This window comes from Malaclemys terrapin, chromosome 9 (genome assembly GCF_027887155.1).
Source record: "Malaclemys terrapin pileata isolate rMalTer1 chromosome 9, rMalTer1.hap1, whole genome shotgun sequence".
NCBI classification, from domain to species: Eukaryota; Metazoa; Chordata; order Testudines; family Emydidae; genus Malaclemys; species Malaclemys terrapin.
The window spans coordinates 76,998,070-77,070,158 of NC_071513.1; the positions used below are offsets into that span (position 1 = coordinate 76,998,070).

Here is a 72,089-nt window from a genome sequence, read left to right on the forward strand (position 1 = left end):
CAACTTTAATACACAAGAGATTGGAGCAAAACAGAGCGACAGACAGGCAGGAATCAGTCTCTCTTGAGACTAAGCCACTGATTTAAAAGTTACACTGGAAATATTTTTGACAATGTAAACAATATTACAGGACATTCGTTGTCTTTTAGAACTAAGCTTCATACTCTATTGATGTTTATGTTAGTGTCTTCCATTATGTTTTCCTGTAAACTCTGAAATAACAAAAGTTGGAACCCAAGAAAGTTTCTCATTAAACTACAGCAGTGTGTTTATAAATGATATTCTTTATCTATCTCGGTTGTTTGTTTTGTTTTTCCCCTCTGTCCCTCTTCCTCCCTCCTCCCGCTCCCACCATAAACACACTTCATAAAGGGGCTGAATGGAAAAATATAGGTGCAGAACTGAACAGCAGTGAACGGTAGCAGTGATGATGTATTACATTAATATTCACCTGCATTTTAAATATAAGAAAGGGTTTGGATTTAATTAGCTACCGCTATATAATGTAAAACATGAGTTAGTGATTGAACACAATTCTATAGATAGGCAGACAGGTTAGATAATAGGGAGAGGTTTACATAGCTCATTCTCTTAAGGTATGTAATTTTCCACCAATTTAACCCAATTTATATGCAAAGGATTCTTTATAGTTTTATTCCAAACATTTTTGGACAGGAGTTTCCTTTCTTTTTGTGTTTGTACATTGGATACAATAGCTTGAACAGCAAGGCATTTTTATTTATGTGCAGCTTTTTGTTTATTTCACTGAAGATCCGAACCTGCAACCCTTACGAAGGGGAAACACACACAATGGGAGCTTTGACTGAGTAAGAAGTGCAGGATTCCTCCCGAAATTTGCATAACTTCCTTAAGAATGAGGTGGGAAGCAGTCTCTGGTTCCCTGAAGACAAACTTATAGTCTAATCCATATACAAACCGAGTGACTCTTATCTCTAGGTCTAAACCAAGCTGCTCTAATTCTAAGACTGACACCTAGCAAAGCGATCTTAGTCCTAGGAATCCTGTCTAAAAAGATGTGCTTTATTTTACTTAAGACAGAGTTGCCGGTCTCGTTTCCTTTGCTTTAAGAGGGAAAAAAAGTCTGAATTTTCCATCAAACCGCAACGAACAAAAAATAACATATCCCAAGTTTACCGTTGAGATACAAAGAAAGTCTGGTTAGCTCTTGGTACTTTTTTTGCCTGGATGTTTTGCCTTACTTAAGACCTGAGAATTGTCCCCGCATTTAAAACCATTTACTAGGGGCTCTCGCTACCCTTTTCTTTATTTCTTTAAATGTGTGTAAGCTGCAGAATTTTCTGACCCATAAATAAGCCATCAAGGTTCTCGGAAGCTCATGAATCTTTGACTGAAGTATGTGTGGGGACTTACACACTTGTTCCGCGTCATGATACTTTAAAAACTTTCACAAAGACAACTCGGGACAAAAAGCACCTCTGTTTAACAAGATAATTCTTGCTTTCAGTTTTATTTCTATTTTCAACTTCCTATTCTTTTGTCCCGTGACATGGCGCTTTTTTTCCCCCCTTGGGGACTCTTTTCTCTTCTTTCTCCCCCCTATTCTGAACTGTTTTACAGCCCTGCTTTGTTACTGTCAGGAAAAAATGTCTGGAGAGCCCGGTCTCTTAAAGAAGAAATAGAAAAGGGAAGACTGGGACTGCAATGTTGCCTATGCATGCAGAACATCCCAATCTGTTTTTGTGCATTGAGTTGGTGAGGGGGCAGCAGGGAGCTTGCACCCAGTCTTAGCTTGGACAATAGGAGGCTGGACAGCTGCACACCCTCAACAAAAGATTCACTCTTCTGTCAACTCTGTTTACTTAGTGTTGTTTCTGACCTCTGTGCTACACTTGTTGCTAATACATATGCTTATCAAACCATTTTAATTGGCTTTCTTCATAAACATTAGTCCCAGCACTTTTTCTGCATGTGTTTCCAAACAACTTAATTGACTTCAGTAATATTCATCTTCTTCGGTTCCAGTGCCAAACAACGGGTTTATTTCAGCAGTCTGTCCACATGCTTCCTAGTCTCGTCAAGAACGGATTTTGCACGGAAAAGGAAGATCTTCACCTTCGAAAATTGTTTGTTTTAATGTGATCATTACCACTGGGGGGGGGGGACCCTGAAGGAATTAACAAGAGATTTGGATACATTGTGGAGATGGATTATCTATAGATAACAGGCATAGATATAGAGAATATACTATATGTTGTGCCCGGGCAAATGCGTATGTATGTGTGTGTGGGGGGGGTGACTGTTTATAGGTAAGGGATGAGCATTTTAGTCATGTTTTACGTGTGCTTTTCTTTGTTTGTTTATTAAACTACCTAGGTTGGTGCCAACCCAAGGAAGCCAGCCATCACCCTGTTGAGTCGATAAACAGTGCATCTCATTTAGAAAGCCAGACTGAGCAGCCACACACATGGACTATCACAAACGGGGATCCATAGCTGCCAATCTCCAATGAAATGGAGAGTCGATGGACCAAAAAGTCCAAAGAAGGGGATCCGAGTTCCTTCCCCCGCCCCTCTCCTCCCCTCCCCTCGGAAATGGTCAGATAGATCCAAGAAGGCTCATGCCAGACCTAAGGTTCCTCCAAAGGGCCGTCTGAAAGCAGCGGAGTGCAACTGCCCACTCCACCCCGGCGCTAGCAACCAGCGTCTGCCTAGGGACTGGCCGAGTCTCTTAGGAAAGCCGCAGCCTACCCACTCCTTCTCCCTGCCTCCCCCTCCCTTGCAGGCACAATAAGAAATGCTAACTGGCCCATACTAGAATTGCCTAGTCCAAGCACGGTCCAGTCTTGGAAGGGCAGGATGTCCCCTAGCCTTCCCTGGTGTTAGCTATGGTTCCAAACATTCCTTACCACTGAGGGGCAGCCAGGTACTGCCAGCCCCGCGGTCTGGATCAGTGGGGCAGCGAGGCAATGCCAGCCCGCGGTTTGGATCAGTGGGGCAGCGAGGCAATGCCAGCCCGCGGTTTGGATCAGTGGGGCAGCCAGGCACTGCCACCTCGTAGTTTGGATTCTAGGGGCTGCAAGGCAGTGCCAGCTTGTGGTTGGGAATAGAAGGCAACCCATGGAAAATTTACTGCGCTTAGAATGCATTTTATCAATTAATATTAATTATTAATATTAATAGGATTACTACTATTATTCTTCATTAATTATTGAAGTCAGGTTTGTGGGGGGGAAGCAGCCCTGGATTGTTGTTATGATTGTTTTCTCCGGCTTTTATCACCCTTTGCAGGCATTGTTCATGTTGATTGCCTAGCTTAGATATGATGTTGGGACAGCGCCTCCCTTGAAATGGAAACAGAGGCCCTGAATAAAGAAGGGTGGAAAAAAAGTACTTTGTAGTCTGCATCGTCCATCTTTAATTCAGAGACGCATCTATACTCCTGGGAGCGCTGCCTTTGATCTCTTTGATTTTTACACCAGATCTGTTATGGACTAAAATTCCTAGGTTTTCCATAGAAACATCTCCATTCCTTCGGGATATTGATGTTTTCTTCTTCCTAGGGGTTATGATATGGTAAATCAGATTCAGAAAAGCATGGACAATGCCAGCATTCATGGGGCTGGGGCTGGGGGGCAGAGGGGGGGGCTGTAGCCTCCCTCTCTTCTCCCAATGAATCAAAATATTGTTTATTCTGTTGCTCTTTAAACCCAGTCACTTCAGCTGCCTTTCAGCGCCTTCAACTTTGGAAGAGGGGCAGCAGCAGCAGCAGGTTGCGTTGCCATGGGGACCCTACTGTATGGCAGTAGCGCCAGGCCCAAAGACAATGCCTTGCAAGGGGCTTGAAAAGTGAGGTTTCTCCCTTTGCCACGCCGCCACTTCCGATGGTGCAAGCATTCTCCTGTCGGGACCCTCATCTTGTCACTAGAACAATGGCTATTTTCGCCTGCCAATTTTTTTTCTCTGTCCTGCCTTTGATCTACTAGACAATCAAAAGAACAAAGTCAGGGGAGAAAGGGGGCTTTTGTGTTGATGCACAAGAGAGACTGTTATAATGTTGGTCTATTTGTGCGCGTGTGTGTGTGTTGATGCACAAGAGAGACTGTTATAATGGTGTGTGTGTGTGTGTGTGTGTGTGTGTGTGTGTGTGTGTGAGGGGTAAACAGGTAGGGTAGTTATCCTAGCGTGGGCTCTCCCTAGCCCCATCGACCCCGAGCGTGGCGTGTGCCAAAGGCCCCCCTCCCTTTCTCTTCCTCCTCCTCCTCCTCCCCAAGGCAGCCACGAATGAAGGGCAGCGTTGCCCCGCGTTTATCCTCCTTATTGTCCCATCACTCCCTTCATTGCCAAACTCACGTGGCCGGTGAGGCCAGCAGACGTGCAAGGCCGAGTCGGCCGCTAGATGTCGTTGAAGTGGACACCGTCCAGCTCCAAGAGATAGGAAGCGGGGAGACGGGCTTATTAGTTATTATTAATCATAATAATATAGTTGAACTGAACTAAATAAATCAGTAGAAATAATGGCATTCACGTGAGAGGCATATTTTCTGGGTATTTTTAATGTGTGACGCAGATTTATGAGCTTTTCTAATGATAAATCTGTGTAATCTTCACATGAATAACCATAAACAGAAGTTTCAGGAATCTAGTTTTGCTTTGAAAGCATGATGTTCTGAACTATATGAGCTCTTAAAATATAGATTTATTGGCTTTGGGGATCTTTGAAGTGTGGTCAATAAAACAAAAAAAGTTGGAGTGTCGATAAAAAATGTGCACATAAATATTTTACATCTCTGTTCTTCTGAAGGGACAAGAGGCCATGCCAAATGAGGGACAGAGGTGAAGCAACCCCAGCTGGGGAACTAGGAGCTCTGGATCACTCTTGCTTTTCTCCAGAAACATGGAACCATTTAGGCCCTTTCCCTTCGCTTTATGCACTGAAGAATAAGATGAACGATCCGGCTTGAAAATTAACAAGATCCTTGTCTTATTTTCTTATATTGTAATTACTAATTTCAGCCAATTTAAACCCTATTTAACCTTATGTATTGCTAGCATTGCAATGCATTATTTCCTTTTCATTAAAATGTCATAAACACCAAAGACGACTGGCAAACTCTTTATCCACTGATTAACATGACTTTGGACCCTTAGCCATGTGGAAACGGGTCCTAATTTGATCTCTTATTACTTTTGTCCTATGAAAACTGGTTTCTAGCTTTCTGTGTTTATGAATACATTCCTGTGGGGAAATAAATAATATAGAGGGGAAACCTTTGCAGAACTGATGTACAAGAAATGCATATATATTACTAAATGCGTTTATTTCTATGCTGTCTTTATGTTGCTGTGCAATAAAATAAAGTATTTTAAAATGTCTTGTTAAAAACCAAGCAGGATGTTACTAGGTGTGTTGGATCAATTCGCCAGGTTTGCTCAGCTTATTCTGGGTAAATTCCATTCGTTTGTGAATGGAGTTAAAGAAATTCTTCCTCTGTGTAGCTGCTGCAGGGGATTCCTGCGCATGGTGCTGTTTGGGGGAGTCGCTACAGCCGGCTCAGGACGCTAACAACCCCAGTTCCTGACCCACATGAAGACCATCTGAAAACTTCCCTTTCTGTGAGTGACACGCCAAACGAGTGATTCACAATACGTGCGATATCAAGGCGACAGTCAGACCTTTTTCACAGCATAGTCTCAAGCTATAGGCCCAGGCTGTTTGATCAACATTAGAGAAAGCCAGCTTCGGCCTTGACCGGACAAAGCGAGGGTTTGCACTCTGCAGCTATGAGCAGGTGAGAAATTGCAACCTGAAATGATGATGGCTTTATACTTAAGAACATAATAACGTGCTTAAACAATCAAAACACTAGAGAGGGCCCAAGTCTTTGTGGTTCTGGGCACAAAAGTAAGCGGGGGGCCTGACTCTCTCTGAACGGATCTGTTTAGAGCAGGGGTTGGCAACCTTTCAGAAGTGGTGTGCCAAGTCTTCATTTATTCACTCTAATTTAAGGTTTCGCGTGCCAGTAATACATTTTAATGTTTTAGAAGGTCTCTTTCTATAAGTCTATAATATATAACTAAACTATTGTTGTATGTAAAGTAAATAAGGTTTTTAAAACCTTTAAGAAGCTTCATTTAAAATTAAATTAAAATGCAGAGCTCCCAGACCAGTGGCCAGGACCCGGGCAGTGTGAGTGTCACTGAAAATCAGTTCACGTGCCACCTTCGGCACGCATGCCATAGGTTGCCTACCCCTGGTTTAGAGTATCCTTGTGCATCAGTCTCTGTTCTACACGTGACTCAGCAAAATCCTCCTGTGATGCCTCCCCTTCCCGGATCCCCCTCTCTGCTGTGTGGCGCTTTAGGTGCTGGGCTGCTTTGGACCCGATTCTGCCTGTCCCCACCACCACCATTGACCCCGCCCCTCACCCTCTCTTCCCCCCCCCCCCCAAGCCAATGGGAGTTTTACCACTGGCACCAGGGGGAGCCGGATCAGTCCTTTCTGAATGGCCTTGTGTTTGGGAGCGAAACCTCGGAGCTGTGTGTGCCTCGCTGGCCCGGAGAACAGTGTGTCTCAGATCACCATCTTCCCGGTGGCCTGGGCTTGGCGGACCGCAGGGGGAGCCCTGCGGTAACCATGGCAACATGCCCCGAGGGCGGGGGAGTCAGCAGATTTCCAGGGCACTGGCTACTGCACAGACTTCGCTCCTGCCCCCCAGCCCAGCCCCAGGAACCTCCGCCCCCCCCTCCAAGCGCTCCCTAGTGGGATGAGGAGGCAGGGAAGCAGGGGCAGTGCACAGGGTAAAGCCCCATCCTCCTCCCTTTTCTCTCGGGCGGCTGGGCGTCCCCACCCTGGATGGCTGCATTTCCAAGAAGCAACAGAGAGTCCTGTGGCACCTTATTGACTAACCGATATATTGGCCCATAAGCTTTCTTGGGTGAATACCCACTTCATCAAACCCATGTTGCTTTTTACAGATCCAGACTAACACGGCTACCCCTCTGATACTAGCATTTCCCAGAATAATTGTTGGGCCCGGGGGGGATTTGTCATTGTGCGAGGTTTCAAGTGTCGCGCTTTTTAGCGCGTCTTAGTCAAAGGTCCTCACAGATCTGAGCGCGGGGCTGCGGGCTCTGGGGCTCGGGGGCTTTCAACGCTCCCCTTACAGACACTCTCCCTGCACGTGGTTTTAATGCCAGCGTTTGCAAAGCTGCAGCGGTTCTGTGCCTAGAGAAGCAGCAGCTCCTTGAGCTGGGGCAGCGCTGAGGGGGGGAGCGCTCACTCCTCACCCCCAGTTAGCCCAAGCTGAAGGTAGAATACGCCTCTCTCCTCCTCCCCCACTCCCTCCCCCGCAGTAATCAGAAACAATGGTGCTAATCTCCTGGCATTTGCGATGGTACAGCGATTCCCACTAAAACATTCCTCACAACAGAGAAAGAACCAATACAAGGCACGTGAGAGGCCAGGGACATAATTAGAACTTCAGCTCTGCACCTTGTGAACAAACACGGCCTGGCGAGTAGCCCTGCCTGACCCTCGCTGGCGCTGCCGTTCCCCGGAGCCCAGGGAGGGTGGGGGGAATGAATGCTGCACCAGGACACAATCAGAAGCCTGCCACGGTACCAGCATGAACTGAAAACAGTGAGCTGAAATGTTCTTGGTGCATATTTTATCTGTATAATGAGGCCGACCATAGTAAATCCATTTGGCTATAAATATAGCTGTATATGACTTCTCATCAAAAGTCATTTCATCCTCTCGCCAATGATCAGGATACAGGTTGTATAGGAAGACGATATGACTACTGATGATGAGTGGCCATAATGAAGACACCATGTTTTTCATTCATCTTGGTGACATCATTACTTAATACTGTGTCCCATCATACCATTAAAATATAAGCAAATTGCATCAACTAGGGAATATTTCAAGACCACCAAAACATTTCCTGATGACCCTGAAACGTTTTCATCACATGGTATTGCTAAAGAAAATATTGCGGGGTGGTGAGTCAGAACTATTGTGTCCCATTGTGTGTTTTTTTTCTCTCTCTCTCTCATACACACACACAGACACACAAACTGGAAGAAAGAAGAGCCATTGTAATTGATGGATTCACTGACAGGCTATCCTAAAATATCATAAAACAAATTTCTCTTTGCATTTCTCTTGCTTTGCTCTCATCCACGCTTTATTTATCCATCCATTTTGGCATTCAGTTTATTTCACCAGCTATAGCGTAAAGGGTGTTGAGAAGAAGACCTAAACACCTCCACATCTCAGTTTTTCTTGTCTAGACAGAAGGTGGGGGGAATCCCTATGTATCTAGACCGTAAACTTATTTATTACTTACAGACTGGACAAAGTATATTCAAGCTTCCATGACAACTTCTGAGACATAGCGACTGGACAATATTTCCCAAACATTACAAACTCTCTTTAACTACCAAAAGGAAATCAGCAGGTAATTATAGGCTTGACTGTATAAGTATAGGCGTCCAAAATCCTAGTTCAACTGTGTGGTCAAAGAACCAAAAAGGAACCGTTCTAATGAAAACTTCCTGTACAATAGCTAATAATTATAATTAGTGTCTTATTCTAATTAGTTACCTGTAAATCATAACCAATATTGAAGAGACATTTATTTGGTCTTTTCTGATACTAATGTGACCTGTGGACAGCAAATGCATCCTTTAAGAGATGAATAGCTAAAGACAACAACATTTTGATCCACTTTAAGCATTTATTTCATCCGCTACAACTAGGTAACACTATGCACACTTCTCAAAAACACTTGTTTGTTAGGTAGAATGCACTATTTGGAAGAACTGACAAATTGTTTAGTGATGCTCGCCAGGAAATAAACCTTACCTTTATCAAAATGGCTAGAAAATTATCTTTGATATTTAGATAATTTTCTGGCCAAAAATGGTGGAGTGTCTATCTTTATTACATAATAAAGCAGTGTTTGTGAGAAGTATGCATGATGTAACTCAGTTTTAGCAGGTGAAATGAATGGTTCAAGATAAGAAAATTAATTCTTAAGATAAGACTACTATGAAATAAATACTTGTCCTGTCCCATAAATATATGGCAGAATATAAACGAATTCCCAGCTATCGCTAGACAAAACCATCTATCATTTATGGGACAGGCCAGGTATTTATTTCATACTAGTCTTATCTTCAGAATTCGTTCTCTTATCGTGTAAAAAAGCTATAGTTATTTTTCTAGGGCCAAAAGAATATAAACATTTATTGCTGAAATACACCTTTAGTTGATTCTTGGGTATCAAATGCAGTTATTTTAAAATAATAATTTGCCACTAAGTTTACAGAACTATCCGTCTGTTCTTTAACCAGCAAATCCCTGTTCAAACTGATTCTAATATAAAATACAAATCTTAGATAACACTTTGCATAACTGTGTTGCTCTTAACTGATGCACCTTCCAATAAAAGGTTCACTCTAATTAATAGTTTTTCTTTCAGATACAATTCTACAAAAGAGCTAATCCGAAACAATTTTGGGTAGTGGCCCATCATGTAATTGTATATGTTTTAACTCATTTCCTGACTGATTTGTTTTTCAACCAAGACACTTTTCCTAATAACTGTTCTATTTTTTTATTTTATTTTTGTTTACTTGAATTCAGAATATGAACGGTTTCCACTACAACATTGCTTTAAATATCAACTGGCTTTAAAATTCACTCTTTCCTCCTTTAGGAGTACATGTTATGTTATTCTAGGTTACTGCTGACCTATAAGCCTATGTGAACATGTGTCCACATCAAAAACAGCCACAAAGAAGCCAATAACCTAAGTACCATTTCAGTCTATAGGGAAGGTTGCTTCCTCCAGATGAAGTTGGAGTATCAGCAAGCAGAGCGGACTGCAGTTGAAAAGCCCCTAGCTCAGTGTTCATAACATTCGACAGAAACTTAATATTAGTCCTAATCTTCAAGATAAAGAGAGTCCTTAATGGTTATAGCCTTCAGCCTTGAATGCATGTACGTCACAAGGGCAAACATATTTTTTCAGGACTGGCGCATGCACTCTACGGACATCTATGTGAATAGAGCTGAAGTGATGCAGTCTATATAAATAGATTTGGATTTATGTATTTATTTCTTTTTGCTTACAAATAACTGCTCCTGCACCCCGATGAATTATTTTTTCAAGTAGCATTACTACATTTCAGTAAAGGAGATCATCTATATTTGTTGATAAAAAATAATTACATACGAATTATATTACTGGCAATCAGTAGCAGCTGAAAACTTCATTCCTGTGTTTTGTAGCCATACTTTTGCAAGTATGGCTTGTTTCAAAGTTATAATGCCGGTCTCTGCATCTCATTTTGCTTTTAACTGCTAAATTAATGATAGATCAAAAATGGGCTTAATGTATTTTTAATAAGCTGAACTTTTCAAAATGTTCCTAACTAAAATGTAGCAGCAAAACAAAACATAGTCACTATGAAGCATGTTCCAAAAAGTTGAACATTCTTGAAAATCTATCAAAAATATTTGTAAATGCAGCTGGTAAATGGTAAATCAATGTACAGCAACTATTTGCAATATGTTTTGTGCTGTTCATATATTATAGAATGGAAGTGCAAGCAAGAATTCAGACATTAACGCACTTCGTAAAATGCAGCTGGGACAATATTCTATTCTAGAGGACAGCTTTATCACATGCCTCCAAATAATAAAGCAGTCTTTCAAACAAAAGCGTACACATCAGGTGGCACTTTATTAATGAATGATGCTCTGTCTGATAAATATTAACAATGAGTATTTTCTGCAGATAGTCTCCCCCCCCCCCCCAATCTAATCGTATTTACATCTGGTGGAGAGTTCTTAGGTTCTGGACATCACATCGACAGTATTCTAATAAACAAAATCGTAACATGCACCCCTACAACTCTAGCCCAGATCAACAAGAAGTCTTTTCTTTTTCATACTTAAGGCGGATGCCTTGAACTTTGGCCTCCAATGATAAAATTCAAATAGAAAATGCCGGTTCTAATGGCAACATTTTTAGGTTTTGTGTGGTTTCTTCCCTTTTAGGTAAAAAAGGTCAAAGCATGCAGAATTAATAGAAGTACATAGGTCGAAATCATTTTCAAATACATAGCACACCGCATATGATCTGTATTGCCGATGTATTTCTCATGTGCACGATTGCATTCTCATATAATATATTTACAATTGATTTATGCTTACAGTCATCAATATTTGGAGCGTATTTTATCTCAGTCCTTTGAATATTTCTGTACTAAAAGTAAACTAATGTTGCAGTTAAAACAGTAAAACAGACATTCTCTACACGATAGAGTAAGAATCTGTTGATTGCCTTGACCACAAGATTTGTTTTCTGACCTTTTCGTAGATTTAAAAAAAAAAAGTCTGTATTCTACATGTTAAACGGTCGTCTCTTTAACCAGCAACTAGCAATCATCAGACATTAATTTATACGGCTTTTACAAATACCTAAGCTATTTAAAATGCTGAACTGGGTTGTGTGTGGCAGGGAACATCTATCTATTGAATAGGCAGTGTCACACGGTAGCATGCTCTCTTGTCAAGGCTGATTGTGTTTTAGGCAAACATTTGAGCAAACATAAAGGCAAAGGTCAAGTACTGTTCAGTTGCAGTGTGTGCTAATTCACCTAGCTAACCAATGGGGCAAAAGTTGCATTTTATGCTAGTACCGCAGACCAAACCATTGAGAAGGGCATTATTATCAGTGAGGTCGCCTGTGATAAATTCCACAGAAGTTCGTACGAACTACAGTTTGCAAGAGAAAGTTCCTCCAGGAGTGGAGTCCTGTGCCGTGGAGTTTAGATTGTCACGTGTACGCTACACTTTACTCTTTACTAGAAAGGACCTTGCAACATAATGGTATATTTCTTTTCTTTTCCTTTTCTTCAAAGAAATTAGACCAAACCTACCACTACCGGGTGTTAAATGCGTGAGGCGCTAATATTACCATGTCCGAATGAAATTATGCAGCCGCCGAGTAGTAACAGGAATATGCAATTTGACTCTGTATTGCACGTATGTGTGTGTGTGTGTGAGTGTGTGTGTGTGTGTGTGTGAGAGAGAGAGAGAGAGAGAGAGACAGACAGAGAGAGAGAGAGAGAGAGACTGAGTTTCTTCCCTTTTGTACCCATTACTCTCTACGTTCTTTCAAGACTATAAATCGATATTTTTCATGTGAAATACTGACATGGTTATTTGAGGCTAATCTGCCTACATCGTTTTCCAGCGACCCTCGTGATTTTCATATGGAAAATCATACCCCCATGCAAGAAAATGCAGATGTATCCAAGTATTGGTGATGGTTGTCAAACTAACAACATACAAGTCTCCCTCCCTCTCCCTCTCCCTCTCCCTCTCTCTTAAACCATTCCTGTCTCCTCAGTTCAGCCTCGAGGGCTCGCACTTTGAATCAATAGTCATTTTGTTTGAACCAATGGCTGTGCTTCCATAAAGGCAACACGTACAGTAGTTTTTATAATAAACCCGAGTTTCACAGTTGTGATCTTAAGCAGCGTCAGGTATGGTGTTTGCACGTGCAATAATAATCATCATCTTGGCAGTGAGTCTGCAAAAATGACATCAGCTAAAATGATTATTAACCTACCCGAAGGCTAGTGAAGTCATTATTTGTTGCCTTGTGATATACAGTATGTATCACAACATTACAATCCCACCTTCTAGGGAGTCACTGATGCATGAATTTCGAGTGTAAATAATCTTGATTTTTTAATACAATTCCAAATACAAGAGAAACAACAATTCAGTTAGAAACATAATTTTAAGGATGGAATTAGTTTGTTCTGTCTGAAACTAAATTAAAATTCCTTAAGTACATTTTATTTGCAGTGTGGACTTTCAACTAGCACCCAGGAACACAACCATAAAACACATTTAAAAAGTAAACTTACCTCAGCCTGCCAAAGCATTACATTTGGTGCGATTCTTCCTGAGTGCTGTAGAAATTTGCTCCTTCAAGACGCTACATTCAACATGGTGGATACAGTAACAAGAAAAAAGAAAAGAAAAGAAAAGAAAAAACAAAGGGCGGGAGATTTCATATCTTTAAAAAGTATAATCTGCCTCAAATGTCTCCTATTTCTTTACAACTCACTGACTACGGCCCTTTAAACACCACCTGGGCAGTTTCACAAGCTTTAAAGTTTGTGTGTGTGTGTGTGTGTGTGTGTGTGTGTGTGTGTGTGTGTGTGTGTGTGTGTGTGTGTGTGTGTGTAAAACAAGCATTCTGAGGTATAAAAGTGTTGCCCTGATCCTTGGTGTGGTGTTTTTTATATGCACTTCTCATTTCAGTTAACTTTTTAAAGATGAGAAAAGCTGGAAGCTTTCGTTTTCGAGAGACTTTTCTCGTTATTCATCTGTTTAGTCGCCTTAGCCGCACAAAAGCGTATCAGCTGCGTTATGAAAAATGGCCTAAGCCCAGAGAATGTCACAGTGGTCGACTTATTATTTTAGCCCTTCTTAAAAAAAACTCAGGGAAAGTTTGCTTTTGATGAATTCAATAAAAGCGGAGCTGCAACGGAAGAGATTTTAAGCTAAAATCATACAGCATGGGGGCAAAGCTTAAAACAGCCAGATGGCCAAAGGTAGATTGACGCTCCCCGTTTTCAAAACCAAGATGTAGAATTACGCCAGTTGAGCTTCTTAGCTGCATTAATCCCGAGCTATCTTTATTTTTCCCCAGTTGAGGTGTTTTGCTTCTTTTAAGCTAGCATTATCAACTTATTTCCTACCAGACCTGGAGGATCTATGACTTTGTAAAAAGTCTCTTGGGTTTTGTGTGTTTGTTTGTTTGTTGCAAGGTGTTATTTTTAATTTACCATCCATTCACCTTCACTTCGTTAGAAAGAGCTTTCTTGATCGTTAATAAAAATGAAAAGTTGAGAAAGCTGCGCTAAGCGGAATCTCAGAACTTCTTTGTAACAACTTCTTTTCCTTCTATAATTCTCTAGATACACAAGAAAAATAGCTCTGAGAATCTGTTATCACGCCTTGATTTATTTTTTTTTTAAGTAAACACTCCTTCAGAATCAAATGTAAAAATCAAATCCTGCCCTCACTTACAGTGGAACCCCATTGATTTCAGTGGAACCGCAAGTTCATGATTGACTTAAAGAAAGTTGTACTGACTATAAGTGAGGGCGGAGTTTTGTCTCCTTGTACTTTATCTAAAATAGTGTCACCTGCTTTGATAACAGAATGAAGCTTTTGATGCCCTTGGTCTCCTGGAAATGTCTGCATCCAGGAGTTGTTTTTTACAGAGATAGGAGAGTAATTTCCTAGATAACTAACAATGCAAGAATAAAACAAAGTTGTTCACAATTCTTTCTTTCTTTGTGATTTCTTTACCTCGTGTCTATAATAAACTTATTCATGTTACTGAAAACAATTATGGTTCATAATAAAGGGAAGCTAAGTAAATCTACAGCAGGATAACGTGGTAGGGAAGGCTAATGACCTTCACCTCTGCCCTCTTCTTCAAGTGATTCTACACTGAGTGAGTCTGCGAATCTCCACTCAATTGTTGCTGGTAATTTGGCACAATCTGACACATTTAGCCACCGGGAAGGACAGATCAGAGCTAGGTGAAGATATGAAACACTTCTCACCCAAGGTCAAGGACTAGGCATTGATAGGTCAATTTAGCTAAGTATGTGGCGAGGCACCTAACGCACCTGAGGTTTCTGTTGAGAATACTCTGCCAATCACACTAAGTGCCATGCTGTAGTGTTTAGCCGAATAAATAGTTCATACATGACACAAGTAAAAATGTGTCTAACGTGCAACTATAATAACCCCAGCCTGTCTAGTAGTACATGTTACTACACATGTTCCATTTCTTAACTAAATTCAAGTTATAGTCACCTGTTTCTAAACGAATACATTGTTTTCATCACCTCTAAACTAATTCCTGCAGGTCCTGTTTTACAGTATGAAGAACATTGCAGTCATTTTAAATGATAAGGCAGAGGACTTGTATTCCATAAAGAAAATCATGTGATTTGATTTCTTGTCAACATGTCCATCTACCCGTTAATGCCACCTAAAGAATGCTTGCCCCACGACAAAATTTGCAACACGTCTTTGCATTTTCGTTTAATCCATATGTTGTTGGTTTGCTTATCTTTTATCTGAGGTGCCTGTATGTGTGTGTGTGTGATGCACACTGTGTTTTCCTTTTAAACAATAAAGACTCTCCGTTTTCTTAGTTATTCATTAAATTGATCCATATCAGTCAGGTAAATATTATTGAAAAAGAAAAGTGAAGCTGGATAGTTTGAATGTTTCCATGAAATTGGATCTTCTCCAATTCTATTAATAGTTTTCATCTTACATTCAGTTAACGTTGCAAACCATGAAACGAAAAAGAATAAGAAAAATCGGGGGACGCGTTTGAAAGATTGGGATAAGTTAATGGAAAGGGGTGGGTGTCACTTGATCACTGTCACACAATCAATACGTGAGGAAGAACGAACTCACTTTACGCGTTCCTAATGACCAATACCCGGACTATGGGGGACTTGCTCCTTAACAGTTGTTGTAAATGATGATGAAAGCGATAATGATGGTCTGAACGAGGAATCATTGTGCAATGATTATTCGTGAGGGTTTTTTATTAGAAAAAGTTTGGAACTAAGAGTGAATAAAAGTGTCTGGCGAGAAGGAACAAAACGTGAAAACTCAACTCCGGTGTAATCAGAACGTCCTGTCCCTTTGGCGAACACCTAGCCCAGCCGCCAGGTGAAATCCTCTAAACAAGTTGCCATTCGGAATAATACACATGCACGTTCGCTGTGATTAATGTTAAGTATATTTGGATGGTGCTACAAACACGTTTTCTTCCTTTACAAACCGATGCTGAGTCCTAATCATTTTTTTTTCTCTTCATTCGGCAACTGTACCTTAGTTAATGATCTGTAGGCAAGAAATTCAGTGCGAACGTCGTTACCGATTGTACAGCCTAGTCCAGAAATGTTTGGGGAACCCGTATAATCAGAGATGCTACGATGCTGGGAATTCACTTTCCTTTGCTAATGGACTATGTTTTCCAAAAGCCGGTTATATTTAATAAAAATTAATTGGAATGAACAGAGAGCTCCATTTTCAGGTTCGCAGGAAACATCAGTTAGTTCAGATCGCGAGAAATTTAGAAAACTTCGAACAGGTAGTTAAATAAATCCAAATGAATAGCTGTCTTCCCGAAAATAATATCTGTTTAATTCTGAATGGCATTCCAGAAAATGTGTGTATATATGGAGAGCGCTCCAGGTGAATAAAATCCTAGCACACACACACACACCCCTATTACAGACACCCAGACATAGACACATACGTACATGTATTAAGTAAAACTGTAACTTTCTTATGCAAACGATAAGTACAATAGTCTAGCAATGGAGTGGAAGTAAACTGAGTAGGTTCCACCCCTCACTCAGCCTCATATTACCTTGGTCAAGTCACCTAACTTCGCGGTGTCCCCGTATACTTATCTAGAACAATGGGCTAATAATGCTACCCACTTGTGCATAGCTCTTTGAGAGCCTGTCATGAGAGGTGTTGTATAAAAGCAAAGCGTCAATACTGGATTGAAATCTGAATTTCTCGCCAGTCCTTACTCAGTCGAAGCTTTCTTTATAGTCAGGAGGAGTCTTATCCAAGTAGCAACCAAAGGACTGCAGAATAATGAATTATTTCCAATGTGGTTCGAAGGAATTATTGCTACCTTAAAGGTACAAGTTACTGATCCTTCTCAAAATCACGTTCTTGTATATAATTCCTTCATTTTTCCTGTTACTTTAAAGAAGAGTATCTTCTAACTTACAATATCAACAAGTAAAAAGCAACAGAGGGTCCTGTGGCACCTTTAAAACTAACAGAAGTATTGGAGCATAAGCTTTCGTGGGTGAATGTCCACTTTATCAGACGCAAGACTTTCACCCACGAAAGCTTATGCTCCAATACTTCTGTCAGTCTTAAAGGTGCCACAGGACCCTCTGTTGCTTTTTACAGATTCAGACTAACACGGCTACCCCTCTCATAAATATCAACAAGTCTTAATCAACTTCTACAGTAAGTCAGACGTATGTGTTATTTTAGGGTTGCACATAATGTGTTATTTATATTTAAAGTCGTTTTCTTATATGTCCTTAGGTACCTTACGGTTCAGGACTTACAGTATAGTTACAACATCAGTATGGTTACACTATCAAATGTGTTAATCTATACCTTTTGGGGGGCGTCTGCTTACATGGGAACAAAGGTAAACAGAATTTGATCAAATTCATGATTATGTACAAAAATAGAGGGTTCATTGATCAATACTTGATTTCTTTGTTTAAAAGTATGTTAAAAATATCCTCGCTCATTTAGCATATTTAACCAACCTTAAAAGTGCTCAGATATCTTTTTTTGTGATCTTTCGTGCTAAGGACTCACCATAATATCGGGCCCGATCCTTAAGGAGTCAAAACTCCCTAGAGGAGTCTTTCTTTAGTCGGGACTATAATAGGTAGTGTCCGTTGTAATGATCTTTCCACCAAAGATTACACAGTGCCTGCTAGAGACTTATGGAGTGTATGTGTGTGTGTGTGGGGGGGGGGAGTTAAGCTCCTCTCCAGTTATGTGGAAGCTCTGACTTGTAGTTTTTATTCCCTATACTGCAAATGTCAGTAACATGCAACTTTAGTGCTCTGCAGTTAATATTTTTTGCCCGAGGTCTATTACTAGCATTAATTGTCCCAATAAATTGAGATATAGTGTGCATAATGCAATGTAACAATATGGTTATAGTCCACGTGTATGACTTAATTAAGCTATTTGCAGCCTGATGCTGCAAGTCAACGGGTGTGCAAGTGGATTAACAATGTACTGTTCTCGTATCCTCAGGATGGTGCATAATTACTTTACTGGCGGTACATATCAATTTTTGATGATTGCAGAACACATGCTCACTTTACCAACAAGCGCTTTAATAACTCTCCATTGTGTTTTTAAAAAACGTTGTTTGGAAATATTTGGAAGTCTCTGCAAACAGTTTTATAGGTTCTTAGCGTGTACTTCAATGGGCCGAGGCTTATACCGGTTGTATGTTTCATAAAGCGCAGGGGCTAACACACAGTCCATGCCCCAGACTGAGGTTGGGAGTTCCCTGATGCCATCAAACTCCCATCCCACCCTCGATCTGCAGAGCTGTCAACTCTGCTCGAGGGAGTGGATTTGATCCCGCTCACTATTTTTGACACAACGTATGTTCGCGCAGGAAGATGTGGTTCACTTGCAGACCAATAATTGAATGGGGGAGGTATTCACTGGATTTCAATCCAGTCAATGCACTGAGATCTGGGCATCACACGAAAGAGAAGAGTCTGGGTTCAAGAAGGCCCCCTTGATCTCCCCGGGTGGGTGGAATCCTGGAGTGGATATGGTGTCCCGACACATGCTCCTGAAATTTGCAAACTGAGTAATGAAATTACAAAACTCGATTACGATAACTCTGACCGGACTCGTCGGCGAGTTCAGTGTCTTCGTTAAAAATAAGATGGCGCCAGAACCGACTCTCCCACCATGCTGGCTCACAATGTTTGCCTCTGTTAGGTATGATTTACGGTTGGCATCAGAAGCCAAGCGTAGACCGTGATGATCAAGTGACCTTTCTGCAGTGAACATAATTTGTCATCCATAATTTTATTGGAAAGATAGGTAGCCATCCATCAGAATGTATTCGAGTGCATTCAACGTTTACATGGGGAAACTTGTTAAGGTCTGATGTTCAGAAGCTTCTGCAGTAATGCTAGTGCTTTAGAGAATCGAAAGCCACCTAGTTTAAAGAACACCATTTTCTCATGCTAAGCCCATTAGATAAAATTATTCTAAATCTTCTCAAGAGGGCCTTAGTTAATATAGGAGCAACAAGAGACTGAATAAGGTCAAATAAGTTTGGGATGACTTCTACTTATTTGCTTGTCTTGGAGTCTATTAGAAGTGGAGTCATTGTGGTTTCCTTACTTCAGAAGGTTATTTAAAAACTCAGCTGAATAATGTTTTCTGGGAGTGATTTTCCAAAACCCTCAACAAGTCAGATAGTTCTATTTATTAGAGTAGATTGTAGTTATAAATCACATTGCAATAACTGTAAATCATGCATGACAATAGCTGCCCAGGTAAAATGTTTAAAGCCCTTTTAGGGTAGAGATCATGAAATAAATCAATAAAAAAATATATCCCTGTCAGCTTTTCAACAGAACACTACGTTCACTCTTAAAATGTAGAGATGGTGGTGTTCCTGTTTAAAGTTTCCTGGGGAAAAAAAAGTCGATTTGTTCTTGTACCTGAAGCAGGTGATGTTTATGCAGAGACATCTGAATGACAGCAGGAGTGAAGGACAAATCTAATAAAGCCTAATAAACCGTGAGAGTCTAAATGTCATTAAACTTACAAAGATGAGACTCCAAATCACCAAAAAGGTAAATGTCTTCATTAGTCTGATCTCTGAAGACTGTCGAACATTTCATTAATTTATAATTTATGATTGTTTGACAAATATTGAAAAGTATGTAAATATGAGAGGGATAATGTCTTTTCTGCGGGAGATGAGGAAATGACCCAAACTGTACGTGCCTGCTAGATTACACACGAGGTTCCATCTATCTGTTATCAAACTGTGCTTTCCCTTAATACAACATATTGTGCAACTGACAAGTGAAATAGTGCAGATAAACCAATGGTTTAAAACGTAATAAAGACAACAGCCATTTGCATTTTTTACATTTTATTACAAAGGTAATTTACTATGACACATTTCTGAAAGTAATTTATGAAAACATTTTAAAGCAATTATATAATGTATACAGCACTTGGAGGCACAAAAAGTCAGATAAATAATAGCATTATGGATCTTCAGAGACTTTCTGTGGCTTGCACAGGCAAAAATTATTTCGAAAAGAATATTTTACAGGGGAAAGGAGCAGCAGTAAAATATAAAAGCATAGAAATGAAATGTAGAATGATGTAATAAAGAGGAAATGGATACTACTTCGAACTGGAAGTGCAGCATTATATATCCAAGGAAACAATTTCGTCTTTTCCAGATGACTGAAATCAGCTAATAGCATTTTTTTCCTGAACACTACAGGCAGGTTGGGTATTTTCTTTAAGAGGAGAGGTTTTTGTAATCAATTTTTAATATAACCCACATTTTGTGGGCCACAACTTACCCTGCATGACTTCAGTGGGACCACTGAAGTGAGTAAAGGAAACGGGACTTGACCCAGTTAGTTCACTCCCTCTGTCTCTCTGAGAGAGACAGTAAACATTATTGTATTACTACTGAATGAATGGGGGAGGAGGAAGAATGTGGACCCTGCCGTCCTTACTTGGGCATTATTCCCAGTAAAAATTTTCCCTCGTGTTGACAGGACCTGTGTATGTGTATTAGGGATGAGAAGTGGAAACTTAAATGGGAATTGTGTTTGAGCAAGGACTGGATGATCCTACCACCACCATCTTGCTTTTTCTATTAATTCATGAAAAATATTAGTTATATTTCCACGCTATCCCATCCTCCCCCTTTGCATCTAAAGGCTTATCCTGCCCCATTGAAGTCAATGGGAGTTTTGCCATTGATTTCAAGAGGAGTAGGATTGGGCCTTCAGTCAGAATGCAGTAATATTCATTAGTCGCGAATGTATTATATTTTTTCTGATTTGGCCTGTTAAATTATCTCTGTGTGATATTTATATCATCGTTATTTTACAGTTTAGCAAACAATAGATATTTGCTCGTTATCGTTAAAAACGACAAAAGACACAGAAACATCAAAATGTCAGGATTAAAGATTCATATTTTCTTCCAGCAAATGTTATGGCTCCAGATTTGGGGCTTTTTTCAAAACCTTGAACAAGAAATTGTAACATTATCAGTAAAGATTTGAAAACATATAGCATGAGACTTTATGTCGTATATTCAAGGCACCCAATAAACAATAATTTATGAAGCTAAGTTTTGTAAAGGATTCCAGCATTCCACAGAACATCTTACGTGGCGGGGGGGGGGGGGGGTTTCTCTTCTATTTGCATAAAGAATGCCCTTTGGAGAAATGCACCTATAACAAGCTTGTAAAATAAAACAGAAATCTCAACTATTTCTCAGATCTATAAGGTTGTTTTATTCCAAAATCTTGCAAATATTTCAGTAGTGCGTGTTAGAAGTTTCTGTACAAGACCCCTGGCAGAGTTGATTACCTACTGTGAGACTTACTGCCACAAACCCTTTTTCACCAGACATATTAAATCTCTTACCCTAAGAAAACAGGCACTTGTCACAATTGAAATCCGATTTATGGGATAGCAGTATGTAGCAGTTTAGGGAACCTTATATTTTACCTCTGAGTCCTTCTGACTGTAAATATCTAGCACGTCTTTCTCCCAGAGGTCTTATAAAAACTTAAATAACTGAAGTGATTTCAAAGTTTATAAAGGCTTCCTTCCAAAGAGGTACGTCTGCATGTTTGCATTGCTAAACTGCCATCCAACTTCAGAATTCCAGGAGGGGCGGGGGAGGGGAAACTATTGACATTTCTTGTCCATTTTTTTGTGAATTGATATTTCAAAGGAATAGTCAGCAGGTGATTCCACTTTTACCTCACTGTTGTACACTTTTTCTTATGGCAATATAAACATTAGAAATGAAGAAAGCTGGAATGATCCCAATGCACATACACTCCGCTCCTGTGGGAAATTGGAGCGTATGGGCAAGAGCTGAAGCTGACATGTAGTTTTCAGTTATTTTTGCAACCAGACCTTAAACAAATTCCAGTTGAGGTTAGTTCTTTTTCTGTAGCCCAAAATTCGGAAGGGTCGGTGCTGCTGTAGGATGGCCAGGACCTGACCGTATTTATACAGGGGGACAGTAAGTAGTATCACTGATTGTTCCATCCTCTGAAAAATATATGGTTGCATTCCTACCAATATTTATTTATTTACTTACTTTATTTGATGAACAACACCCCCACCGCCTTGAGGACCTCCTAAAAGAAACTCTACCTTAGGTTTCCTTAGCATTTTGAAGTCATTTCAATAATCAGAAAAACAAACCTCACAAATCTCATCAGAAAATTAGGTCATTTTCTATAGCCTGATAAACAGTGCATTATTTTCAATCACAGCCCGGAGTGAGCCCTCACCTTTTCTTGTCATGGAATTCTTATGTAATGTGTAGTCTCTTATATTACACACAGAACGTGTGTTACCAGGTGTCACGTAAAGGTCTTTTTGGGTGCAGTCCTTCAATGGCACATTTGTGAATGTGTACGTTAACAGCTGTCAACAGTTGAAAAATGGCAAAAAGTTACATTTACTTTAAATTCCTATGAAAGTGATGAGAGAAGAAAAGAGGAAGCAAGGAAGAAAAAAATCATTGTCATGACTTAATTGATTGTTTATGAAATTCACAAGTTAGTAACTTATAATTAAGGTTAAAAAATAAATGCTTCTGATGTGTCAACTCTAGTGGGCAAACCAATCGGTTAGTAATAATGGGTACAATGAAAGGGCTCCATTGTTTTCTGTTAAGCAATTCATAAGTGACCCCGTTTATATCTGAAGAACCATTTTTGATGACTTATAGTATATTCAAAAACAAACTTTCCCGCGGTGTTTTGGGGTTGGGTGTGTGTGTGTGTGTGTGTGTGTGTGTGTGTGTGTGTCATGCTTTTCTTTCCAAATAGCCAGATGATTTTAAAAAGAAAAACACAGAGAAATGATAAATCGTGTCGCATAGCTAATGGCTGCAGGGCGCGTTTACCAATTCATAATCATTTATTCTTGGTGATGTATGACCCTTACTCTTAAATCTCAAAAGCTTCTATTTGAAGGTGTAAATAGCTTCCCCCCTCCTTGCAGTAAACCTTACTGCATTAGCAGTGATTGATCTGCTGTACAATTCGTCCCAGAGTGCTATTTTAGAGGGGGAACACTGGCTTTTGGAGATTAACTGGGGAGTCTGTTACATATTAATGAACCTAGGAGATATACTAACGTTTTGGTAATTTAGTTATTTGTGTCTATAGCTTTCGCCGTTATTTTCTCTTAGACCCCCGCGGTTGTTATACATCGAATTAAAAAGTGGTCCTTTAGCATCATTTTTTCAGTGGCAACTAAACGCCATTTAATGTGAAAAACAAATGTTGACTTGTCTCTTGAAGGAAGTGTGTTCTTGGCAAGACATCAAAGTGTTTTAAACTGTATTAGAGGATTTTGTTAGTTTTTTTACCCTGAGCCCACGGTAATGTAATAAAATAACCTCTTGGTGTTTGAGAAAACCCATCAGAAAAGGGGGGAAATGGTATTATGATGCGCTGGCTGCAAATATGCCTAAATTTACTTGGGGATTATAGTTCTATCAGAAATGCGATGGCAGCTGTTGGCTAGGATTAAAAAGTTGATTAACGTGCTAATTAATAATAATCGATAGATGCACTAATACTCTCCCTCCAACTCATATGTTAGAAATAGGAGTGAAAAACTTCTAGCTCAGCCTCTAAGGCATAGCATACAAAGGAGTCAGTTTAATATAAGTTTTGTTAAACCATTGCTTTTTATGAGACACACAGATAAAATGCATCATATTTCCTTGGGAATGTTTGGCTGTGGTATATCAGATACAGAACACACTGCACGTGTTCAGGTTTAAATTGCACAAGGCTGAAGCTGTGGTTTGCAGTAGCCATATAGAAAGAACAAACGTGCAAGTAAAATATTGTTAATGTCCATAAATTAACCCCGCCTATCCCTCAGCCCCCCTTCCCATTCTTAGTTCAATAGCAGAGCAATGTCCATCTCCTCCGTGGAAAAATATGGGGTTCTAGAAAATTTGCAGGATTTTTAGAAATTATGCGGTTCTGCTTCCCATTAACATTTACAAATTCGAGTAAATTATATTCGAAGGCCGTTAATAGAGACTGCTCCGATATTAATTAATTCATGCAAAAAACACCACTCTATAAAACAGGTTTTGCCATGATGTATGACTTATGAACTCAAAAAAGCCTAACGTTCCCGCAGTTATAACAGGTAGGTTAAAATACCATGTATGCCTAACATGTACAAGACTGATACGTTTTATACGCCATTTATTGCTGATGCACAAATATTTAAATGCAGCTCCCCAGAGACGTCTGTTGATAGCAGGGAACAGCTACAAAAGTCAAATACAAATGGCCTTAATTTTAATGGAAGCAAATATGTTTATCTCCGAGTATTATGTCAAAAAGTTAAGCATTTGTTTAGAACAAACTCAAGAAGCAACAGTCTTTGCAAGAACTTTTTCTGAAGAACAAAGTGATCATGGGCTACTTGGCCAGTTGGCTAGGAAGGAACTTTTGTTTTCTTGGGCGATTTATGTTCTTTATAAATATGTGGTTTGGAAAATAAAAAGAGACTTGAAAACGTTGTTACAATGAAAAAGGACAAATTAGAAGACATTTTCTGTGATCAAAGGAGAAAGAGAAAGCGAGTATGGGTATTCAAAAAGCTTGACTTATTCAGACAACTCCTTTGGAACAGAAGGGCAACAAGCGTGTCTTACATTGAAAAGGCGCCTCTATTCAGAGTGCAGGTGCGAAGTGGTGTGGCACATTCTGCCACATTATGTAAAGGTTGTTGGAGATTAGTGTTCAGACTTAATAACTAAAGCGCTTGATTTACATTGGAAAAAAGCCTCCTCATCCGTGAAAGCAAAATAATTTAACGCGTGATCATTTCGAGTGCTGCTGATATCCTAATACTTGCATTGTTCTCTGCAAAGTACTAGAGGAGTGCGGATTGATTCTTTGGGAACCTATCATTTACAGCCACTGAACTCTGTTCAGAACTGGAGGTCTGGGGGGGGGAGATAAAAGAGGGACATAGGAGAAAAGTTTCACATTTGAATAAAGAAAACAATATAAATGTGGCACACACACACCCTTTCTCCTTCTCCCTATCTGCACGCAGTGTATGTAATCTGTCAGGAAGATTGGTGCTAGCAAAGATTTGGATTGAAATCCAGACTCTTAAGAAGAATCCTTCCACTGTCAAAGCAGAAACTCCAACTTAATAATTATTCATATTTATGTAAATGTCATTAGTTAATGCAACTTTCCATAAAAAGATAATCAGGCAAGAACAGTGCATAGGTATTACCTTAAATGCATTGGCTCTGTTTGTTTCATTCATATGTTAATACACGTGATGCAGCAAAGTCTGTGCCAGGGAAGGGGAGGGAGGAAGAAAAGAAATTAAAAAACAAACAAACGAAAAACCACAAAAGGTCTAAGTTTTTATTGTGACGTCAAGTGTTGTTATACATATTGGTGGATTGATCAGAGAAGACTTTTGGATTTGCCTCTTAGTCGAGCAGTCAGTTAACCTTGCTGGATTGTTATTCCATAAAGTTTTTTTTTCTTGTATATATTAATTTTATACATGAAAATCTTACGATCTGGCAAAAGTTTCGTGAATGAGTGTGACCCTTTTGTATACAAATATTCTGAGCACCCATTTCAGAACTATCAGAGATAAAGTATCAGGATACGTATCAATAATAATCGCAATACCTTCCCCGCCCTCCCTTTTAATATAAGCATTTTATGGGCATTTCCATAAATTCTATATAAGAATAAAGGCTATAATGGGAACAAGGTGAGAAAGCTGTTAACCATTGTTTCATCAAGAAAAGGTCGTAAGTCAGGCAATTGGTGTCTGACCTGTCAGGATAAGGTATAAAGGCTTTATTCATGCAGTCGCTCACAATTTTCTCAGCTCTCACAAAAGTGTTTTTATGATTCTGTTTTCTTACCTCGTTCCTTAATTAAAAAGCTGAATGATTAGAATAGCACCTGCATAATGTCTGGACGACTGCTGCATACTAATTCAAGAGTCTTTACATCTAGTAATTATAACATAAAATCAGAGATTGAATAAAACAGAAGGATTTTGCCCCTAAAGCCCTGCTAATCCCCTTTTAAAAGAGTCTGCTGAAATAATTCAGAACAGTTTCCGGAAGTTGGATTACCGACTCTTTTTTGACTATTTACAATGAAATGATATTTCACACTTAAAGGAGTCTCTGTATTTCTACAACATTTTTTTTAAAGTTGTCCTGTTTTTTGGACAATAAAAATCAACTGACTCTTGGTTCCTTTCTTACCTAAGTTTTTTTCAGCAATTTTTGCAAGAGAGCCTCAATTTTATCAACTATTTGAAAAAGACTGAAATATCCACAGATGTAGAGAACAAAAATTTCCTTTGTGAAACTCCAGCTTTAACCATTTTATTTAACACTTCAGTACTCAAGCCTTCCCTTCCTCCCCATAATTACATAATATAACACAATTCAAGTGTAAGATCATGTAATTTTTATCTTTATGTTATATCATATCTATTTTTAAAAAAATTAACAAAAAGCAACATTTGAGATAAAAGCTAACAAAAACATATGTTAAGAAGCTAAATGTTTTAATACAGAGAGTTTTCATTTCTGCTCTAATGCCTTTATAATGAACATAGAAACATATAGTTCAAACAAATACTAAAACTGTATGACTGATCAAAAGTTTTAGAGTATTTTGACTTTCGTAAACATTGTTTTTAACCTGTCGGAGCTGTCAGGTATATAAAATCTGATCTATAGGTTGTCATTTTATAAGGACTGGAATCTGAGATGCTTGGTCTTCTAGTCAACGTCAGTGGAATCTTGGAATATAATCAGGATGTGTTGTTAACCATTAATTACTACATGAACGGAAATTGTTGTTTAGAGATTGTGTTAAATTCTTACATGGCTTATTTTAGAAACAAATGTTTACCCAACAAAGCATATATGAAGGATTCAGTTTTTATATGTTACTAGACTGATCGCACTTTTTTAGGTTTGCTACGCCTATATTCCATAATTATAACTTTTGAAGTCAATGTATAGTGCACATTACAAATAAAATGGTCCAAAACCATAATATGACTTACTAATGACATAATCTTGTTGGTAATAGTTGCATTAAAATAATCTGAAATTGGTATTTTTTACTAAAAATGTTGCCTCATAAAAAGAGGAAATACACTCGAAACGTATTTTAATACAAGTAATGAGGATTGTCCCAATTAAAGTAAAACCTGTCTGACGCTAATATTTACTTTTGCAATAGCTTACTCCAAATTTACAGTAGATAAATATTGCTGGACAATACAAACAAGATGTGTAAGATCACTTGCTGACACAGATTTAGTTTTATGCGTCTAAGAGATTGAAACAATTCAGTCATGCACCAAAACTGTTTCCATAAACTGTTGCCATAATGCTTACAACCCTTAGGTAACGTGTTTTTATTACTGTGAATATTGTCCTTCCAGTTTAATTCCGCAAAGCTTTTAAACCATCCACAAGAAAAACTACTACTGTTTCATTCAACTATAGAAACTGGGACTTTTGACAAAAAGCTTTAATTGGTTAACAGGCCCCATTATAATCATGGGAACAATGTGCTTTTGTTTGGTCTTTAAATATGTTTAGACTTTAGATACATATAGTCTTTTTTCTTGTTCATTTATTTTAATGCACTTTAATTTATACCCTAGGTATGCTATTCAGCATACAACATCCTAAAAAAGATGTGGGGTGCAAATAAACCAACATATGGCCCAGAGGTTCAGTAAAGCTGGTGCCTCTTCACAAGTCATGTGGGTGACATTGGGAACCCGACTCCCTTCACACATAAACATAATAATCGATGTCTTATCATTTTTATTTTACGTTCGCACAATTCAGACTTCTGTCGTGATCAACTTCACAGCCTACCACGCGTTTTGCTGAACCATGTTGATTTTTTTTTCAGCTTGCAAAATATAATGAGAATGGATCAGATTGAAAGTGGGCTTCCGGCCATGTGGTATTCATGGCACTTGCTGCACTGACATAAATTCAAAGAATAACGTGTGGGTAATGTATATAGATTTGATATATTTCAGACACCTACTTCTGTATAATGTAGTGGACAATCATCCAACAGCGATCGCTTTACAAAATGCACATACTGTCCAAAGATGGTACTGTGTCAGTGGGGAAAGTACTGATATATCTGTCATGTCTAAAACTATTCTTCATAGGCTAGCAGCATTCAGAACGATAGACATGTAAGAGGCGGGCATAAAGACTTCACTTAAATGTTTGACTGGATACCTGTGAGCTGAGGGTTAAGTAATATGATGCGTAAACCTAACAGTTATAAATACACTTAAAAACCATCTTTTTAATTGTAATACATTTAAGTGCGATGTCCCAAAGAGACAAAATGATCACCGAACCAATATTTATGGACAGCTCCGTGGGGTTAAATGAAGTGTATTTAACAGTATGCAGAACCTAGTTTTCCTGTCCCTTCATCTAAGTGATATATGTATGGAAACTATGGTCTTAGTTTATTTAGTTTACTGATTCATATTTTTAATCTTCATTTCCTTAACATACAAACGTTCTTTTGTTAAATGAATGGTCTTTAATTAATGCACTTGCACAATGCAGGAGCTTGCATGGGGATCGATGATAGGAAGCAACAGGGGATGAATCCCTCCAAAATGGTTTGTCAGCACTGAGAAAGAAAAGGCAATGTCTATAAAAGGACCACTAATAATGCCCACACGTCTCTCACCATGTTGTCTAAGGGGACATTCCATCCCTTGTTGACTACAGTCAAGTGTAATAACTACATGTCTTCGCTCAATCATTATAGCCCATAGAATTGTATACTTTAATTAGCATGTACTGTTAGCCCTCTTTTTTCTTTTTGTGCCAATTTTGTCATTTTTTAAAATCAGTAAATTTTCTTTCTTTCTTTCTTTCTTTCTTTCTTTCTTTCTTTCTTTCTTTCTTTCTTTCTTTCTTTCTTTCTTTTTCTCCATATTCAAAGGTATTATTTATTGACAACATTCCTGCCACAGAAAGCCAACTGTATGTCATCTCTGTGTTAGGCAACGTCTTTAAAGTTTTGCTTAAAAGATAAGCCAATGCGCATGCGCACCACTCAATAAGCGGCACGAGGACAGCTACGGTGTTCGCATAGGAGTGATGCATCATTCATAACTGGAAGAATAAGATTTAAAATGTCAAGTTTAAAAAACTCCGAGAATCCTCAAGAGGTGCTAAACTCTGTAACGTACGAAATTCAGTTTATGGGATATGCATAGCAAAACAACTTACCTTTAAATTACTTTAAATGATTAACTAATTTCAACTCAGTAAAAGGTGATCCACATTCTCTTGAGGAAGCTTATAAAAAGTGCAAGTGTAACAATGATTCCATGTTGTGCAGGGATTTCTCTGAATAAAAGAATGCATTCATCATCGATAGTTAGAAACAGCATTTTTTGTGGTAGGACCCTAATTTTTAACCATTTGTTCTTTTCAAGCATATTAATGAAATCCAAAATTAAGAAATCATTTTGAAGGAGTCTACATGCAGTTGTAATAATAATCAGCGGAGATAAAGAAAAGAAGACGAGTTTAATTATAAGGAACTTAATTATACACGTTTTTGAATTCTATAGCTCGTCTTGAAGTTTCAGGTGTAAAGAATACTATCTTAAGAGTCTAGTCAAAGAATTTTTATAAAAAATATAATTTCCATTAAAACTAAAATAATTAGCTTGAAGCTATATTAGAAACCAATAGAAACTATACCTCGCTGATCGATTATATACTAATTTAGTAGGATGTCTGCAATTGCTATTTAACCCAAATTTATAATGGAAAGAAAGAAAAAGATGTATACATAGTGTCTTTTATAAATGGCGCAGTATAACTGATACAAAGAACATTCTAAGTACATATTTGTAAATAAATGACAGAATTGATACTTTTATAAATAATTACTGCAAAAATAATCCAATTACTTAACAAATTTTAAATAATATTTTCAAACATAAAACAAAATTATTTCATCACTAAACGTGTGCTGAAAGGAAAACATAGATGATAGAGAGTTTGGAAAGATATATAATATTCCAACATTTTAATTGTTTTGACGAGTTACATTTTACGATACATTTGTGATCATTATATTTTCCCTTAAACGTAAAAAAGAGAGGATCTTCAATTAATAAAAAAGGACCCACTTCACTGCAGTTTTGCTCAGTCTTTACTTAGGCAAACTCCCATTTATATCAATGAGAATTATTAGAATTACAGGATTGGGCTCACAGCATTCTGTAGCAGCTAAAATAAAAATACACTGATGAGTTACAACTTCAGGGGATTCTTTTTACAAAAAAAAAAGTATTTAATGATCTCAAAATTTAACCCCCCCCAAATAAACCTTGATAAGGTCATTATATAATCGTACACTGTGATGCTTATAAAATGAAGATACAAAGAGATGCAGTTTGACTATCTTTACACTTACTGACAATAAAACATGGAAACATATGGAAGCCATCGGTTTTAATGCGTAACAATTTCGGTACATTGCAGTATATACATGCTTAATAGGTATCCCGAATGTTAAAATTATCAAAGCTTTTACTCTTAAGTGTATGCTGTTGCATTCATTATACTGGAAAGAAAACGCTTGCTGGTTACAGACTAGTGTTAATGAAACACTGCATTTCTGCCTTTTCACAAGAATTGCATTCCGTGCAGCAAATGTGTAGGAATAATTTATTGGACAGAAAAGTTCAGGAGATAAAATGCAGAAATGGACATCGTTTAAAACTGAGAACTATAGAGCAGTCAGGACATACATACACCTATATCTATATCTATATATCTATACACAGAGATACACATAGACACATACACATACGTATGTATGCATATACATATGATTAGATAGTTTGCCATTTTCCGTATCCTCCCGGCCCCTAAAGTTATCTTTAAAAGTTCGATTTTATCTCTTTAGAAACGGTTTAAAGCTAACGGGCAGGGTGAGTTTGACAGAAAGGAGAACAAATCGCTGACAAAGAACCTTTAACGTTTCATCAGCGTTGTTAGGACGACAAGCAGGAATTTCTCAGATAATAACTCCCACTTCAAAGATTTCTCAGCTCAATAGAAATTGGACCATCCTTTTTATTCAATCACAAGGGCTGGCACTAAAGACGACTCAACTGTTTGAATTTTTTCGTCGTGTTTATTTTTCCCCTATTCACTAGGGTACTTGGATAAAATAAACAACAAGACAATTACTGGAACAGGACTTCTAACTTTCCCGGGACCATAACCCATCGGCCATGGCCTCAGCCATGCGGATGTCAAGTTCTTCATCCCTTCAAGCACTTTCCACTTTCCAAACCTGCCACTATCAGTGTCCCCTTGGTCTGGGGACTTCCTCCACAACAGCTTCTAGTCAGGCCTTTTCCCTATTTATTTTCCAGGGAATAATGATATGATCCAAAGGTTCTTATTTACCTTGCTAGATACACCTTACACCATTAGACTAAGAAAGCTCAAGTGTCCCTTTAATTCCCCATCCTAACTTCACTGTCTGGGGACTGGGGAAGGGTGGGGGAGGAGGACACACAATATATATATTTTTTTTACACTGGAGACATTTTTGAATGGAAATGTTTGATCGTCTGGATTCTGAAAAAAAATATGTCAGCTGGTTAGAAATGCTCATGTTCTGAAGAGAGTTAGCACTAACTCAGATTATGTACATGCCCTTTATTGGCAGTCCCTCCTTTTGGTATAATGACTTCAGTGCAAAACTACCACACCAAACCCCACCTTAGGGTGAAAGCAAACAAAAACAGTCTGTTAAAGTGTATTAGGCGGAGGAAGTATATTTCTGACGAAGAGCAGATTGACTGTATTAAGCTAGCATGAAACCAAAGGTCAGTGCAAATGTATCTTAATAGACTGTCTCAAATGGAGTGTGCCTCCTTTGAAGGCCGCTTGCTATTGCTCTCCTCATTACCATAGCGATCCTAACGTGGCATGTTGATGCACCATAAAACTCACACTTTCAACCCCAAAATCAGACCCTTTGAACAACCCGAGCTTGATTAGACCTTTCTCCTTTTCTTTTCCCCCTTAAAAACCATTTCCTTGCCTTTAGAAACTCGCCATCAAATCCCAAACGCATTCTCTGACCAAGGCAGAAAGCAGAAACAAAAGTGAGCTGACGCGACGGTTCAAGCGGGCCTTTTCTTCCTGACATTCTTATCCATTTTTATTATGATCTGGAACAAGTGCCCATTCGCGTGGGTTTTGTTTACCGGAAATTAAATGAAAATGATTTAGTTCGCGTCAAACAAAAATATATACTTGTATACACAAGAAAAAGGGCCTGTTAGACGTAAATATTATGTCCTTAATGAAAAGTCTGGACGGGCTCCAGACTTTGCCTTTCACTATTTAAGTATGACTTGCCTATTGCCATAGAAATCCTAACTTACCATGAAGATTCACCCTTGCGAAGAAATACTTCTTTGTGCGAGCTTTCTTTGATGTCTAAGGCATAAGATTCAGGCTTTCAGCTGCGTCTGTCTAGATTACCTTGAGAGCAACGGGGTAGACATCTGTAACAAGCAAATGAAAAATTAAAGGTGATTAGCCTTCACATCCAAACACTTATGTAAATAAAGAAATAAAGAAATAAACAGATCTCAAGACAAGATGGAAACACCCTCTCCTTTCGCAGATGGCTTCCATACCTTTTAATTTCCACGGTATACCTTTCATGGTTTGAATAGTCAGTTGGGAACAACCGTCTTATAGTTTATATTGTTGATAACTACAACAGTTTATTTTTTAATTTGACTAGCTAATTCATTAGGTATATCTGTATACATGTTTATGTATCGTGTTTCCATTGTTTGCAATGCTTGCTAAATTAACAAGCAGCATCCGAACGAAGTTGTGTAGGTTCAAATACGTAGAACTTAGTGGCTTTTGAAGAAAATAAAGATGCACCAGAAGGATGATGATTAGGTTGTTGATCTCTTTCACAACTGTCCTTTTTTTTTTTTTTTTTTTTTTTTTTCGTGGGGCCACGTAACACTAATCCGTTACCTGACTGAACAGCTTGTAGGGGATTTTGCGCAAAATTTGAAAAAGAATGACTAGATCAGCCACTCTGTCTGCATTTAGCACGCCATAGAAACCACTTTCGGGAAATCGTATTGTTTATTTGCCTACCCTATGTGGTATTTTTAAACAGAATGAATGAATGAATGAACTAAAATTTTACCTGTAGGCAGTTGCAAGTTACTCAGTGCCAAAACAAAACAAAACAAAACAAAAAAAAAAACAAAAATAAACCAACCCAACTAAAAAACAGTATTATTTTTATCCCTAGGAGTGAATCATGTGGGTTCGGGGAGATTATAGTTTTAGGGTCTTAGATACGATGAACATTCTAAACCCATTTTATTTTGTTTTTACAAAATTTATTATTATTTTTACAAGACAAATGTTGTGCGTTGTAGACAAGACCAGCACTGATTTTACATGATTCATTCAGAGAAATTGACAACTCACAAGTCCTTTCGGATAGTCCCAGCTCCTATGGATTCAGCACAATGACGTCACCCATAACAGTTCACTCCCACCCCCCAGCGCAAGAACACGGATTTTCGTCCTCCCAAGAAATCACAAAACCCCACAATTCAACAGGAATGACACTTTCAAGGGGTGGGGAGAGAGGGAAATATGTTTATGTATTAAAAGTCATTACTAGTGTAAACTAAAATGGACAATTAATCATTAAGCCACCCTTGGGCCATTTTATTATTATTATAATTAGTGACAACTGGGAGGGGGAATATACTGCACCAGGAAAAAGGATTGAGATTCTTTACAGAGACGTCCGCTGAATTGGTTACTTAATCAAAGAATTTAATTGATCGATTTCATACAATTCGGTAACAAATAATAGTGTGTGTGTGTGCGCGCGCGTGTGTGTATATATATATATATATACACACGAGAGAGAGAGAGAGAGAGAGAGAGAGAGAGAATAGTGGGCTAACAAAACTGACAGTAAACCTCTATCACAAGATACCATCGACAATAAAACCTGTACAGCTAGAAATCCGAATTAAAACACTTTGGTTCGTTAATACACAAGATGTTTAAAATCGATGAGTTTGTAAACATATTAGAACCAGACGACCAGAGGAGTGTGTATAAGGATGCAAAAAGCAATGTGGACGGACTGAAGTTGCCTTCGCGTGTGCTTGGTACCATAAATGCAGTTTGTAACAGAGACCTGTTTAATTTATTTTACAATGTATCTTCTCTGCAGAGGCCATGTGCCAGGGCAGCGCCTCTGTCTCTTTTTTTATTCCCCGTGTGTGGTGCTCACATTATCTATGATCCCCTCGCATAAGATTGTTCCCTCTACTGTGGCAGTCTTGGTACAGTGATTCTGCATCGCAAAGGTAGCAGAGTAACAAGAGGAGACCATTCGATGAGATCCAGACTGCAGACCGTGTGAGCTATCTGATTATTGATTTATTTCTAATAATTGGGCCTGGGCTCACAGTTCGTGTAAGAAGCCTCTCCCGGGTTAGGTGACGGAGAGTTACTGGGAGGAGTTGGGATGCCACTGGCCCCCGAGCTCTGACACACGTACCATTCACTCAGGTTAGCTGCAGTTTGCGACGATGCTACTGGCTCTGCGTGAGAACAGGAAGCAGGAGGGTCCCGGCCGGAGTCCGAGGAGGGAGACACCAGGGAAGGTGTGGAGGACTCGTAGCCTGAACTCGGAGGAGGGGATTTGCAGTGCACTTTCATGTGTTTCCTCAAGGAACTGGGGTGGGTGTAGGACTTGTCGCAGCCTCTCACTTTGCAGTTGTAGGGTTTGTCGCTGGTGTGCACGTGAGAGTGCTTCTTCCTGTCACTGCTGTTGGCAAATCGTCTGTCACAGCCTTCGAATTCACATTTGAATGGTTTTTCTCCTGAAAGAATGCAATTAACGAGTACATACATTAGTAAAATGGGTGGTAGTGTTGGGGGAGGAGAAAGGGGGTTCCTTAGGGTTTTAAAACATGAAATCCCTCAGCATGCCCCTGTGATTTAAACCTTCCAAATAGCCCCGCTACACTAATCTCCCATTTCATTGTACAGACAAATAAAGAGGTGTGCTTTAAAAAACGATCTGAGCAATATATGAGAATAGAATTTAGCATAGGTGCAAATATTTTTAAACCTGATTCTTACATTATTTTTCTAAGTTTCCATTCTCTCTCTCTCTCTCTCTCTCTCTCTCTCTCTCTCACACACACACACACACACACACACACACACACACACACACACACACACACACACACACACAATTTTCACCAAAACACCAATTCATAGTTGTCCTTTCCCCCTTAGTCTAAATTGTTTGTTAAAGTGGGATTTGTGCAAGCCACAAAGAAGTCGGGTAAGGTAGAGCCCAAGTGCAGTTGCAGGCTACATGTAAACAATGTGTGCTCTGTCTGCCACAATTCAGTGTTGTGCACAGGAGTGGCCAGAAATTACATTAAGTTCATTTCTCACACTCCCAGAGGTGCACGTGGAAATTTTGCTCATGGCTTTGCTAAATCCCAGCAGCTACAGTATATTTTATATTGACTACGATCATAGCTAGCGTTTATGAATATAGATTGATTTTTTTACTGCATGTTATCTTGCCAGGTTTAAAGAACAGAGCCGTCTTAAAAGCAGGCTGACTGTGAGAGCCAATATGACGTAGCTTCAATGCGAAAGTGACTAGGCCAGTGCCAGTTGCTGTTGTTAGGGTAAAACTCTTTCACCGTACAACCATATGCGGTAATGGAGGAAATTTAAACCAGGCTTAAATCTGATGGTAATATCAAAAACACCATATACGTGTTTAGAAATACAATCGTGTTGGCTGAGTACTGCGAGAGGTTAACCTAGGGTTTTCTATACTAAGTATAGTGTATGATATATGAGGCGTGCTTTCAAGGAAATGCACCAAAGACAGTTTCAGCATTAAATTATATTACTTCTCCATAAATTATTCTACCTGATAATACACAACTGCAAAACGTGTACGCAAAAGGAGCACGAACTTTCTATTACCCGAGGTATGGGAATATTGGTTTTTTTTTTAAATAACAGAAAATTATATTAGCTTGCAAAAGAAGCCCCAAAATATAACTCTGAACTTATTTGGAGTGGATGCTCAGACAAAGCCACTGTGCACACCATCTTGCCGTACTTGGTCAAGAGGACTTAGCAGGTATCAATATTTTTGGATGTTGTAATTACTAATTTATGAATGACGCAACCTTGATTATATTTCCTTTTTGACACAAAATCGTCCTTTAATACATTAAATATCAGTATTGTAAATATTTAATGCAATTGCACGTTATAAGAGTGGGCGGAGGAAAGCTCCATATTTAAAGTAAGTCTCTTTCAGTGACTTTAAAGCCAATAATCGAGCACGATCTCTCACATACGGTAGCACTAACATTTGAATAGCAAACTAGCAAATATCTGGCATAATAATAAACAGGTTCTAAAAAACAAGATCACTGACGAAATGGTGCAACTCAGGTCCTGCAACAAAATATTTTTTCGCTCTACATATAAGTATATATTCGAACTACAGTTTTATGTAAGGAAACAGTTTGACCTTCAGCATCTTGAGCTGCGACAACAAATTAAGGATATTAGTGTAGTACAAGCAAGCAGTAAGTTAGGAGACCCCAGGGAAAGCCATCCTCATAAACATCGTGATTGTGCAAAGTGAGTTACATTCAGGTAAAATTGGGCTGCTTCCTCATTTCTCAAGTGTTGAAAAATGTTTAACTTCGCTTAACCTCTCTGATATAGTAATTAAATAGCCTTTTTCGTACAATCAGATATCAACTCAGAGATTGAAAAGGGCATCGTTTTCTCATCTGTCTGGTTTGCATTCTTTGAATGCCTCAATAACTAGCAGCAATGCGAATATTTTTTAAGTGGTCCCTTCTAAAGAGAAGGTTTTCCTATGTGTAAATATTTATACTTCAGGAAAAGACCATTTAAAACGTCCTGCATTTGCAAGGCTACATGTAAAAAGTTATAAAGGCTATAGAGAAGCCAAGAGTCTAAACCGCCATTTTAAAACCACACTTGTAGCTGTGCAAAACTGTTCAGTGACATTCAGCTTCTTGGAGATTTTGATATAATCCCCCAACTTTGAGAGTGGATTAAGGTATTTACAAAATCCTCACGGGGGAAGGGAGTAGCATAAAATTGTGAATAGCACCTCTATCAATTAAAAGTTAAAATGCATGTGTATCGCTGGGAATAGTTTCCAACCTCACACTTTTCACTATTGTTCCTAGACAGCTTAAAGGACAGGAACATGAATTCCTTCCTTCCCTACCTATTCGCTGTTGTTATAAATCAGATAATAAATATAATTTAATCGTGAAAATCCCCAAAACGCAAGAAATCCACCCGTTTCCCAGACTCAGGGAAATGCAGTCATTAATATTTGAGAAGGCAATTATTTTCCTGTTGAATTCAGAACTGTCTTCATGAATAATTTGTACAAAGTTCTATTACGATTTCAGAAACATTTTGTTTTGGACAACTTCTGGGTGTTTAATAGAAACGACGCAACCGTAAAGGCCCTGCAGGATTTTTCAGAATGCAGCAATTAGTCATTGGGCAAGTTAAAGTGAAAAGTATGTACGCACGAAATTATGTTTAATAAATCCAAACCTACGATTCCTGTTATACTCTCAACCTGCTTCCCTGATGTAGGTCAATTTCCCTAAGAATTTAACCATTTTCTGCTTCACAGACTTCAAACAGTGAGGCCGTTAAAGAGCAGTAAAAGTTTGTTTACTTAAGAAAAACACTGTAATTAAGGGATGAGCGATCCTATTTAATGGTTCTACCTGTTCTGAACTAACAAGAAGATGGCTTAAGGTATCATTTATATTATGTGGGGTCTTTTTTTACTTAAAAATAAATTATCGAAAGACTATTAGACTAATAAAACGTTAGACTATATATTTAAAACGAGCTGTGGAAAAATACTATCTTAATAGCGATGGCTACTGTAAAATTACTGCGCTATATTTAGAATACATTGATACAAAATTAGTATATTTCTCAGGCATATTGTACCTTGTTGAGCTGTAGCACAAAAAATGCAACTGCACCAGGGTCAAGGCAAACACCGACCGTGGGGGAGGGGGAGTTTTATGAACTGGAGGGCGAAAAAAATCGTTTGGCTGTAAACAGATCTTACAATAGGATTATGTAGTTTCCCTAGCAGTGCATAAGGCTGTACAGGAGGGGGTGGAAGGTGAAAAACCCTATACTGGAACAGATTTAATTTTCCGAAAAGGGCTTATTTCTTATCTTCTTCTTCAGAAAAAAGCCAGCGCCAGAGACTACAAACACCGGCTGCTAAACTAATTAATACAACTTCACAGGCTGCTTCTGTAAGTGTGAAAACTTTCTACGTGCAATTTCATTAATTATAGATGCCTTTCTGGCCGGAAGAGTTCAAACATCGCTTTGCAAAATCTTCCATCGAGTTACTTTCTTTTCTGAGAACTAGGACTAACAGATGTTTCTGACACATGTCCTAATTTCACTTAGCAGTTCTGCGAATGACATTTCAAAATGTACAGGCCGAAACAATACTATTTTTCCTCCCTAGAATAAAAACTTTCAGCTCCCCACATTTGCAAATGCACAGAGACCTTAGATGGTAATGTTCGTTAAAAATGTCACTGTTATTCAGCTCAAACATTAAAAAACTCCATCTGACCAAAACAAAACTGTTGAACGAAAAGGTTGCAGCTGTGTTATTCTCACAATGTTAGAGGCAGCAGCATCTCAGCGACATCAGTCAAAACTGACTAGACAAGCTGTAATTTCTATTGTTCACTTTTAATTTGTGAGCTTGCACAATGATTTCATTTTCTCCAACTACTTTAAACTGCCAGAGGAAAAAAATTCCCAGCCTGTGTGAATAGACGTGTAGTATTCATATCTCTCAGTATTTATAAAGATATAGATGCACAAACATTATATCAGTCTATTTAAGCTTTAGAATTTCTATACATAAATTCTGAGATTTATTCATTTTGCAAATGGAGAAAAAAGCAAACAAATCTAAGAATGTAATTAAAATAATTATTTGGTGTGCATTCATTCTCCATAACGATACACTACTTAAAGAGGACGCTGAACAAAATAAAGAAATTAAGGATAGCTTTCAATACTGACCTGTGTGAGTTCTTTTGTGTATTTTGAGATTTTCTGATCTAGCAAACACTTTCCCACAGCCTGGGAAAGGGCAGGGGAAGGGTTTTTCACCTGTGTGGACTCTGATGTGATTTACAAGTTTATATTTGGCTTTGAAAGGTTTCCCCTCTCTTGGACACTCTTCCCAGAAACATATGTGATTGGACTGCTCGGGTCCTCCAACATGCTCCACTGTGACATGAGTCACCAGCTCGTGCATTGTGGTGAAAGTTTTCGAGCATAATTTTTTGGGAGTCTGGTCCAACTCAATCCATTTACAGATGAGTTCCTGTTTGATGGGCTGCCTCATGTAACGAAAGAAAGCACCAGGGCCGTGGTGTGGAGCCAGATTCACGTTCAGATTCATGCCACCGTAGCTATGAAGCGAGGAAGCAGCAAAAGGATCGGTCCTGGAGGCTGGTACTTGAGTGAAATGTTCAGACCTGGCGTACATTTCTCCAGGTAACCCCAGTCTTATCTGTCCGTTTAGATGGCCACCTGGAGTTGCATGGGGAGGCTGCTCATGGAGTCCAGAGAACAGAGGATGATTCCCAGCTTCTGAGTGGTGGTGACCATGGTGTCCGGGGTAGCTACCTGTTGTTGAGACAAACATTCCGTGGTGAGAACTTGTAGCAGTGTGTTGCTCAGTTAGCCCTGGCATGACTGGAGCTGTCAGATCTCTGCGTATTAAGAAGTCCCTACCTGCTGAAATAGCCTGAGCTGTGCGAGACACTGGGTAAGGGACTGCTGTTGACTGCGCCGGGCCAAACGTTCCTGTTTGACTAGAGACCACCTCAGCTTGGCCTGCCATATGATGATGGTGGTGGTGGTGGTGGTACTGGTGGTGAGGATGAGGATGAGGGGCAGGGCTGAGTTTAAGGGCCGCAGGGTGGTGAGGATGATGATGATGATGGTGGTGGTGGTGGTGGTGGTGCCCCATGTGTTCAGGCCGGAATGGACTCGGCCCTAGGCGGGATTCCGCGGCGTACTCCCCAGGGTGCGTGGGAGCCACTGAGTGGGGATGCCCGGCGAAGCCCGGGAAGCCTGTCATGCTCTGAGGGGGGTGGAGATGATGATGGTGGTGATGAGCCCCTGCCAAGTGTACTAATCTCAGCGCCGTGTTCCGTTTGGAGAGTGCAGCAGGGTCCATCACTGGGCTCCCCAAAGCAACCATGCTCATTAGCTTCTAATTCTAAAAAGTCACCTGACAGCGGGGAGGAGAGAGACAGAGACAGAGAGAGGCGAAACTTTTTTCCCCCAAAGTTTTTTTTTGGGGGGGGGAAGAGGAGGAGAGGGGCTGGGGCTGGTTTGGTTTTTGTTTTTGTTTTTTTGTTTTCCTGTTCCCTCCCCCCCTTTTAATGCCTACGTGGAATCCTATACGCTTGAGAGGCAGCAGCAGGACGCTGGGAGGCTGCTGAATAGAAATTCATGGACACGGCGCCAGCCCAGAGAGCGAAACAATCACCGCGCGCTCTCATTGGCCACAGCCTGCTCGCTGACGTCAGCGATGACAGGCCCGGCTTCAGACTGAAAAGCTTTATCAGAGTGCATGTGTGTGGAGGGGGCAGGGGGTGGACGGAGCTACGCAGGCGCTAACCGGGGGGCGCCCCCTTCTCCGCTAAAAGCCTCCCTCCCCCCCTGTGCCTCGCTAGCGAGCAATGCCCGGCGCTGGCTCCCCGCATTTTGGTTTCTAGCTGCTTTTCACAGAGAGCGCAGGGCAGGGCCGGCCGCGGCGGCAACCTCCTGGTCCTGGCCCTGGCCCTGGCCCAGCCCCGGCTCCTCGCTGGCGCTTAGCGGCAATGAGCGGCGGTAGCCGAAGGAGGAGCCAGTCCAAGGGAAAGCAGCTCCAGCCGCGCTGCCGATCGTGCTCGAGGTGCCCGCTCGCTGGTTCCTCCTCCCCGCGCTCTGCCCTTCGCCCCGGGGAGGCCGATCGGCAGCCGGAAGCCTCTGCACTTCGAAACCCGTCTGCTTCCTTGGCTAGCTCCGCCGCTCGCCCGGACCTAGCCTCCCCCCGCCGCCAAGCAGCCTCCCCCGCGCCCGCGCTCTCCCCCGAGCCCCTCCAGAGCCACCAGCCGGCACGTAGCGGCAAACCGCGGCTGCCTTCGGAACAAGTTGCCTGGTTGGCCGCTCGCGCGCCCGTTGCTTTGTTAAGTCGCAGGGTGACTTAAAGTGCAGCTCGCAACTCTTCGCAGCAACAAAGATGGGCTGGGGCTTCCCGTAAGTTCCGTGATCCAGCCACACAAAACGCCCGGGGAAACGGGGCGGGGGGAGGCAGGAGGGGAGACAGGTCCTGAGCCTGCACCATCTACCCTCCCTCCTTCCCCCACTCCAGGTCACTATCTCAAGTTTTGAATAAAGAGCGCGGTTGCACTTTTGTCTCGGTTTGTGAAATCCTACTGAAGTATCCATCTCCTGCCTGAAGGTCATTCCCGAAGGAAGAAGGGAAGCAGGGGGCTCCTTCAGTCTCCCTTGGGTAGCGTCCTTTGTGGGAGCAAGTTTTTATTGATGAAACTTAATGCTCAGATTCAGCTCTGATGCTTCGTTAGGATTCCTCCCCTCCCCATCATTTTGACTCCTGTTTATTTATAGCACACACAAATCTTTCCCATGTACGAGCATTTCAAGGGCCTTTTCTCAAACTGAAAGGAGGACAATGCGAGGGGACGAGCTCTGCATACAGAACACATCATGGGAAGCAGAGCTGGGCAACTCTTTACATTTCTGACACTTGTTGACAGCACAGATAACTGGTCTTTCTACTTGAGAAATAGTAGTTAAGCGACACTAGAGTCTTACTTCCTAAGATTACACAATTTGGCTAGTTCTGGGAGTATTATATCTTTATACCAAATCTTAGAAAGGATTCTTGGAGGAATCCCACGCCACATATTTAAATGTCAACAGTTATTTTGTTAATGGCTGCTGGAGTAATATGATAAATCATTACATTAAGAATGAAACCGAGTATTTAACTCAGAAAAGGGAATAATATCCCTCTCTCTTTCTCTCTCTCTCTCTCTTTCCACTTACAGAATTGTACAATCTAACCACCATCTTTCGATTTTAAGAAAAGTCCTTAAATACATATAAAGTACTCTCTCCTATTTTTATACTCCTTAGAAGAAAGAAAATATATTGGCTGTAGGATTTACATTGTTAATGATGAAAGTATAGTCTAGAGTTTCTGGCTTTATGCACTGAGGCCTTATAGATTTAGTAAAGCTTAGAGCTTCAGCACAGGAGAAAGCCTCTACTTATTTTTTTTTAAGAAGAGTATTGTGAGTTAAAAAAAAAAATCCTGGAGAAAGACAGTGGAAACAGTGCGTCAGTTTTGGGAAAGAAAAAGATAACAATAAATATCTTTCTATAAGGTCATCACAAAATTCAATAGTCATAAATAGTATTCGCTCAATAACAGAAATACTTTTTAAAAATAAAACAACAAATGAATATATATTTTCACATTGTTACAATTTTTATTTATTGACTTCCTATTAACTTGTCTATGGACACTTTATAATATTGACTCTACATCTGGAATTAGAAACCCCCAATGCAATTTAATAAGTTAAGACGCATAATTTTGCATTTCCATAAAAGTTTAACAATTGCTAACTACGTCTGTAAACGATCATCTTTATGTTAAGTAGTAAACCAAGATAACGGTTGGCATGTTAATACCTAAACCGCGCTATTCTCATAACACAGGCAACTCGCCAATGACTTGTAATCATAAGTTTAAAGTGTAGGACATACGTAATTATATATGGGACATTTTTATTACTGCTTTGCATAGCGAGCGTTGGCTACGGTTACATATTTTTGGAATGAGCCTGGATTTGACTCTGTTTTATGTAACACAAAGCTAATATTTAGCTAGATCGTTGTGTTTACATTACTGTGTACATATTTTTGACTTGAGATGATGAAAAATGACACATGATACAATTAGTTATCCATCCTTACATAACATGTTTACTCAGGCATTTTAAATCACACACCAGCAGTTAGCGCCACAACATCTTAACTTTCAAGTCTATTTGCACTAAGTAATGCATTTGACATTCCTATTCCTGCCCATCTCAATAGGAGTGCACAGAAGAGATAAACGTTAGGAATTATTAATCTGCTACTTACAAATATACTGAGAGTGTGACTTCCAAATATAGCTGTTTCCTCATACCTCCTTAAAACACTTCATCTCTACATACTTGTTATCCATCAATTCTGACACTTCTCAGTCAAGGGAGAAAACATCTGGAACAGTTTATCAATTAAAAATGTTATCACCAGTTTGCCTAGGCTATTTTAAAATATTGTGATGGTTTCCTGTCAAACACTATTGGCTCTGTTCGGCCCTTACTTAAATCCTGAAGTCTTTTTTTTCTTCTTCATGGATCGAATGAAAAAAAGTGCCACTCGGTGTCTCTCTCATTATATTAGGTGAAGTTAGTATTTTCACTCCTATAATTTGTTGTGTACCTTGGGAGTTCTACTAGTGTGTGTGTGGAGGAGAAGGGGGGGGGGGGGGGGAGACGCGCACATGACTAAGGGAAGGCGGAGAGATTAGGAAAGAGGAGGAGGACCTGGCCAAAATCGGCAAAGTTACACATCTCTTGCAGAATGTTTTGAAAACGTGAGTGCTTGTTAATGCAGGCCTTTGGCAGTTTGACCTCGTCTGACCACCACTCACTCAACTGATTACTTAGATCTCGTTAATCCCGTCTGCAATATGAGCCATGTTTTACCAGATAATCCATACTGTATGGGCTATGCCTTAAATATATGAAGCCTCCTATATCCCCTTGCCACATTAGGTTTGCAGGGCTACTCTACCAATTTAGATTTTGAAACCAACATGGCAATTGCAGGGGAATTCCTCTTCTCTACAAATACTGAAGTTCACGGACTTGGTAACTCTAAACCCTTTACAAGGAGTCTGCAGGGATAACAATAATTGCACAATACTTTTTTATATCCTGAAACGGAGATATCACAAGAAGGCGTGGGGAACCCAAACATCAGACAGTGTTATTGGAGGGTTGTTGTTGTTACAGGGGGCTGGCATGTGAAGAACTCCATTGTTCTTCTTGTCCCATCACCCGAGGGCCAATGCCACAAAGGGTGTCCAAGAGATAACATTTGGAGCTTTAGAAGTGGCAACACCAGGAATCAGCACTTGTAGACTGATTAATCAGTTTCCCCATCTATTTCCTATACATCTAAGCGGTTACTGTGTATTAGCCCCTGGTGAATACTTCCTAGTTGTGTTAGAATGCTCTGTAAAGGGTACATGTTGAAATAAGGTGTTCACGGATTCTTTCCCTAATAAAATCAGAGAATCAACATTTGATTGCATTACAGTAATTAAATGAATAAACTGTGAAACCAGGCTATCAGGTCAGGAGAAACCAAAAGCTGGGGTGCTGGAACAATTTTTATAGTGGGGGTGGTGCTGAGAGCCATTGAACGAATGGGTAAACCCTGTATATAATGGAAACCATTTCAAGCCAGGGCACGTTCCGGCAGCACCCCCCCAGCACCCCTAGTTCCAGCACATATGTCAAAAGCTTCCCCTACCACAGAGTAGACAGTAGGAGTGATACATGATTAACACAAATAAGAGCCTGAATCAATAAACTGGAGCACAGTTTGGGGAAAAGACATCTATACTACATATCGAGTATAGTATATTGGGAATCAGCTGCAAAAGTTGAACAAAACACTATTTTTTTCTTCTATAGTTGTACAAATATAAAAATAATTTCACACACATAAAAAGTGAATGTGTGTAGTATTTTGTGTGTTTCTCCCATCTGTGCCTGTCCCTCGACACCTTTAGCAAAATCAGATATGGTGACGATTTGAAAGCCTAATTATCCCCCAAACTTTAGTTTACTGAATTTGTCTCTCAGGGTTTAGTTTAGCTTCCATTTTTCGTGCAATCAAGAGAATGAACAAAAACCCCTCATCCTCTCCTACACACTAAATTGCTACAATCTAACTGCTGTAGCTATATAGGAGCTAAAATGTACTGTACAGTAGTTTGACTAAAAACAGGAATCGATGCAACAATATACATTATTTGTGGTCAGATCTTCTTAATAGTAATAGATTTACAGCTCCACTCTATTTTAGTTTTATTTCAGTATAAATATATACTCATATTTTCTAGTAAATCTAGCGTTATTCATGATCAATGCCAAACACTCTTCTTGATGTGCATGTCAGCTTTGCCACATAAAAAGAGTGGACATTTGTAATATACTCTCTACCTTGGGGCCAAATTCTGCTCTCACATACACTAGTGCCAACCGCGCTGGCTTTCTACTGTCCTCTTCAATGGCGTTTGTATGGCCGTATCTGAGCAGATTCTGTCCTTTAGTTTTTTGTTAGGTCACCAAAATTTCTCTAGACAATCCACTGTTGAGGTACCTGAAACTTTTCAGTTAGTTCTATGGAATATATCTTACTGTCTGTTAAATAGCAACCTTTTTGAAATGGGTACTATTAGCTAAAACTTCTATTTATCGTCATTAATTGTTTAACTTGCGATTTTAAACCTCAGGCTTTATCTGTGAAAAATAAGGATTAATCGCGATTTGAAAATCCTAATTGTAATATTTACTATGGAAATGGAAAGGTCAAGAACAACTAGCAGAATTCACCGAAGAGTTATGTTAACCTATTCCTTGATTATTAATATCGGATTTGGGGCTACAAATTTCATAAGTATACTGAGTCTTAAGACGGAGATGAAATAATCATTAAAACTAAGAGCTGATGCAAGGGATACACATAACTGCAGCAAAATAATATTTGGATACACTGTCAAAATGCATATCAAGAGGTATTGTTTAGAGAGAAGTTGCTAAGGGAAATTTTCAAAGGGGAAAGAGAACATTTCATGGAATTCGAATATATTTCTCTTTTGTTACTAGTTAATTTTTCTTTTCTTTTAGTCCGATCAATTTGCTTCAGGATGTTCTAGAGTGTATGGAAAATCCAGAAGCCAAAGGGGTAAGTGAAGGCACTTTGGTTGTATGTGTGTGTGTTCCCCACATTTTAGAAACTAGAGGTACCCAAGATAAACCAAATCATATGCTTAGTTTAAATAGAATATATCATTCAATACCTCAAGATTAAGGTATTCCTGTCAGATAAGATGTCAGTCACTAACTCCTTAAAGCTTGGTAGCCACCACATTGTGAAAGCCTGCTATCCCTGGTAAAGATGATACATATCATGTAAACCCCATCAACAAGATCAAAGTCTTCTGCTTTAATAGGATCCAATACATGTCAAACCTCATTCCAATCAAATCGTCCGTAAATGAATTCAAGATGAATATGTCATAGAATAATGTGACAGTGCAATCACATAGGGTCAGGGGTTGTTGTTTCAATGAGAGAGTCGTCAAATATTAATTCTAGAACCTCCAAATGAATAGGCATTGAGCAGGATTAGGCAGCTGCTGGTGGGGCGTTGTGTCACTGATTTGTGTTTATGCTAGTACGTTAAACACTAAGCTGAAAAAAATATTGTCTCCCTTGAACTGAAAAAAGGCATATTTTAACTTACTTGACTTTTCCAGGATGTTTCTGTAAAGTCGTTTTCTTTTCCTCATTACCAGAGAAGTCTTGTGTCTCATTTCCTGACTTTGTCCCTGTTCGGGAAGAGGGGAGAAAAGTTTCGAGTAAAAACATGTATATATGTTATAAAATGGCTGTCTGGGTACATGATTCGAGAATCATGTAAAAAGACACTTTTAAAAAGAAACGGGCATCTAAGTCTCATGGAACTCAGTTTTTCTTTGACCCTTCAAATATTGCAGAGGCAAAAATGGAGGCTTCCCCAAAATGCTCGCACATGTTTTACAGAGCAATGAGGTTTCTATGGTTGATTTTTAAAAATCTATGAAAGGACATCTTTTCAACTCTGCTTTGATCTGGCATTCACCTTCTGGCAGTGCATTTTTAAGGCGAGTTACTACCAACTTGGATATATTCTGTACTTTTCACTTCTGAAAATTTCGTCCTGTTTGCAAGACTCCTGCCCAAGTTGTTGTCTCCGTTTTTAATTGTATCAATACAGATTAATATTACAAAGTTGATACTTTTCACTGTATATGATTTCGACTCCTCTCTGTGTAAAACTGTCACTGCTCATAACTTTTACACAACTTTGTACCTCTTTAATCTAGCAGTGAGAAGTACGAATAATACGGAATGCTTACTTGATTTTCGGTGTAATATTTGAATCAGGATTTTTAACGTTTAAATGCAAGTTTGAATTTTTGAAGTGTTGAGTTTATGATGTTATAAACGAAGTAGGAATCGGAAATCACTTCGATCACATGAACTTTCCTTTAGTATATCAGGATGGAAGTATAAAAAAAGCAACGCGAAGACCAATAACGGATCTCATTAATTACAGTTGCTCATGAGGCTATAATGGATATTCTCAATCTTTTAAAAAATAATGTTACTTCCTCTTCAGCATTGTTACCACTGGGATGAAAATTAGTGTGGGAATAAAGAGAACCATAAAACCTATTCAGGAGCTTTAACATAAAATTTCCAAACTTTCACACATGATTATTAAAATAGATCAATAAAGGCTGCTTTTTTACCGGGCGGACTTTTAAACGTTGTTCTTTACTGGTAAGGACATAGAATTGGAAATGTTGGAATAGTTTAATAGTCAAATAGCCAGGGGAAAAAGAGTTTAACTTGTTGAAACCTGACCAAAATAATGAAGTGTTGTATTTAGTATTTGAATGGTCTCCATGTGACATTTTGTTTGAAACTAAATATTAGTTAAAAAAAACCTGGCTTCTAATCTTTCGCGCCTTTCTCACGTGAGTAGTCCCTCTGGCTGAGTAAAGAGAGCAAGATTGTCCCATTATTTATGATGAATAACACTAACCTTTTTATAACTATTGATTCAAATATATTCTTCCTAGTTAACAGTCATCAACAGGACATAAGTTAAGATTAACTGTTAATCGTGCCTATTCTATTAGGTGCTCACCCCTATGCCTTTTCTGCTCTACAAAATTTTAACAATATTTACGTTCTTCTCTTAGGCTGTTAATGTACTGAATAGCAATTGGTGCTTATATCTATAGTGAAATGTGTGTGTGTGTGTGTGTTATTTGACCTCTAGAAAACTTTGACTTCTGATACGGGTCAAAGGTGCTGACCGAACACTTCCATACTAAAACTAGTTAGTCTGTAAGCAAATATTGTTTGAAACATGGCTGTGATTCAGCGGGCTACTACAACAGCAGTTTTATCAAAACTAGCACGAGGCTCAGCGGCCCACAGCAAACACATCTCTGGAATACCAGGCAAAATTTAAATGTCCTTTTATGAGTTATTACAGTCTTAATACACACACCTCAAATAATATCAGATGCAAAGACATGTCTTTTCATCCCCATTTACCATCCATGGAAACCTTTACTTACCTCACCTGTTCAAGGAAATGGGATGAAGATTTAATGTTTGCCTTCAAGATTTGAACGGATCTTGTTCTTTTTAAGTAAGTTAATATGCATGATTCAGGATAGCAGCAAGCCTAAACTGTTCAAATAGAATCTCCCAAGGAGAGATTCTCCTCCGGGGTTTGGCCGTGAGCATATTTCATGGGTATTCAAGCTATTCTGGAAAACAAGGGGTGTATAGAACAGTCAGGGTGGATAATTAAAAATAAAAGATGGAATTAAAGCATGGGGGCGGGCGATCAGATATGATTAATCATTAGAATGAGAGGAAAGAGAAGAAACAGCAAACATTTGTCTATTTGTCCTGCCCCAGGTTAGACACTGAAACCACGCATTGTGCTGGATGCTCTGGGTCTGGCACATGTTGTCGGTCGCAGGTCAGAGGTCAAACTCTAGGGTATTTCCAAAGTCGGCGACTTCAAGAGCTTTAGCCTTCACTTACGCAAACTGATTAACTACATTTCCAACTGTAGGCAAGAAAATTAACGCCTAACGTCTATCGCGGTTTGGAGGCATTGTCAGACCTCAAGGGGGACTTGTTTTACAGCTGAATGCGAGGGGAGTCTGTTTGCAGGAACCACCTCTCTGCAAACTTGCCAGTTTCCTTTAATTCACGAAACCCCAAACGTTTCTCATCAATCAGTTACCAAACCACTCGCCTTACGCGCGTGTGGGTAACACAGGGAATCTGCAGGCGTTTCTTTTGATTTGAGTTGATTTGGAAGAGAAATGTTACTAGAAGGTTGCACTTTGGCAGTGCAAGCAAAACAAACAGGTCAGTCAGCGAAGAACAGGGATGGGAGCCCTTCCCAAGGAAGGCTCTCAATTAGGGGTTTCTATTGTCAAAGCTCGGAAGTCTAGTAGCTTGTCCACTAGACCTTTTCCAGGAGACAGTTAACCCTTTCACTGCTCAGATAGGAAAGAAACTGCGAAAGAAAAGCAGCACCATAGCAATGAATGCTCAACGGACAAACCCAGGAGGAGAATCTGACTTCCTCTTGCCGTACCTCCCTCCTGCAAATACTTTCCTTTTTACTGCAGCCCCAGGCAAGGCTGAGCTGCTCTGTGGGAAAGGAGCAAATCCCCCCCTCTGCCATCCATCCAGGGCTTACAATCGGGCAGCCCCCGAGTGCATCCGCCTGGAAATGTGCAGTCCCAGCCCTTCCAAGCAGCGAGCATTCTGCTGTTTGTGGCTGTCCGGCAGCCACTGTCCTTAGCAAGCAGCCTTCTCCCTGGGGCTGGTCTATCTATCCCTCTCCCCCAGGCTTGCCCGGCTCGGTCTCCTGCTCCTCAGCAGTGGGTGCAGAGAATCTCCTTTCCCTCCTGTCCCAGTGAGGGGGGAGAAACCCCTTCGCCATCCCTGTTGGGGAGGGGGGAAGGAGGGCAGGCGGGAGAAGCTACTTTCTCCTGTCCCGTTGGGTGCGCAGAACCCTTCCCCTCGCTGCCTCCTCGGAAGTGGGGTTTCTGTGGGGTTGGAGAGTCACCTTCTTTCTGTCCGAGCTGAGGCAGAGAAGCCCCTTCCTCCTCTCCCATAGGTGCGAAAAATCCCCTTTCCCTGGTGCCTCTGGATCCCAGCTTACGGGGAGAAGAAGCCCCTTTGTACTGTGCAGAGAAGTCCCCTATCCAGCCCTGTGAGGGGGAAGAAGCCTCTTGCCCTTAGCCCAGTGGTAAGTGGGTATCAAGCCCCCTTCCCAGTCCCAGTAGGTACCAGGCTATTTCCCCTTGCCGAGGTATGCCAAGCCTTTTCCCACGTGGGTGAGTAGATGCCAAGCCACTTCCTCAGTGGGTGAATGGGCGCCAGTCCCTTTTCTGAGTGGGTGCCAAACCACTTCCCATGCGAGCTAGAGGTTGCCAAGCCCCTGTTGGTGAGTGGGTGTCCAACCCGTTTCCTTGTGGGTGAGTGGGTGCCAAGAACTTTCCTTGCCCGCCCGTGCCTCCCCCCGAATTCACTTACCCCACTCCACCTGTTGAAGAGATTCCCTCATTTCTGCACATCATTTCTGGGCTGACAAAAAGGGGTGGGGGTGGAAAAGAGAGACAACAAAACAGCACCTCTTTGGCGGTTCCAGCGAGGCGGTCATCCTTCATTTCTTCTTTTCTTGCTTTCTGGAAGCAGTTAGGGAATGTATGATGAAACAGAAATGAGCCGTCAGGAGGATATTTTAATGGCTTATATGTCACGTTGGTGCATGTGGCTTTGAACTGGAGCAGCTTTCGTTTCCTGCAGAGAGCGCGCCGCAAATCCCACTTGATAACTTCTACAACCCACAACTTTTTTTTTTAACATTCACTCTTACTCTGTATATTTAGACACGGTTCCTAAAAATATCCCCTTGTCAGCCTTCCCGTTATATTTTATACGGACTTGAGATTATTTGGTTTTCTTTGCAATTTGGAGGTAGTCTAAAGAATGGTTGATTGCTCTCCTAGTGTCACTGCCTTGTAGATTTCACATTATGGACTAAGCATACCAGAGAACCTTGTAGTGTATGCTGGTATTTTTAGCAGAAAACATACATGGTAATATAACATACATCTAAAGATGTAAGAACACACACACACACAAACACACATAGTTGGTTTAGACCTGTTGCTATAAATCATCGTAAATGTAATTTCTTCACATTTATTTCACAAAATAAGGGCAAAAACGCAGCTCCAGCTAATAAAAGGAATTATTCAGACGTGCTAGATCCAAAAGTAATTACCGGATAAAAGTGCACTGAAAATCATCTTAATTGACTGAATCCATGCAAACTACATATACACCTAATGTTCAGCGATGGATTTAGCACTGCATTTCAAATTGTTGTTGTTTTTTTTAAAAAAAAACTTGTCATTTTTTATTACTTTAAATGTGCAGCCCTGATAATGACAATGAGAAATATGCAAGCGATATCTATTTTTATCGGTTTCACCAGTACCTGCGGTGGTGATTGCTTCCTAACGCCTTTATATTTTCAGTTGAAGAGTTAGAAGTTTCTTTGTTCAGGAATAAGAGTTTGAGGAGCTCAGATTTAGCTCCGAATAAGCCAAATGAAGTACTGAACAAAGGGTAAATTGAAGGATTCCGACTCTCAGCTAGCTTTTTGTGTTTTCGTTACTAGAAATAATTAGATCTAATGAATATGTAGGCGACTGAGTAAATAAATAATCTGCCATTTTTAAATATATATATATGTTCTCCGTAAAATGAAATCTGACATTTTATGCCCGAGCATCGTTTAAAATAATGTACAAATGTTGCTTAGCTTAATTGATTGAGTCACAAAGATTTTCTGCTTTTAAGTACCATACTTATACCTTTCAACAATCATTTTAATATATAGTCAATGACTCTTTGTAGCAAGAACAAAAAGGAACTATTCGCAGTTTTTCAATAGACTTTGAGCTGGGGAAAGACAGGTTAATCGAGGGTTGCATCTAGAAAACAACCAAGTGTTGTATGTTTGCACTGAATCCAAATGTCTGCATTTTTCTAACTAAATCAAAGGGAGTGTTATTTCTTTTTCTGCTCACTCATCTGAAGGTAAGTAAATTTTCTCTGGCGATCAAAAGCCTGGTCAGCAACAAAGACACCGCCTGCTTTTTCCACCGTCCTGGTGTGGCAAGTTGAGGAATTTCAATAACTGTGACAAGGGTGACTGATTTGTGAACTAGAAAAGGTTTGAATGTCAGAAAATTTACATTGCTCCTATCTATCGAGGATTTTAAATAAATTAAAAAAAAAAAGTCTCCGGGAGCTTCATGCAGCACAGAAGAAACAATGTAGCTTTGGGAAATTTACAGTTTTACCTGAATGAAAGAGATCCCGCGGGAAAAAAAAGGAAAGAATAACAAATAAGGAGGGGGGGGGGAAACAACAATAAAAAGTAGAAAGTTAAGAGTTCTCACCCACCTGCGTTCTGATGGGTGCAGAAAACAAGAGTTATTTCAGAAAACTGATGGGCTGTTACCCAGAGAAATCACGCCTGTTGTTTAAAAATAAAATCGAATGCAATCAGCACAAACTCTGGAGGGCTTCAATTACAAACAAGGAGAAAGCACAACTTCAAAAGAAACAAGTCACAAAAGGTCTTCCCTTTTCAAACCCTAAAAAGTTGTGCAGTGTTGTTAAAAAAATCAGGAAATCATTGTGATCATCATTAGTATTATTATGGAGAAGAGAGGGGGGAAAACAATAACAAGAAGAATAATCAAGGCTAAGATTATTTTAGCAGCCATTCAAAAAGATACGTTTGAAATATTTGCGTGCAAAAAATATTGGGCTTGATAAAAAACAAAACAAAACAAAAAAAACAAAAAGTTGCTACTCCTGGAAACCCTGTTTGTCAAAAGGGATGTCAAAGCGCTTCACAATACCTGGGATTGATGAGCCGGGCGAACCAATCAGGGGAGAGCAGAGGCTTTGCGCGCCCTTAGTTGGAGAAGAAGGGGGGAGTTGCAAGGGAAGGGGGGAGTCGCCAGGCACCAATGATCTCCCACGTCCGCCTTGACGTCGCTCCTCCTCTTCTCCCATTCATCAAGGGGGGGGACGGTGTCGTCTTTTCAATTCATTTATCTGCAGGAATGATTGCCGCTATCAGTCTCGCGTTCACCGCCCGGCTGAGGAGGTGAAAGTTTCTCCCCAGGAAGATAAACCGCAAAAGACAATATTGTGCATGATTTGCGCCTTTTTTTTTGCATAGCGAAAAAAAAGGGCGGAAAAAAAAAGAGGAGAGAGAGAGAGAAAAAGGGAGAAGAAAGAGTGTGGGGAGCTCGAAGAGAAGAGAAAAATCTCTCGGCCACTTTGCAACATTCCTATAGCTAAAAAATAACTGAAGGGAGTTGATTTTTTTTTGTTTTGTTTTGTTTTTTATTTTTTGCCGTGTGTGTTGGTCTCTCTCCATTTCTGTTACTTGCAGCCAGTTTATTTTTTACCCCCGGGCCTCCCTCCCCACTTCAAACCTCCCCCGAAAAGTCTCATCAGAGAGACAGTGCGGTTTTTTTGTGCATGTCTGTCTTATTCTAGCTTTCTTGCTTATTTGCAACTGCGAGATCTCCCCACTTTTTGTTTCCTTTCGGGGCGCTGATGCCGACGGGGGTGTTTTTGATGTGGTTGCTTTGGTGGTGATTGTCGCTGACTTTCCAGAGAGGGTGGTTTTGCTGCTGCTGCTGCTCCTCCGTGTTTTTTTTTTCCCGGGTTGCTGCATTGAGAGTGGGAAGATGCTTCTGGATGCTGGACCGCAGTATCCCGCTATAGGAGTCACTACCTTCGGATCGTCTCGCCACCACTCCACGGGCGATGTAACGGACAGAGAAGTGGGGCTGGGGATCAACCCCTTCGCCGACGGAATGGGCGCCTTTAAAATTAACCCCAGCACACACGAGCTGGCCTCGGCCGGCCAGACCGCCTTCACCTCGCAGGCACCCGGCTACGCGGCGGCGGCGCTGGGGCACCACCACCACCCGACCCATGTCAGCTCCTACTCCAGCGCAGCCTTCAACTCCACCCGGGACTTTCTCTTCCGCAACCGGGGCTTTGGCGAGGCGGCGGCGGCCAGCGCCCAGCACAGCCTCTTCGCTTCGGCCGCGGGCAGCTTCGCCGGACCCCACGGACACACTGACGCTGCAGGACACATACTTTTCCCGGGGCTTCACGAGCAAGCCGCGAGCCATGCTTCTCCCAACGTGGTGAACGGGCAGATGCGCCTGGGCTTCTCCGGAGACATGTACGGGAGGCCAGATCAGTACGGCCAGGTCACTAGCCCCCGATCTGAGCACTATGCATCCACTCAGCTCCACGGCTACGGCCATATGAACATGAACATGGCAGCCCACCATGGGGCAGGGGCCTTCTTTCGCTACATGAGGCAGCCCATCAAGCAGGAACTCATCTGTAAGTGGATTGAGCCCGAGCAATTGTCAAACCCCAAAAAGTCCTGCAACAAAACTTTCAGCACAATGCACGAGCTGGTGACTCATGTCACAGTGGAGCACGTTGGAGGACCCGAGCAGTCCAATCACATATGTTTCTGGGAAGAGTGTCCAAGAGAGGGGAAACCTTTCAAGGCCAAATATAAACTTGTAAATCACATCAGAGTCCACACAGGTGAAAAACCCTTCCCCTGCCCTTTCCCAGGCTGTGGGAAAGTGTTTGCCAGATCAGAAAATCTCAAAATACACAAAAGAACTCACACAGGTACAGTACAGTAACCTTTTCTCTAGATTTCTTTCTGCAGATAAAAGAGTCAAGCTTTTCCAGTAAAATAAATGGTGATGTGGATGGGGGAGGGAAGGGGAAAACATTGGATATAGTGACTTGTTTTCTGAAAAATTGTATGTAAAATGTACGAGATTACTTTTTTAAAAGAGGCAGCATGAGAAGTTAATTTCAAAATCAGCTCATTAACAAAATTATTTCCCCCCAACCTTTATGAAAGAGAGAGAGAGAGAAAGAGAGAGAGAGAGAGAGATAATTTGCTGCAGAAATACAGTAGTGAAAGAAAAATAGCAGCCACCTGACTTGTTAAATTTATAGGTTTTAATTAATTGGTAGTCGGCAGTTTTGACTGTATTACAATGAGAAATTGTGCTAAACATACAGTCAGCCAATTCGTCTCCTCTTTGTAATTCATGTATTTGTAAATATTTAATTACATGGAGTAATTTTAAGTAACCTGAACCTAAAGTGTTAATCTAGTACTGTAGTATTAGAAACCAGTTGGGATCAGTAAAAACGCCTCTAACCACAATACATATATAAATAAATATATATGCATCTCTTCCTGCTTATACTGTTATACATTTTTTTCTAATAATATGAAACGTGATTTTAGTAGATGATTCAAGACTATGTTGGTAGCTTTAAATCCAATGTAAAAATCACAAGCACCCGTCGTAATAATATACAATATTGTACGAAAATATAGGGACAGGGTATGAGGTGGGTAGGTAAAATATCACGAGAATGAGCCATAAAAGCAGAAACTAGGCACCAAGGCTTGTGTATAAGTGCTATAACGACTGATGTGTTGCTGCCAGCATTATAACGAGCCAGATATGCCAGGAGCTGAGAAGTGAAAATGAAGCTCTCCTAGAAAGAATTTAAATAGTTTTAAATTAAAACTCTTCAAAAATATGCCTTGTACAACGATTGAACGATTTTTTAAAAATGAAAGAAAACAGGGCTCTGAGATTCAGCATTTTTAAGTTGGAAAGTTACAAGTAATTAAATTGACCACGATCCTTCGGTCTGGTAATTTAATAATAATAATAAAAATACTGATTAATCATAGAAAATACAGGGTCTCTAATCAGATCATTTTTTCTGTAATAGGTGAAAAACCATTTAAGTGTGAATTCGAGGGCTGTGACAGGCGCTTTGCAAATAGCAGCGACCGCAAAAAGCATATGCATGTGCACACTTCTGACAAACCCTATCTCTGCAAAATGTGCGATAAGTCCTACACTCACCCAAGTTCCCTCAGAAAACACATGAAGGTAAATTGATGTTGCATTATTTTATGTGATCTTACCTCGCCTTTATCCCTGACGTTTTATTGCCGATTTACAACGCTTCTACTTGAACAGGATGGGAGACTTAAAAAGTGAAATGTATTGACTATCTATGTGGCTGTGTTGTTGCAAAGAAGCATATTTTAAAGTGATCTGTGGACAGGAAATTGGAAAAGACAAGGGCAACCTGGCCAGTAATGTTTTTACTACAGAAAGGTTTAAACAACCACTGTTTATTTTGCTCAAGGGCAGATAGCGTTTCACTACTGACTGTACATGATCTCAGTTATTTACGTTATAAGCGTCTTACAGTGGAGTAGCCCGGTTCGGGCTTTTCTGGGTGCACTGCTTTAGTGCAGACTTTCACTAAAAGTCTCAATGATGGGCATATAGAACGGACACATGCAGGGGAAACTCCTGGTTTCTTTTAAAGCCAAATCTAGCAGATCCGCTTCCTTTTGTGTACTAGGACCGCATTTGCCTTACATGCTAGTGCCTGGCAAGATATTCGCAAACGGACTGTTGAGCCATACAGCTCGAGTCGTGCGTGTTTCTGGGATACCACCAATCTGCATTATTAGCAATGCAATGTTTTCCTTCAGACTTTGTCTTAAAATACGATCTGTAGCGTTTCCAGGCTAACTTGGGAATTCAGCTCAGGGGTTCCCTGTGTGGAGGGAGGAGTGTCGGAGGGGGGAAGGGGTTCTAGAGTTCGATATTATTATCGAACTAATAACTACACTTAAAAAAATCCCTTTTGTTATCTATTTATGTACGTATTTATTTTGCAGGTCCATGAGTCATCCTCCCAGGGGTCCCAGCCTTCTCCCGCCGCCAGCTCAGGCTATGAATCCTCAACGCCCCCAACAATCGTGTCTCCATCTACAGAAAACCAGACCACAAGCTCCTTATCCCCCTCCTCTTCCGCAGTCCATCACACGTCCAGCCACAGCACGCTTACATCAAATTTTAACGAATGGTACGTTTAAAACAAAAACAAACAAACAACAAACAAACAAAAACCCTATTTAAAAGACTCCAAAATTAATGAACACTTCGAAAGCAAAATAAATACATAAATAAATCAAAAGCTGCCAGTAGACCCAGGACCGAATAAAATGAAGAATCATTTTCTGTTTTGTTTTGTTTTGTTCAAAGGCTTGGTAGGCAAAGGGGTTAGTAGAATGCATGAGAGGACAAGGTTACCAGGCCAAATGCCAAATGTGTAGGGCTGGACTGGAACCACTGATTAGAGGTCTCAAACTGCATGTCTCCTTGGGCAGCGGCTTTTTTTAATGTAAATACAGAATTATTAGCTTAAAATGTACTGTTTGATTTTGTAAATAGTCATATCGCAAGTTGAATAAGGGGATATGTGGAACTGTGGTCTTTGCATATATGTGAGGGAAGGGGGGGCGAGGGTGGGTGAGATGGAGGGTGGGGGAGGTGGGGGGGAAGAGGGAGGAGGTAGAAATTCAACTATTTGTACTGAATGGCAAGAATGTTCTAGTAAATGTGTACCAAAATGTGAATTACTTTGTATTATTACAGTCTAAACGTCGATCTAACAGAATATTATTGGTATTAATGTGCTTTTTTGTATAAAGTGCAAACATTTCGTCCCAAAGTCCAGTCTAAGTAGTGCAGTAAAATGTTGTTACAATGTCCTGTCAAGAAATTCGTATAGTGAAAGCCTGGATCTACGTGTCAAACTGTTACATTTGTTTATGTAAAGTGATATTAAAAAGATATAAACTATATCTGTCCGTTGCTTTTGGCAAATACAGTAACATAATGTATATAAATCCTAATTTCCATATTTATCCGCATGTAAAGGTCCGGTTATACATGTTACAGATATTCAATATTTATGGCTAGAAGAATTGGTATGTAAAATTTAGTTTACAGAACTGTTTGGTAACATTTCGTACCTTATTAAAGATTCTTAAATCCCATGAATTGTGGTAGGAATTCTTATTCACTCAGTTAACCTGCTGCAACTTCAGCTAGTTTTAATATCTTAGAATAAAACTGTACCAGTTTTTTTCACTGCTTTCCATTATGTCATCAGTAAAGCAGCGACGGTGATATAAATGTGATAAATGAAACGATCCCTGCTGGCATTAGTATAGTGTGTAATTAGTATTTATATCAAAATTTATGAAACAAATTTTCGGCCGCAGTATAATTTAAATGACCTTTGCAGACATAGAATAACAACCATAAAAATAACAGAAATAGATTGCATATGCTACATACATATTAATGTGGATGAATTGTACAAGAAAGTTCCTTTCTATACTACAACATTACAAATGAATCTGGATGTACTATGTCCCTAAATTAAATTAATTCGGATAACACATATTAGGAGATTTAAAAGAGGATTATTTTAGTTGCTATTTTAATTTCAAGCATTTGTGACCATAACTAATTCTCATGGTGTAGATTCATTGCTTTCCAAGGGCCTTCCTCCCTCCCCCGCCCGCCCCCCCCCCCCCAGAAATACAACACTAGGTTCATAAAGGCGTTTTTACTGATATTCCTTAAAACGTGATGCTAATTTAAATCAATTACTTCTTATGCTCTGTTATTATTATTACTATAATTTTGCCAGTGTTAATAGCTTTCTAAAAAATAAATCTAGAGGGTAAGAATTATTTTATGTAATTTGATTATCTTTCTATCTCTTTTATTTATTTCTCATTTACTTAAGAAATTCGTTCCATTGGCTGGCGTTGATACAGTAAATTTGTAAATGAGAAGACAATATAAAAAATCTAAATTACTTGTGCTTAATGACTGTAGCAGAACGCCTTTTCTCTAAATCAGATTGTCTTTCTTGCAGTTTAGTTTGATAGATTTGCAAGCTGTACTGCTTCCACTAACTTAGCTACGGTTGTTGGAACTGTTGGGCTTTGTTCCTTGTTGTAGCTTGCATGATCGCCCCATTAAGCAGACAACATATCAACAGACAACACAAATCATGAGCTTGGCTAAAGCTGCGAGTGCTTGTGATATGTCATAGAGTGAATTGCACAAACTGACCTTCCAGTAGACCAAGATGACACTTTAACAGCTTCTTTAAAGAAATATTATGTGTATAGTAAGTCAATAGGCATATTAACTGCTAGAAGTGGGGGATGGGGGGGGGGAGAGGGAAGTATGTGTTCATATTAAAGCATTCACATTTCTTTTATTGTATCCGTAAACTATCCATAGCATATTACTGATAGATTTTTAAAGTATTTTCATGTCCCCTTAATATTTTTATATCGCTATTTGTGACTTATCACAAAAATAACTCTTAATCAGTCAAAAGAGAGAGAGAAATCTTCGGCTAGTTCTGCATAGACTCATTATCACTAAAGGAACTGTGAGAAATGTTATAGTTTAACTTTACTTTCTCCAAAATGTTATTCTTATTATAAGTCTAATATCAGCTTTCAATGAAAAGAGCGCCACCTTGCAGGGGTATGCGAGATTTAAAGAAGTTCAAGACCACTTGGACCTAAACAGAAACTGTAGCAACTTGAAGACCTGTATTTAATAAGACAAAATAACGGGGGTAGGGGGTGGGGAAATTGTTTAATGTGTCTAAAATGTTATATCCTGGGAATGTTTGAAGTTTAATTTTTCCATCCGTGTAAAGGGGAATGAGTTTTAAAATAATATAAGTGGGTTTGGAAATATATGGGGAAATGCAAACCACTACCAGCATAAATTGAAGAAAAAACATAATTCGGTAGGGATATTTAGTCTAAAAGATGAATATTGCAAGTTTGTTTAAGCTTGCATATTTAGTCCCTAGTGGTCACTTAATACTGACCTATTACTTACATATATCTGAACACATGGTTAACGATTATTCTTTTATGCTTTCTTATCGAGATTTGTGTCAACATCGTAAACTATCGAGATTTAATTTTGTTGTTGTATATTTGTAATGCTTTTTTAAACACCGTGACGTGAAAGAATGAATGATCGCTACACCATATATGGGTTTGAATGAGGGAATATTCCTAAACATAAAAAATTGTTAATGCTGAATTCAAATCTACTTCATAATTGCAACGTTCTCCTTGGCTATGGCGACAAGGAATAGCGTTTTGAAATCACATGGTACAGAGATATGTTGCAAAGATAGTGATTATGATATCGGATGTTTAACTTGCTTTAGCTAATAACTAAAACAACTTCAGAGTAGAAATTAACAGCTTGCCACGATCTATTAAAAACAAATGCGTGAAAAGAGTAATGTTAAGGATAGAGGTTGCATACAATAGCCTTTCAAACTTGAATGTACTCTATTATTTTGTTCGTACCTTTAATGTCTGCTTCTTGAGATGTATTTTTCATACTTTTCTTCATGGGCTATTAGGTTTCGAAATACATGAATGTTAGTAGCGAAATATATTGTTAGACTCTATTTAGCAGAAACGGAAGACTGTGCTGAAAATGACTTATTTCGTGTATAGCTGTGTATTTTGATTTAGCCAGTATGCTGTAGCTCAAACTATTACCGCTGCTTTACCCTGTTAGGGCATTTAGCATGCTACAAGTTATCGAAAAGTTCTATAGTGTCAATATGAAACATTTGAAGATATCCAACAACCCAACAATATTTGTCAAAGGTGAATGTGTGTGTGTACACACACATGATCCTGTTTTACATTCACCTTTGACAAATATTGTTGGGTTGTTGGATATCTTCAAATGTTTCATATATGTGTGTGTATGTGTGTGTATTATATATATATATTTATATATGTGTGTGTGTTTGTGTTATACGCACACACATATATAAATACATAACAATAATCAGTAGTTTCCATCTTTCTTAAAGAATCGTCTTTCCAATCGCTTTAATCGCTTGTGAATGATCATTTGCATTTTTAAAAAGCCGAGGCCAGCATTAAGAAGAGGTAAATAAATACATATCCGAAATAAAGATATAAGCTTTGAATTGGCCTTGTCTGCTTATCGTTTTTGGCTTTAACTGTTAGTCAAATTAGTAGTCACACTACTAATGGATATGCCACTGAACTTCTTTTATTTGTGGATTTTCTGATTAGATTGGTAAATTGTCACAATTTTGTAAGATTTTACCTCTAAAAATTACGTTCATCAAAAAAACAAAAAAAACAAAAAAAAAACAAAAAACAAAAAAACTTCTTACCAGTTAAAAAAACCCTCTTAAAATGAACGTATGTATTCTTTGTGTAAAACAGTCCCTATACAAATAATGAGAAGGAATACAGGTCTGATCAGTCCAATTTCTATTAAACTAGCAAAAAAACTACAGGTTAAATATAAAATTTTCAAGAGGCAGCATCGCAAAAATTAAAATCTCTATATAACAGATTGCTGATAGTAATGCGAGTGCATCTGGTGTCTTCCGGTGTAAGTGGCTCGACGTGTATTTCACTGGTGGCTACTACTGAGTAAACAATTTGAGAAACATATATAATATCATATACGTGTATACACATATAAACACACGCATAGACATAACACTTCTGTATGTATACGGGTTTGTGTGTGCATGACACGGACGTGTTTGCAGTATACTTAATCTTTAGAATAAATTATCGATCCTGCTGTATTAACCAATCACAAATATGTTAACAAGGTGTTTAAAGAGGACATTGTTACATTTTCGTTAAAACACGAAAATATTGTTGTGAAATATTGATGAATGAAGAAACAAGTATTAAAATGCCCGGAAAACTTTCCAGATGTAGTTGCATACAAAACGTATACTCAGAAATATTGAAATATAAAAAGATTTTTTAAATAGGCAGAGAAAAGTCTTATTTAGAAAACGTGACTGAATACTGATCAGTTCTGATTCCATGCAGCCATTGGATGCACTATTTTATATAGCTAGATTTATCTATATTTTGTGTATGTGTCTGTGTACACACATATACATACAAAATTGTATATGTGACTAAAACTACAGTAGTTCTATACTGTGGGTGTGTATATAGACACACTATATATGTTTTTTCTCTCTCTATATATATACACACATACACAGATCTACATATACACGCACTACAATTAGCACTTCCATTAGTAGTTTTATTTTTATTTTTTTAAATATTTAGTTGTGTCTATATTAAGATACCTGCACATGTATGTTTACGTAGGGCTCTTTTTCTCTAGAGCCAGATTATTTGTGTGTGTGTATGTGTGTGTGTACATATATAGAATGAAATTATTTAATGAAGTACTAATTGTGGACTAGAAATAGAGAAGAGGATACACTAATGTGTATTCCATTTTATCCCAAGTGTATTGTAACCGTAGTATGTACTATATTCAAAATATAGCCAACGGTTTTTGTTTTGTTTTGTTTTTCCCCCTGCTAAACTCTATTAGGAAGGTTTGTTTCATCTTTGATAACAAGAAACACGATCATTTGAAACCAGGGGGACTATTTTTACCATGCAGCTGGAAGCTGTCATCAATTCGTAACATTTATTTCGGCTTTAGAATGATAGTATAAAATAGCATGAAGTTTCCAGATGACGCCCGTACTGGAGACAGGATTTTTAAGAATAATAAATCAAATTAACTACCTTTTAGATATATACGACCATACTGCCTCTCATCGTGTGTGTGTGTGTGTGTGTGTATAATACCCCCCCCACACAATTTTCCGTATATGCATGTGCGAGGGTATTTGCGTATATCACGTTACACACACACACACACACACACACTTATCTTTATAACTATCAAAACAGACCACGTGATCAGAAATACACATATACACATATGCATTTCGGTATGCGTGTGTGTAGGGATTTTCATATAAAATTTTTAGCAAAATCTGGAAGTTCCGTATTATCATATGTTAAGACTTGAAGCCAACTTTTGGATCTTCCTCCAATTCCAAGTCCTGTTTAAAACTCAGAAGGCAGAGATTGAAAAAACAAACACTTTTTTCCTAACTTGAAGAACATGTGTTTCCTTTTCGATATTGCCTTTTTCAGGAGGAAGGCTCTGGGAATTTGGAGATAGGTAATGGATGTTACTTCACTAAGGATGTTCTCTAGAAAACAAGAAACTCTCCTATTTAGGATACTCTGTGTATTTGCCTGCTGCATCAGGCTGCCAGTGTTTCTGAAAGAGTTGCAAATGCCACACATAAAACAGGCTGCTCTCTTTTTAAGTACACACAGTGCTTGGCTTTAGATGTGGACTCCTGCGCATGCGCTCTCGCCGGGCTTGCTTGGGCACTCTGGCTCCACGTGCTGTTGAATATTTATGACTCTCACCACCTCCTAACTGTCTAGAGAAGGTAACCACACAGAGCCTAAATCATCTGAAACCGCTGGCTTTGCTCCCAAAATAGTTTGATAGGGAATATGCACGTGTTTGTTTTCAGGCAGCGATGGTTTAAGTAAGATCATAATATAAGGCATAGTAGGATCATAAACCTTGACTATTAGACACAGGGATAAACAGACAATGTAGCGAGCACAATCATTTTGTGCAGCAACAGAGTTTCTAATAAGCACTGTCTGGCTGCAGCAGCACTGCAGTAGCTGCAGCTGAACAATAATTTGATTAGTTACTTATAATTATTTATGTAAGAGTCCTTCTTTCTCTAACTGAAAAGGCTTGGATATTATTTTATTGTATTTTCCATCGAGCATACAAGGTATTATTTTTATTCAGAAACCAAACTGAAAATCCCATTCACTTTCTTCCATATTTAATGGCATTTGATTTCTTTTTCTTAGTGACTCCACCTCTGTGCTCCATGCATCTGTCTGTCTGCTCACGAGGATATTCTCTCCTCTTTCCCTAGGCATGCTGGACTAATACAACATATTTGATTTAACGGCTACTTTAGCAAATCACCGGATCTATAATAATAATAATCATTTTCAGATCAGATGTGTGCTAGCTAAGTTGCTTTTCATGGTACTATGTGGCAAAATGTAACTAACGGATCTACTAGAAATGTATAGTCTCATGGGAAGAGAGGAGGATTATTGTACTGGATTCCTGAATCTCTTCTGTTAGTAAAATCTCATTACTCGGTATGATCCATCAAATTTTATTGCTGATATATCGACATCACGTTATATATTACATGAACAAACGTAAGCTGAATAGCGTTACTATTTATTCCATTTGCAGGGTTTTTTTTTTAATTTATAACAATTCCTTATTCATGTACACAAAGTGATTTTAAGCCTTTTTTTATGATAGCAAAGTTACATACCAGGTTAACATTACTAATGAGATTTTTCTATATGCCCTGTGTCTGTAAGAAATGATTTCTGTAGGAAACAACCCACAAATATCATACAGTAGAGCCTTCAGGTACACCTGTGCCTTTACACAGATTTCTCATTAAATGACTCTGTCTTCAGTCTTCAAGTGCGGAGAGGCAAATCCAGCTAGTGGCATCCAATCTCCAAGTTAGCAAAATGGCTACTATGGGTGGAGCAAGATTGTGTTGAAATTATCCAGTGACAATCCACTGTCTGAAGACTCCGTCTCTGTCTCCCTCTGTTTCCCCCACTACATAGTCTAAGATATATTGTGGGACTCAGCCTTTCAAACCAGATACCTACAAGGTGCTAAATAAGGCGGAAGAACATAATTTATTGCATTAATTTTAATGCACATTAAGGGCCAAATCCCGTCCTCAGGTTACACCCATACAATAGCATTGATTTCGGTGGGGTTCTCACTGAGGGCAGAATTTAGCTCGAATATAGTTTTCAAATCAGGCTTCTTGCAGCAAAACCTAGCTACCACTGGTATTTTTAGTGGCATGAAGGGATGTAATGACTTTTAAAAGAGGGGACTGAAATACACATATGAACACCACACACCTGAGTCACATGATTGTTAGATTGCTATGAAAACACTTCGGGTTCATTTAACTCTGAAGAAAACTGTTGAGCTCCTCTTAATCGCGGGTTTACTACATGTTTGTGCTTTGTTAAGACTATTGCAAATTTGTCTCTTTCCTGACTCACATCTCGGGTTGATTTAGACTGGGTATTTCCTGTTAATCCCAAACTCCGCCTGATTTCAAACAGTCACATTTTTCAGAAACAGACTTGCCAAGTCGGGAAGTGTAAAATATTCGCCCGATCTTAGGGCAGAAGGAGGGAGAAAGTGGCTTCCACATGCAGACAAGTGAATGATATTGTTATTAATGCCTATTATTTTGCATGCTAAATTCCACTTTAAATCATTCGCCCCTTCCTTATTTGCAAATACCTTCAGGCGTATTTGTTTACAAAATAACATTGGCAGGGGCTCGCCTGACCCGCGGGAGAGTTAACCCTTTCCGCTAGCTGGAGTGAGTGAGCCGCTGAGGTTTGGCCCTCCGTTGCTCTGTGTGTGTAGATCTGGCAGAGCCTTGCTCCTGGATCTTTGTTTTGGTGGCGGCCAGGGAGAGCAAGGAGCGCTGTGCTCGCGCTTCCCTTTGACTCTACTCGCCCCCCCCCCCCGCCCGAAATCCCCTCTTCCAACTTTCAGCCTTTTGCGTTTCCTTTCAGTTTTTCACTTCTCATCCCTCCTGGCAGCGTTTGCCGAGCCCTAGAACCCAGCCCTGGTAAGTGATGCTTTTCTCCATTGCAAAATCGCACCGCTCGGCTCGCTGTTCCGTGTGTGTGTGTGTGTGGACGTTTTATTTGTTTTGAGCAGAATTGCCCAGCCCCAGTGGTTTCACGTCAAGCAGCACAGAGTAAAACTATTGTCGTGTATTAACTCTGAATGGGAGCAAACAGACCAAATAATCATCGCTGGCGTAGGCAGTAGCCATGGCACTAATACAATTCCCTGCAAGTCTGCAAAGCAACTTTTTGTTAAGGGGAGAGCCAGGCTGTGTTTTGAGTCTGATCTTTAAATTTTCAGTACACATCAGACCATAACAAGCGACACAAAGTATGCAGCTGCCACACAGGGACTTTTGAACATCCAATTATGATTCGGGGTTGATTTGTTCAATGAAAACTCCTAAGTGTTACACACTCCCTGATGCCACTCTGTCCAGGTATCCGAGCAATCAAAACCGTTTTTGCAAAAAAAGAAAAACTTGCGGTTTTTAAAAAATCTGTACCTTAAAATTATTCAGATACAGCAACAATGCCACCTATACATTCATTTGTCAATTCTTTTTAAAAGCACAGTGTACAGCTCTGACTAAATAACATTCACGATTATTCAGATGAGGTTGGATTTGAATTACTCCCTCTCTCTTTAAATTAAGAAAATGGACATTAATTGCTGAGGATAGCTGCCCTTTGGCTGACATACCTTAGTAGGAAACGGTTTGTAAATGAGGATTGGATACATTAGATCCTATAGTTATCTGAGTAAACTGATACCCAGCCTCGTGATTCCACGGACAGAGAAACAGTTATCCCTGAAGGTTTGAAAGTTTAACAAAGTTCAGGAGAGAAGAGCAGCAGCAGGACAGTGGAGAAGCGGATCCTTGTCGTTGTTTAGCACCTTCAAGTTCACGGCATTTTACGGTTCTCGAAAGCTTTCACGTTGTCACTTCGTGCTGATTATAAATACGTGCAATAATCGCATTCTAATGAATTCCGTTCTTAGAAGCCCTTACACCGAACAAGTGTGTGAAACTAGTGTCCCAGTTACGCTAACAAGTGGTGTTATTTTTTACTCTCTAGCAATGCTGGAAGTGTTACGCGCTGTACTTACAAGGGATCACAAATAGGGTTACACTTTTAAAAATACAGATGGAATTTGCACGTGGTTTAAGATAAGAGCAGAATGGGAGTGATGTGCTTTTACTTTCGCTACGCAAACTCCAACTGGGTATCTTTGATGTGGTTTCTTCTTATTTTAACATTTCCATAATTGCAAAATGAGTAAGTCTCTTAATAAACGAGCCATAAGAAAGGCTCTGCATCAGGAGGAAATATCCAAACGCTATTCAAGATATGTCCTGCGACTGGATTTTGGGGGGGGGGGGTGTCAATCTATATATTGCTAAATATTTGATATAGACACATGCATGAATTATGCATGTGTGTCTCTATAGATGCGAATATTGATGTTACTTAAAGGGGTTTAATTGAAATTCTTTGACATGCTATAGTAATCTAAATCTCCCAACTTCTCTGGGGGATGAAGCATACATTACAGCCTAGTTAAAATCCTGAGTTAAAAGGAGAACGAAACTTCACACTGCTTTATGAGCTTGTCAAAGTTTATCTTGTTAAGTTGTGCACGACTTTACTCAGATGACAAGGCACAGGCAACTTTTGAGACTTTTTTTTTTAATTTGCTGTCAGAAGGAAGGGAAAACAACAGTTCATTTTTAAATAAATCATTTGTTGAACATGTGCTACCCAGCTCATAGAGAGCGGGGCATTTTTTAAAGTGCGCAGTCCTGTAGTACACTGACTAAATAAATATAAGCAAAAAAAACCCCTCTTTGCAATATGGAGGAAAGGTGTGCAGAGCAGGTTGAGAAATGGGCCCAATTCTGCACTCGTCACTGTGGTAAAACTTCTATTAAACCCAGGATTGGGTCCAAAGACTGTAACAGTTTCCACATTTCTAATCAGTCACCTCTGTCAATAATTTATAGGCTAGATTCTGTCTCTGCTGAAGCCAATGAGAGTTTTGCCACTGAGTTAAATGGGAACAGAATTTGACCTCTTATTTAAATATAGTTATTCCGTTTGGAGTTGTAGCCAAATTTGCTTTAGGATCATAACTTTGTCAGTAAAATATTGGTCCTGAATGAATAATATTAACTATGAAAAATGTGCACATTAACAAAATATAGACACACCAAGACACCTCTTTCCTTATTTCCATGTATTTCACGAACAGGATTCCAGCTATTCATTTAATAAATCTAAATCATCTGACCATTAATTTGCAAGATAGTTGGCTGCTTTTCCCAAGCTCGATATCATTCCAAATAAAACTGACAGAAATGCAAAACCATGCCATGCTGTCAGCTTTTTTCCCTCATCAGTTCAGTATTGAGCTCTGCCTTCAAAAGTCTTCCTAAATGCAAGACAAGGGTGCAGAAACTGTGGGAATAGTTCATTTTATTCATAATTCTTAAGGTTTGTGTAGAAGTCAACAGGTATTCAAATCTGCACTTTCTAGAGCAAATGACTGACATTTCAGAGGTTTAACATCTGGTCAGAAAATTTAAACTATGATGGTGTAAGGCCCAGATTTCCAACAACAGCAGAAGCATATGGATGTTCACTTCCAATTTGAAAAAAACACACACAAACATTTCGGTATATCTCCTCCTTCATCTTATTTTGAGTAGATTTTGTGAACATTTACTGTTCACAGCAGCGAATGGAATGAACCTGGTGACTGAACACCCTCAGAGATTGTTGTCCAGTGGTAATCTCAAACTGGTCACATATTAGAAATACACTTGATTCATAATTAATATTTCCAAAACAGGGAAGTAGAACGTGTGTGGACATAGGTGTCGTTTCTGCATAACAAAAAGTATTCTGCTTTAAAATACCATTTTTGTTTGACATTTGAATGGCCTAAGTACAAATGTCAGGCACTAAGCTGCATAAGGAAGGGTGAACTTTTAGATGAAAAAATATTGTACATTTTGGAACAGTCTTAACAGAGCAGGTGTAGTTCTATTTATTATTTAAAAGAATTATCATGTAATAAATATGCTAAAATCAATCATATCCTACATGATATAAGGATTGCGTATAAATATGTTTCCACCAACTCTACTGTACATACAAAATGTTATACCAGTAATTTATAAACACTCTATATTATGTACAGGATATATTTTAAGATGCTTATTTGTATCTATATAATATTCATTTAATTAATTATGCTAAACTGTGTATCCTTGTCTTGAATTTACAGTTTGTGGAAAACTAAAGTATTCAAAAGACTGAAGGTTTTAGACTGGCATTTTGGGTTTAGCACAGAGAGTTACCATACAAACGATTACATATATCATTCTAGTGTCTCAATTTAAACAAAAGGGATCAGCTTTTGGGTGAGTAAAGTATTGTTATATACTTACAATGCTTTTACTGGCAGTCATTATAAAATCAGTATGGACTTGGTTATTTATTTTTATTCACAACAGTTTGCTTGTAAAACTTTTACTATGCTGAATATCACTGGTATTATAATTCAGAACCTATCCAATTAATTCACTTGTAATGCTTAGTTTACATTTTGAAAGGAAAAGAAATCTGTCTTTCCAGAGTTGGACTATATTTTTTTCAAATATTTGTGGTAGTCACAAGGGTATATTTAATGTTTATGTAATGTGGTCTGTGCTTTCTCACATAATTATTCTTCTCAGATAGCAAATTGTTGAATGCCTCCATGAGCAGCAATGGAAAAAAGGTTTGCAAAGCATGTAACTGTATTAAGCTGGTAAAATGCATGAACTCTGAAATAAGAGCTTGATCCAACTCCCATTGAAATCAATGGGGAGACTTCTGTTGACTTCAGTGGGAGTTGGATCAAGCCCTAAATGAATAGCAAATTACAGACCCAGGATAATTAACTGCACAGATACAGAATTTTTGTCTTTTTTTTTTTTTTTGCTTTTTTACTTATAGAACATTATTTACATGCTACTTAAAATAGGTTCATTTCTTGTAATGGTTTTAAGTTTATTGATTCATCTTGAAAAATATATTTATCTTTGGCTCACAAAAGATATCTTTGAATATATACTAACTACAAAGTGGCAGCTAACTAACAGAGTTGCTCAAGGTGTTTCTAGTATGATGCCCTGGTCAGCCATATGACTACAAATTGAAAATTGACCAGATTTCCACACCTCTTTCATATTTGCCAAGGATTAGCACATGTGAGAAAAACATTCTTATATATGTCTTTTCCAAATAGAACTAAATAACTCCCTGTTAATATTGGGAACGGTTTGTGCAACTGGGGCTTTGTATTATGAGATGTCACAAAAAATAAACACTTTTATAGTAATTTGAATATTTCTATTGGGGTGTGCTGTGTATGGGGCGGATTCTGTTCCCACTGGAGTCATTGGAAGATTTCAGTGAGAGCAGGATCAGACTCTGTTTTAACATGATAGTTCTCATACTGATGATATTTATTATCTGCAGTACATTAGTGCCCACTTTGATTCTTTTTTGTTTTAACACAAGAACTTCACTATACGTAGAAGTTCACTATAACTGGAATTTTAATTTTCACATGCAGTGTATATTGAAAGTATTTAGGACTTTTAACCTACTCCTGTATAAATGGAGATTCATTATTTAGGAATTCAGTACAATTAGGTTCCACTATATATTTAAGAAATCCAGTAGAACATTGAATTTTAAAATCATAACAACACAATATTGTACAGTGTTTTTAATAGTCACATGGTGAGGGCCACATCCCTCATTCCAAACTCTGGCAAAACTCCCACTGACTCTTTAGAAAGCTTGGACACATATTAAAAAAAAAGTCACACCAATTATAAGGAAAGTGTTTCACTGTTAGCCAGTATTTGGATTTTAACTTACAACAATAGTCATAAGTATACATGCTCTTTGTGTTCCTGATAGTGCATTGCAAAATATTGAGAGGCAAACACAACTGTACTAAAAGGTTGTAAACAACTCACTTCTGGTATGAAAGCTATTCAGTGACAATTTGACTGCTTCACTGTCTTTTCTAATATAACTTTTAGATATATTATCTATAGACAAACTTCCGAAGTCCTTCCTCAGCCAATTTTCTCATTGATTTCAATAATATTTTTACCTGTGTATGGGCAGAACAAGGATTTAATAATTCAATCCTGTATACATTCCTGCAGTTCTAGTAAAGAAACATAATTTCATCTCTGCCGTCCCCAAACAGCTAGCTAGTTCCAAGTTCCACACGATAAGTGTGCTAAATGTAAAAGTATTTTGAGTAAATGCCATGCAGCTGTTTGGTAGCTTGCAATTACTGTGGTATTGTGCCTGCTTGTGTTTTGTGTCCTACTATAAATCCCGCAAGTGGACTCTGTATTCCTGACATATATCGTGCTGGATTTTATATAAATCTATAGATTTTATTCCAAGTAGAACAAAATAACAAAACATTATAAATATTAGCTAGTTTTGCTCCAACACATGGCGATGTAAATTTGTAGAGATTTACGAAAGGCAATGACCAAATGAATGCAATTACACATGACGCCATCTTATTAGCTAATTCTATAAATTAGCGTCTCAGCACTGCATTGACAATCAATAATTTTACTCAGCAACTGTTTGAATGTCCCATAATACATGTATTATTTTTTCACCCCAAAATAAATTTGCACACATAAATGAGTACATAAAAGGCCAGATGCTGCTTCCTTTACACTGGAAAAACTCCCTTTGTCTTCAAGGGGAGTTTTGCCTGATTAAGGAATGCAGGATAGGCCCATTTATGTCATGATTCTGACGAAAATCCTCAAAATTAAGGGGAATGGTGATACATTGCATATAACACACTCTACTGTGCCTGGGCATTGCAGTTTACATGGGGACTATAAAGCCTTTCCACTAAATAACATTCACGATTATTCAGATGAGGTTGGATTTGAATTACTCCCTCTCTCTTTAAATTAAGAAAATGGACATTAATTGCTGAGGATAGCTGCCCTTTGGCTGACATACCTTAGTAGGAAACGGTTTGTAAATGAGGATTGGATACATTAGGGGGGTTGGATCAAGCCTGCGAGCGCACACACAGTATTCTAGAGTTGATGAAAAAGAAGTGATTCCTCTTTGGTACCTTAGCTCAACAGGTG

General features: G+C 39.2%; 2 protein-coding genes across 8 annotated transcripts; one reads left to right on the top strand and one right to left on the bottom strand.

The window, feature by feature from the left end:
• Positions 1-25,220: 25,220 nt before the first annotated feature.
• Positions 25,221-53,099, bottom strand: ZIC4 (Zic family member 4). Of its 7 annotated transcripts, XM_054040568.1 has the most exons (5): positions 52,692-53,099; positions 50,846-50,899; positions 46,867-46,951; positions 39,268-39,879; positions 33,451-34,967 (listed from the first exon to the last, which is right to left on the bottom strand). In XM_054040568.1, the coding sequence occupies exons 2-5, from the start codon at positions 50,879-50,881 to the stop codon at positions 34,528-34,530; spliced, it is 1,173 nt and encodes a 390-aa protein (XP_053896543.1). In that variant the 5' UTR covers positions 50,882-50,899; positions 52,692-53,099; the 3' UTR covers positions 33,451-34,527. The 7 variants fall into 7 exon arrangements, 6 of the variants coding, with proteins under 6 accessions (XP_053896542.1, XP_053896543.1, XP_053896544.1 ...); XR_008446317.1 differs by lacking the exons at positions 46,867-46,951; positions 50,846-50,899; positions 52,692-53,099 and adding exons at positions 25,221-25,280; positions 32,463-32,585 and having other exon boundaries at positions 34,643-34,967; positions 39,268-40,465; XM_054040569.1 differs by lacking the exon at positions 52,692-53,099 and having other exon boundaries at positions 50,748-50,930.
• Positions 53,100-53,375: 276 nt separating this feature from the next.
• Positions 53,376-57,695, top strand: ZIC1 (Zic family member 1). Its single transcript, XM_054040573.1, has 3 exons — positions 53,376-54,974; positions 56,112-56,275; positions 57,082-57,695. Exons 1-3 carry the CDS (start codon positions 53,999-54,001, stop codon positions 57,277-57,279), a joined length of 1,338 nt encoding a protein of 445 aa, XP_053896548.1. The 5' UTR covers positions 53,376-53,998; the 3' UTR covers positions 57,280-57,695.
• The last annotated feature ends 14,394 nt before the right edge of the window (positions 57,696-72,089 follow it).

Bases quoted from the DNA above. Each gene is read 5' to 3' on its own strand.
- ZIC4 (XM_054040566.1), bottom strand. From the start codon at position 40,465: ATGAGCATGGTTGCTTTGGGGAGCCCAGTGATGGACCCTGCTGCACTC. The intron at 34,968-39,267 runs GTCAGTATTGAA...GCATTCTTTCAG, and splicing joins ACACAAAAGAACTCACACAG to GAGAAAAACCATTCAAATGT.
- ZIC1 (XM_054040573.1), top strand. From the start codon at position 53,999: ATGCTTCTGGATGCTGGACCGCAGTATCCCGCTATAGGAGTCACTACC. The intron at 54,975-56,111 runs GTACAGTACAGT...TTTCTGTAATAG, and splicing joins ACACAAAAGAACTCACACAG to GTGAAAAACCATTTAAGTGT. The intron at 56,276-57,081 runs GTAAATTGATGT...TTTATTTTGCAG, and splicing joins CCCTCAGAAAACACATGAAG to GTCCATGAGTCATCCTCCCA.